Genomic DNA, 72,089 nt, shown 5'->3' on the forward strand with positions numbered 1-72,089 from the left:
CACCAGATACAATTCTCTACCGCTTGGCCACAGGCGTCCCTCTGTCGTCTAAATCTTCCTCATCCGCTCTTTTCTTCTCTGTCCATGTCTGTCGTTTTCTTAAATGTTGTGTTCTCGTGGTTCAGATACACACACACACACACACACACACACACACACACACACACACACACACATGTTTATATGTTTTCTCTTTTTCTAAGCAGTGTAATAAAGCCTTCACTGTCATGACGTTTGTTTTTGCTATCCCAGACAATTTTTTTGGAACATGGAAAAGATTCCTTTCACTGAATGGCTCAGTGAAGCTCCACTCCCCAGGAAAAGAAACATAATTTATAAAGCCTGGAGTTTCATTCAAACGTGTATAATGGCATAGTTAGCCCTGTAGAGGTTCCTTTAACAATGCCATAGTTAGCTGTAAATACGGTTTCTCTAACGGCTGTTAGGTAATATGTTTCGGTCGAACCCCTGGTTTTTCATCATCATCATCATGTTCAAACCTCTTGTTCCAGCATAATCATCATCATCGTGTTCAAACCTCTTGTTCCAGCATAATCATCATGTTTGAACCTCTTGTTCCAGCATAATCATCATCATGTTTGAACCTCTTGTTCCAGCATAATCATCATCATCATGTTCAAACCTCTTGTTCCAGCATAATCATCATCATGTTTGAACCTCTTGCTCCAGCATAATCATCATCATGTTTGAACCTCTTGTTCCAGCATAATCATCATCATGTTCAAACGTCTTGTTCCAGCATAATCATCATCATGTTTGAACCTCTTGTTCCAGCATAATCATCATCATGTTCAAACGTCTTGTTCCAGCATAATCATCATCATGTTCAAACCTCTTGTTCCAGCATAATCATCATCATCGTGTTCAAACCTCTTGTTCCAGCATAATCATCATGTTCAAACCTCTTGTTCATCATCATCATCATCATCATGTTTGAACCTCTTGTTCCAGCATAATCATCATCATGTTCGAACCTCTTGTTCCAGCATAACCATCATCATGTTTGAACCTCTTGTTCATCATTATCATCATCGTGTTCGAACCTCTTGTTCAGCATCATTATCATCATGTTCGAACCTCATGTTCATCAGCATCACCATTATCATCATCATCGTTCGCCTAGAAAATGAGCGTGCCTTGCCCACTCTTGGTGCAAGCTGTGGAAATGGGTAAAAGAATCACTATAATTGTCTGGATCAATCGGTAGAGAGGTGGCCTGCAGTCCTAACGGACCCAGGTTCAAATCCCCGCTGGGGCAGGAAACAGTTTAAGGATTTGAATTTCTTAAAAATTAGACTTTACTGATCTACCAGAAGACCCGCCGACATGTCGTAAAAATACCTCCGCTAATACCAATACACCAGTCCTGTATGAGACAGCCCTAGCATGTATTCAATATGGACGGTGGGTGTTAGCGCCGAAGTGGTGACATGTAGAGGTGTATAGTACGTAGGAGGACACTAGGCCTTGATAGCAGGCTGTGAAGCCTATGTCCAGAGTCGGACACACACACACACACAAAAAAAAAAAAGATCCCTCTTGTAATATCGCCAATTGCAGGTCTTGTGTTCTGGGATGACTGGGACTCAGCAACCACTTAGCTTACTAAACAGGTAATAATCTAACCTTTCTTATCCCCCCTCCCTGGGGGTAGGGGGGTTTCAAGAATACTCCCCCAGTATCCCTGCTTGTCGTACGAGGCGAGTAAAAGGGTTGGTGGTGGGTTAGTGCCCCACCCCGTAAAAAGAACTAACTAAACAAGCAAATAAAGCTCCTCGGACCAGGAGGGACCATACGTTGACGACTAAGAAACGGACAAAGGACATTCTTAGGGTGGGGACATGGAATGTGAGAGGAGTGAATGATGAAGTGAAAGAGAGAGAGATTGTTCAGGTGCTTGAGGATGCAAGAGTGGATATATGTGGATTGACTGAAACTAAATGGAAAGGTGAAAGGGTCTGAGTGGGAATATAATTTAGGTATATGTGCGGGAGTTAGTGAGAATGAGAGGGCAGGAGAGGGAGTATGTCTGATGATATGCAAGAAGTGGAAGGAGTATATAAGAGAGTATGGAACAGTGGGTGCAAGGATTGTATGGGTGAGGATGAAAGTAGGTATACAAGCGTGGGCGATTGTACAGTATGTGTGTATGCGCCGACAGAGGACCGAGTGGCAAGAGTGAAAGATGAGTTTTGGGTGAGTGTAGAAGCATGTATGGACAAATCTGAGAGGATTGAGAGAGTGCTTTTGATTGGCGACCTGAATGGCAAAGTTGGGAATGTACGAGTGGATGGAGTAGTTGGTCAGTGGGGTGTGCCAGCTGAAGTAGATGGGAATGGTAGTGTTTTGGTGGACATCTGTGCTGATAAGGGGTTAGCAATAGCTAACACCCACTTTTGGCATAAGATGATCCACAGGTATAGGCCTACATGGAAAGTAATGAGGAGGATGGATGGTGAACTTTTGAACGAAAGGCAATGATAGACTACATGTGTGTGGATGAGCGAATGAGAAGACAAGTGTTGGATGCAAGAGTGTGGAGAGGGTGGGGGAATAGGGTCTCTGACCATCACTTAGTGATGGCCAAGGTAAAGCTGCAAAGAAAATGGTTGAAAAGACGAAGGGGAAGACAGGAGGAAACAGCTCCTGTGAGAAGAGTGGAGAAGCTGCAAGATAGTGAGAAAATGGCAGAGTATAAGAGCATAATGGAAGAAAGATTGGGAAGGTATGAGTTAGAGCAGATGGAAGGGGTGGAAGACGTATGTAAGATATTCATGGAAGAGATATGTGCAGCGTGTGAGGTGGTTTGTGGAGTGAGGAGGAGATGCAAGGGTGTGCAAGGGACAGCATGGTGGAATGATGAGGTGAAACGAGCTGTGGAGCAAAAGAAGAAGGCATATAGTGAATGGTTAGCGAGTAGAGGTAGGGGAGAGGATGAGAGAGAGAAGAGAGAGGTATATGTGAGCAGGGGAAGGGAGGTTAAGAGACTGGTGAAGGAGAGTAAAAAGAAAGTGGATGAAGAATTTGGGAGGAATCTGAGTGTGAAATGGAGGGTGAGTAAGAAATTGTTTTGGAAGGAGGTAAAGAAAGTAAGGCAGTGTGAAAGGGGAAATAGTAGGAGAGTGAAAGATAGGAATAATAGATTGTTGGTGGAGAAGTGAGAGAAATTGAGGAGATGGAAGGAGCTTTTTGAGGATTTGTTGAATGTATAGAGAGTGAGAGCAGTGCGAGTATAAGTGGTTGGGGAATGGCTGGGAGAAGAAGAGATGAGAGAAGGGAGGAAGAGATCAGTAGGGCGGATGTAGTGGAAGCAATGAAGATCAAGATGGGAAAGGACCCAGGAATTGATGGAGTGTGTGGTGAAATGCTGAGGTATAGGGGTGAGATTGTTGTGAGTGGATATGGAAGTTGTGTAGATTGGCTTGAGAAGAGGGAAGGGTTCCAGAGGACTGGAAATCAGGTATAATTGTTCCTCTGTACAAAGGAAAAGGGGAGAGAGAAGTATGTGGTAACCATAGGGGTATTTGCCTTCTTAGTGTGACTGGAAAATTGTATGGTAGAATACTCATTGATAGGGTTAGGCATATGACAGAGGAGCTAGTTGGAGAAGAACAAGGGGGATTTAGGAAGGGAAATGGGTGTGTAGATCAAATATTTGTTCTAAGATGTTTAGTGGAGAAGTATCTAGGGAGGGGAAAGAAAGTGTATGCTGCCTTCATGGACTTGTAGAAAGCTTATGACAGAATAGATAGGCAAGGTATGTGGAAGGTATTAAGAATCTATGGAGTGGAGGGGAAATTATTGAGTGCTGTGAAGAGTATGTACGAAGGAGCTAGGACTACGGTGCGAGTGGATGGTGAGCTGAGTGAGTTCTTTGATCTCAATGTGGGACTGAAACAGGGTTGTGTGATGTCTCCATGGCTGTTTAATATATACATGGATGGGGTTGTGAAGGAGGTGCAAGGTAGGGCAGCGGATATGGGGGTGGCTTTAATGAATGAGGGTGAGATTTGGAAAATTCCTGGTTGCTGTTTGCTGATGATAGAGTATTGTTGAGTGGAGATGAACTGGAGTTGCAAGGTTTGGTGAATGAATCTGGGACAGTGTGTAGGAAGAGGAACCTGAAAGTTAATGTAAACAAGAGTAAAGTTATGGTGTTTGAGTGGAATGAAGTCACAGAATGTACAGTGAGGTTGGATGATGAGGATATGGAGAATGTGAGTGCATTCAAGTACTTGGGTAGTGTGATGAGTAAGGATGGAACGCTGGGGGATGAAATGTGTGAAAGGGTACAGCAGTTGAAAGGCTGTTGGATCACTGAAAGTAGTGATGAGAAATAGGGAGGTGAGTATGGAAGTTAAGAAGTCACTGCATAATAGTATTGTGATCCCTACCCTGACGTATGGAAGCGAGGCATGGACCTTGCAAGAGGGGAACAAGTAGTGAGTGTGAGCAGTGGAAATGAATTACTTGAGAGGAGCATGTGGAGTGACGTGGAGGGACAGGTTGACAAATGAAGAAGAGAAGGAACGTTGTGGGGTGGATGTGGATGTGGTTGAGAAGATAAAGAGAAATACACTGAGGTGGTTTGGACATAAGGAGAGAATGGAGAATGAAAGACTGACTAAGAGGGTGTATGTAGGTGAGGTGGAGGGAGGGAGAGGGAGGGGTAGACCGAGGATGAGGTGGAGGGATGGAGTTGAGAAGTATAAGAGGGAGGGGGGAGTGAGTTAGGGGGAGGGTAGTCAAATGGTGGGCGACAGAGCTACTTGGAGACGTTTTGTCTGCGGCCACACTTTGCGAGATTAGGGCGTCAGGCTATAGATAGATAGATTTACACATATCGCAATATTTTTTTAATAATGACCTATTATCTACATTGCACTTTAGTCTCATCTTGTACAGTACTGGTGTAAACCATCTTGATACTATAGCAATGGAAATAATAAATAGAAGAAGCAGCGGTGCCAAGGAACAGCAAACCCGTCCCCGGCAGTCATTTTAGTGCTTACGTATAAACACAACAGGATATCTAGTGAAAGATATTACATATAAAATTTGGAGTATATCGGGTGAAAATTGACGATTTTATGTCCCATTTGAAATTTTAGGCCCGACCCACCTGACATTGCACCCCCCTACCGCTAACTGGGGGGGAGCTTACCCCCCTGATGTAATGAGGCATGTCACAGGATGCAGATTTGAAAGATGCACCTTTATGTTTTGGTTTCATGTCGATATGATGAATTTGCAAGGAGTTATGGTGATAAAAGGGATTTTTTTTTTTTATACATTTTTTGGGCCTATAGCCTGGGCCTTGTCCCAATTTGGCCCCCAAATTAATCAGGTGATCAGTAGGTCATAGCCCATCATCTCCGTAATTTTAGTCAAAATCGCACCTGTAGTTTTCGCGTAAAGTTAACAGAAAGACAAACAAACAAACAAACAAACCGAGTGAAAATAATACCCGTCCCCAAGCCCCTCCGAGGCGGGGACAGGTAATAAGTCGATGTGGAAGAGGCACTGCTAAGCCTCCTATGCCACTTTAAGACCCTAAACTTTCTTAGTTCTGTTTGTTTTATCTTACTGTCATTTTCCTCATCCATTTCATCCCCTTTGAAGACAGTGTTAAGGTGCATTCTGCTAAGTAAGTTGTTACGAAGGAGTTGCAACGAAGCCTTCTAAGCTCACTAAAATGACTCGCTAGTCCTTATTCCTCTCTGTTAATCTTTATTTACGTTCTACTCGCCTTTGTCTCATTATTATTATGGTTGTCTCTTCCTTTTTATCCACTCAGCCCCACTCTGCCTTACGTACCACTTGAGGCCTCATCATCCACTTAAGTGCTTGACGGGAGACGGAAAATGTGAGGCAGTTTGGGAGGGGAGAGTTTATGGGAGAGAGGAGAGGAGACAGAGGGAGAGAAAAGGTGGAAGATGGGAGGAGGAGACGTACTGAAATGGTTAATGAAAGCTGTATGCAACACCCCCATTTCAGAACAAGATGTTCTCTACCTGAACATAATCGTCTGGTCTTAGTACGAATACATTGAAAAATAGGTCATCGTAGTGAAGGTGTTAATACCGGTCACAGTCCCGCCTTGTGTTACGTACAAATAAACATGCACGATAGGAAAACACAAATTAGCCACGATCATTAGTCTAACTTTCATAGGGATCCAGTTCTCAGAAAGAGTCCTAGTTGTAGGATCCAAACCCATTCTGACCCATCAGCAAGTCTTAATACCAGATAACAGCTTTAGTTGTACTTCCTCTTTTCTATCCTTCTCCTACACACATTGATTACAGTCCACAACAGATATCCTTGTTGTACCTGCTACGGACTCCTATGTATGTACTCCTATGTACTGCTTCATTTACAGTACATATTCATTCCTGTTGCTGTGAAGTATTTGTGCCAATGCGTTAGAAGATGAAAGGATAAACAGTCTTATAAACAATCTAAGCTCAAGGCAGTTTCAGTGTACTGGTCTGCCTCAAGATTTCTGTGGGCACTTGTGGTTGCTTGGTTAACTACTTTTAGGACCTTCATTCAGGGTGTAACCTTTGCTCGTGGTGTAGGGTATAGTGTAGGTTCAGAGCTTCGTGAATGGGGAGCATGATTTAAGGTGTTAATATTGCCTGTTAACCATCGCCTTACTCTTGAACAGTGTTGAATGGAGGGTGGAGGAGTAGGTTTTGATGTGTGTGTGTGTGTGTGTGTGTGTGTGTGTGTCCCTTCCACAGAATGCGCACCTCAGTAGTTATCATGTCGTGCCTTGTCACACAGTCATGATTATCAGTCATTCTATCTGTCTTTCAATTAATCGGTCTATCAGTCAATCTGTCTATTTGTAAGTTCATTTATCTATCATCTATCTATCTGTATACCTATCTCTACTCAGATTTATCTATCTTGCTATCTATCTGTGTGCCTATATCTATCTATCTACGGGAATTTAAGTATCTCTCCATCTATCTATCTATTGGTGTGTTTGTTGTCCCCTCTGCGAAAAGACGTACCCGCTCTCACTCACCAGTTTTTTACACGATTTAAGTGAATTTAAGTGATTATTCCGTGTGCTATCACTCACCAAATAGTGCATCTGTGTGTATAAGTGTCTTGGAAGTATTATTCCAGTGAAAGGTGTGAAAATCCAGTGTATGCTAGAGTTTTTTGCTGTGTTTTAAGTGTGAAAAACTCTGTCTGGTCGTGTGTTTGTTTATCTACGTTTGGCGCCAAATAGGGTGACCATTAGGTGGTTATTGTTCTCGTGGAAGTGATTAGTATTACCCCGTGTAAATTAGAGCTACAATTGGGTGAGTGTTAACTGTATGTTGTTTCACCAGTAAGAACAGTTTATAACCTTTCGGAACTGATTGGAACTTTTGTTTTGTTTTGATTTCTTTGTTCGAGCTTATGTAGGCTGAGTGGAATTTTGTAATGTTTTGGCTTGTCTTTGTATGAACTGAGCTTTATTTTCTGATGATACAGCAGTTCAGTGTAATTGTTGTGTATTAACAGTAGTGTGGGAACGATTTTGTGACGATTCAAGCAGTTTGTGGCGATCTGTTGTGACTGTGGTTGGCGCCGTTGTGTTGGTAGATGTAAACAACTGCAGTCTGGTACAGTATACTTGGTGTATTTAGTGTTAAGCATTCCCCTGTGCACAGTGTGTGAATGAGTGAGTACTATTCCCTTAGTTTTTGTTTACATCCCAGGTTTACAGTTACCCTTATAGGTAAGATATAATTATATTTTCATATGTGGTAACTTTTCAGGTGACAAACAACTTATTTGTGTATTGTAAGACTCTGTTGTAACTTCATTTTTGTTGTATTTCAGGTAATATAATTTTAGTTCTTCATTCCAGGTAACGGTTAGCTTTTCATTCTTTGTAACAAGTGTACATGTATTACTAACCAGTAAGGTAGCTATTCCTGTACAATTCTAAACAGCAACAAGATCCCCACCAGTAAAACCTGTAACAATTGCATAAATTGTCACTGTTCTAGCAGGTTTTGTATATAACTTATTCTTGTTCCAATATCTCATCCAGGTACTAATCAGTATTACCAAATTCTTTTTCTCTGATTAATCCTAGCAGTTACCTTGCATTTCAGAATGCCACGGAACATCATTTGCGTAACCTGCTCCGGTAGTTTCACCGGATCCTTTTATACGGACCGAACCTTTGTTTGCAGGATGTGCAAGCTACGTCAGAGCCTGGAAGACAAGCTGACCGAGACAACAAACAAAATTAACAGTCTGATCCGAAAAGCAGATGTGCTGGAGGAATTCATTGCGAGTAATGTCGGACACACTGCAGAGGACAATGTCACTGCTAGGCCAACTGCAGTCCAGGTTGACCATCCTCCTCCTGCTGTAGTTACTTCTCCCCCAACCGTACAGAATGAGTTCCAGCCAGTGCGGAATCGTGCAAGGCTTGAAAGGAAAAGAAGCATCATTCCAGTAACAACATACAAGTTTCAGATTCTAACAGAAGTAGAGGAAGAGCCCCATGAGGCACGGGTTGAGGGGAACTCCATCATCCGTGGAATTTTGCGGCCGGGCACCCTCTAAACGAAAGCGTTTTTGTATTTCACGTGCAGGAGTAGATAACGTAACAAAGGCTGTGGATGACGTTCTTGAGAATGCGGAAAATGACAGCCTTGTTATCATTCGTACAGGTACCAACGACGTCATGCGAACCCGATCAGAGGAGCTGATGGAGAAGTACAGGAAGATGATCCGACGCTACAAGGAGAAAACTAACCATATTTTAATTTCAGGCATACTACCAAGGATTAATGCAGGGAATGCCTTCTTCAGCAGAGCATTTAGTATTAATAATAGAGTCAAATCACTTTGCTTACAGGAAGGAGTTCAGTTCATCGACACGTGGAACCAGTTTTACGAGCAGCGTACACTGTTTACGAACAACGGACTACACTTGAATGCTGTTGGTTCTACCCATCTCGGTCGTTTGCTTAATGATGCTGTAAGTTTTTTCTTGAGAAAAAACAAGCATCACGGGAGGCAAACGTAGATGTCATACGATCTGATAAATCAATAAATAATGGAAGCTCCCCACATCAGAAAGGAAAGCACATTAAAGCAATCCTTGCAAATGCTCGTAGTCTATGTAATTAATTTTGATTTAGAGGCCCTTGCCTTTACCGAGGATTATGATGTAATTGGAGTAACAGAATCGTGGCTAAATACTGAGCAGAGAGATTTTCTAGCAGAGTTTAATTTACCAGGCTATCACATTTTCAGTTGTGAAAGGAAGAATCGTGCAGGGGGTGGAGTGCTGTTATATGTTAAATTAGGATTTCATCCAGTCAAAATTACCAAGCCATGTATTGAAAACATCGACACTATTTATATTCAGCTTAGAAATGAATACTGTCATAAAATCACTCTTGGGTTAATTTATCATCCACCTGGTCAGCCACTCAACACTGATAATGAAATTTACAATCAAATTGCTGAACTATCTTGTATGCAAAGCACTGTAATATTTGGTGACTTTAATTTACCAGTTCCAAAATGGGGAGAAGCCCTATCCTCACACACAGGGTCAGACCTATATACAAATTTGCAAGAAAGTTCTTTGTATCAATTTGTAAATTATCCGACACGTGGAGCTAACATCCTTGATCTTGTCTTAGATACATCAGAAAATGTAGTGAGTAATGTTATTGTAGGAGAAGAATTCAGTACAAGTGATCATCGCATAGTAATCTATCTATCTATCTATCTATCTATCTATCTATCTATATAGATAGGTAGATAGATAGATGTGTGTGTGTGTGTATTTTTCCAATTGCACCAGCTGATATCTAAGGCATTAACCGAAAACTCTGTCACGATGAATCACTGGTGGATGTTGTGCTGAGGTTGGGGATCGCATTGCCGTGCTGTTTGTACTGCAAATAAATAAAGATGAATATTACATCGTCGTGATTAGATTCTAATTTAATAAGTAGGTGTGAGTACTTATATAGTTTTTAATACTCGTTTTAAATGCTGTGCCTCGTATCTAAAGCGAAAGGAAAAGTTACTCACCATTCATCATTAAAGTCCGTAATCCCTTTAGTATAGTGACTACTTTTTCATTTACATTTGGCTTCCACCAAACCATTTAGTTCACTTACAAATGGAACTGTACTGTAGTAGTGATGGGGTAAATGAAAGTTGAATCATGTAAGTCAAGTTCGAGAAGCCTGTCCGAAGATTTGATAAAATCGTGTGGTGATACCAAGAATAAGCTGTGAAATGCCTCACTAGAACATAAGGGTTAATACAAACTCTCCAGTTATCACATCTTTATGCAGAGTCATAGTTATGCAAGTATGTTCGTTACTGTAAGACAAATCCTTCAGTCCGCTTATGCAGTTTTAGTTCATTCTTGCTAACTAAAGACGATTTTATTTAGCAGATTTCTCGACTGGAGGGATTAGATACTGCCTTCGCTGACAGTTTTACAGGTAGAGATCTTTCCTACGTTGAATATGATCGTCTAAAGACAGCAAGAAAAAATAAAATATACGTTCTCTTAGTGAAGGCATTTACTACAGAAGACATTCCTTTAGCTGAATTAAAATCGCCGAGTGATTAAAAGAAAATAAAAGAAGAAATGAATAAGATTTCAGGGAGACAGATTAGGCAAAAAAGCAATAGTATGTATTTCATTTACAAGGTACAGTATATTGATTACTCTCACAGTACGGTACTCTGTAACTATTATGCCTCGGCCAATGTATCACTGTCAAGTTACACTCTTCAGTGATTCACACCTCATGAGGGACATGTACTCTCTCTCTCTCTCTCTCTCTCTCTCAGAAAATGGTCCATGGTGGGAAAAGAAGGACAGGTGACAGGACTTTGTTGCTCCCTGCCCTAAGATCCGCGTTCAGCATCAGGCCTCAGTGAAGATTCAACCATTGTCGCTTCGTTCCGTTTGTCTGTATTCGACTGGAAGGACCTCTTTATAGGGGACACATTGTGGAATCTTGGTAATTTAAATTTTTCTGAAGAAAGTTTCTGATTTAAATGATACAGCTGGATATCTTCAAACCTGTATATAAATGCGGAAATGAGGGGAGGGAAACCGTACATAAAGGAAAAGTGTCTGTGAGTTTGTTAGGTGTTGTGAAGTACTCTGCCTGATTAAAATTAAGGTTTACAAGACGTAAAAAAGAACTCTGTGAGGTTGAAAACACTACCACAACACACACACACACACACACACACACACACACACACACACACACACACACACACACACACACACACACACACACACACACACACACACACACACACAACCATACTATGAACTATAGGCTCACGCTTTACACTACCACTCCGTACACTGTCACTTTACACATTGCCATACCACACGATGATTTGCATTCTAAATAGATTTGGGGGAATTGGCAATTTCTCATCCTTTGCAGTTTATTCTGCAAAGTGCACCTGAGTATCATCTTGACGTTGCTGATGCTGCCTATGTCTGTTAAGGTGCAGTATTCAGAATAAATCGTTATGGAAGATGAGTTACGAAGCCTCCAACACGGGCCCATGTGATATCATACTGTCACACGACGTACTACCACACCACACATACTATCACCCAACAAACTAATACCGTACAAACCACCACCGCACAAAATACCACCCCACAAAATACCACCCCACAAACTACCACCCCACCAAATACCACCCCACAAACTAACACACTGCAAACTACCACTCCACAAACTTCCATCCCATAAAGTACCACCCCACAAAGTACCACCCCACAAAGTACCACCCAACAAACTACCACCCCACAAACTACCACCCCACAAACTACCACCCCACAAACTATCTCACCACAAACTACCATCCCATAAAGTACCACCCCACAAAGCACCACCCCACAAAATACCACGCCACAAAATACCACGCCACAAAATACCACGCCACAAAATACCACGCCACAAACTACCACCCCACAAAATACCACGCCACAAACAACCACCCCACAAACAACCACCCCACAAACTACCTCACCACAAACTACCACCCCACAAACTACCACCCCCATAAACTACCACACCAAACACCATCAAACCACACTCTACCACACTGCCACTACCATACCACATAATACCACGTCACTCACTGTCTCACCACGCACACTACCACACCACACATCACAACACCACAAAGTACTACAGCACAGACAACCACATCGCACACTGTTACACCACACACCACCACACAAAACGGTTATTATAACAACTTTGATACCATCCACACACAAACAGCAGAGGAAGACTAATACCATCGAGAGTTGTGTGAGAGTGGCGGCGGTGGATATTTTACAGGAGGAAGTGAGGGAGAGAGGCGATAAGACAGAGCCAAGGGAACGTGTTACACAGATACAGGCAGATGGAGATTAATACCTCAGTTAAAGGCGGTAATGTGTGTTTGTGTTTGGGAGGTGGTGAGGTGTGGGTGTGAGGGTGTGAGAGGTGGGGGTGGGGGTGAGATATATATTTTGGAAAGTTGTGGTTGGGAGGTGTTACAAGGTTACAGGCATGTACTTCTGATGAACAGGGTGATGTGTAGTCGGTTTGTGAGATGGCAAAGGTGTGTGTGTATTTGGGGTGAAGGAAATAAGTTTGGTTGTGAAGTGAAAGGTGTGGGTGAAGTGTGGCTGTTGATGACTAGTTGCGAGTGGGAGGTTTGATCTGAAGGTATGAGGTGTGGGTGGCAGGAGGGTGAAAGGTTTGACTGACGGTGGATGTGTGGGTGAGGTGTAGGTGTAAATGAAAAGTTGTGGGTGGGAATTTGAAGGTGCGAGTGAGAGGTGTGGTAGTGTGTGGGTTGGGGTGAGGCAGTGGTGATAGGTGGGAGGTGATATGAGATGGTGAGAGGTGTGATCGTGAGGCGTGGGTTGGATGTAGGGTGATGCAGAGGTGCGTGAAGTGTGATGTTGAAAGATATATGCAGTAGGGTGGTGGTGTATCAGGGGGGTGAAGTGAGAAGAATGTATCAGGCGAGAGGGGTAGGTGATAATGGAGTAAGGTGTGGGAAAATGAAAATAATGTGGAGTGGCGAGGCTGTGAGGCGTAGAGGGTGCGGTACCAGTAAAATGTAAAGTTAAATGCAAATATAGTGTGATTAGAGTGAGGTGTGAGATAATGTGGCACGATGTGAAATATGGCACTGCGTGAAATTTTAAAAGGTTTACTACTGAGGTGATTAAGCTAGAAAAAGTTAAAGTTGGGAACTGGACTCTGGAAAGTGTTCTACATGAGGTATGAGGGAGCAAATATTATACCGAGTTATCGTAGTTACCACTCTTGAGTACACTTTTCATAGCACACACACACACACACACACACACACACACACACACACACACACATTTCCTTTTCCCTGGTACTTACAATTGCATTGTCATGAGTCGGCTAGTGACATTGGCTTTTGTGGGAAACCGCGAACTCAAGCGGAATCCCAGTTTATCGTTCAGTAACCACTCATTCGGACGGAAGCCTTGTCAAATCAATTTTTCATTGTCATACGTGATCGTCCTTGTGTGAGACATTAGCGCTTCTGCTAAGCGATTTGTTTTGGGCGCGTTTTGCTCACTCAACCGTTAAAAAAATGCGGCCTAGCGCTCCCCTTTTCTTTCCCACGAGTTACTGAGTCCAGTGTCTGTTGTGACGGAGAGAGGTACTGTGCTCCAGAAGTGAGAGTAGAGAGGTCAGCTAGCACCCAGACTCCACTAGACTACAGTTCTCCACGCTCCCACCCTTCTTTGGGTGATACACCACATTCATTGACCAGTATTTCCTTTTTGTATTTTCCTAGGTTTAAGAGTTTAGTTAAGTGAGCTGTTTCCTTACATGCTGGCCGGCTGCGCTGCATGTTGTGTTTTTTTCTAGGCGTAAGAATTTAGCTCTTGAGTGAGTGAGTGAGTGCGATCTCATTAATTTGATTTTTGAAATGTAACGTTAAATTCATTTTTGTAATCAATAAATTTAATAGTTCCTTTTCTTGAGCTTAATGTAATGCAAACTCTTGTTTCATTTCTCCGCAGTTAAGCTTATTTCTCTTATAGCTCCTAGCTTGCATAAACATTTGCCATTCATAACTGGTACTTAGACCAGTCTTGTTGTATTAAGTTTAAAATCCGTTGTGCCTCCTAGGAGTTAAGCATCAGCAAGAACCTGATATTATTATAAGTTATTTATTGTTAGGGGTGAAGTAACTTTCTCCAGAGGCCAACAGTACTAATAAACAGCGATTGAGTAATTAGTCTCTGCTGTGTACTGTTGAGAAAGTTTATAAATTCTCGTTCTTAGAGAATCGTGCGAAGCAAGCCAGCATAAAGTAATCGTTGCTTGATTTAGTAAGACAATCATTGTCCCTGCTCTTCAATATTATTGAACACTATCATTTTAAATAATATTTGCATCTATTTAAAAAACCCCGTGACAATTGGCGACCTCATTCCAGGATATTAACTCCTAGCCCTAAAGCTATTCACGAGATAATACTCACTCGTTCATATTTAGGTATTTATCATTAAAGTTTATAGGCACAAGTTTACTGGTGTTTACCGTTAATTTAGCAAGTGAATTTTGCTTTATTAATCCATAGAGTACTTAACTCTATTTAGTACTTTATTTTTGGTAACGCCAGACGATTTTATTCGCTCCTGGGTAGCCACCGTACCCATTGTGTTAATTATTGAGTCTTCTCAGTTATTTGCATTTTTGCTTTATTCTTTTCCAGTTAACTAGATAAGACTGGTCACCACTAGCTTGTGTCTGTATTCTTTACTTGTGTTTATTAGTATTCGTTTGCGAAGCAGCAGCCAGTACTCAGTTTCGGTTTGCTTAGTAAATTAGCGTCATGGCTACCACTGTATTTTTACAGGAAGCCAAAGATATAGGTCTTACAGACCCAACTGAAATTAAAGAGTACATACTCTCACGGCATAATCAGGAGCAGCAGCGCGAGAATGATGCCCGTGAAGAGCGTAAGATTCAACACGAACACGAGCGAGAACAGCGCGAATACGAGCGAGAACAACGCGAATATGAGCGTGAACAACGAGACAGAGAACGAGAACACGAACGTGCCGAGCGAGAAGCACGCGAAAAACATGAAGTGCTGAAGATCAAGCGAGATTCCTTGGCTTCAGACACATCTGGTGCAGTTAATCCAAGCTCCACTAGCGCTCTTCCTACACATGTTCTGGCGACTCTACGCATCAAGCTTCCTTCATACAAGGAAAGCGAGCGAATCGAGCCGTACATAGCTCGTTTTGAGGACATGGCAGACATGTATCAACTGGATGAGGCAGCTAAGCGGATCCAATTTCTTAGTTTATTTGAGGGCTCTGCCCTCGATATTCTCCACAGAATTTGTGGAGACAATCTCACGTATGAGATGATGAAAGCTGCACTCATTAAGGCGTATGGTCTCACAGTAGACGACGCCAAAGTTCAGTTCATGTGAGCTCGTTTCCAAGACAAGGAGACAGCTGTTCAGTTCCTCGACCGTCTCACTGCTTACTTAGGTGAGTGGATGCAGAAAGATGAAACTCCTTCCACGCGTGAGGGGATAATTGACCTTATGCTGTGTACACAGCTAGAGAGGTCGTGGCCTGCTGAGCTCATAGCACAGCTTAAGATCTGCCAGGTGAAAGATGCCAGCCAAATGGCAGAAAAGGCTGACGCATACTTTACTGCATACGGGTATCAAACTCGTAAGCAAAACACCTGGAACAGAAAACCTGGTAAATCTGGGAAATCGTCTCAGACTGAACCCCAGCAACAAGGCCATTCTCAGAATAATGGCCAAGGTCCAAAACCGCAGTGGAAGGACCAGGGGCAAAACACTCAGGAACCTGAGTGGAAGAGGTACAACAAGTACCCTAACCAGCAGCAGTATCAGCCACGCAATCAACCGTTGGGACCGTCCTTTTCACCACCAGCTCAAAAGAGGCAGGAAGTGAACGCAGCCTTCATTTCTCAGCAGCAGCACGGTGGTCACGTCCCTACCAGTATGGGTACTCCCCCACAGTTCACTAGTCCCACAGTAACAGTGAACCCCTCTCCACAGATGGCCAATGTTCCATCTCCACAGGCACTGAGTACGACTCCTCAAGTATCTAAGTCACAAGGCACAATGTTTGCCGCATCAGTTATTCAGCAGCCTCATGAGTGGCTAGCTGCTTCCTCCACAGGCCCTCCCACAGGTGACAGTACCTTCCTTGTTCAGCCAGGGTTTGTGGGAGGCATTCCTGTGAAGGTCCTGAGAGACAATGGTTCCTCAGGTTGCTCTGTCAAGCAGAGTCTAGTTCGGCCTGAGTAGTACACAGGTCGACAGATCCATGCAAACCTTATTGATGGATCAGTGAGACTGTTCCCTGAGGCATGTATCCAGGTGGCATCTCCATTTTATACTGGTACGACACTTGCAGTTGTCATGCCAGAACCTTTATTTGACCTTATAATAGGCAACATTTTCGATGTCAAGGATAGTTGCACCGAACATGATGCTACTCAGACTTCGGCTGCTGCGGTAACACGAGCCATGGCTGAGGCTCCAGACTGTGTCACCCCAGTGATCATTGAATCGCCGCAAGATCTGATGTGTAGTCAACATGTTGTACAAGAACAACATTCTGACCCGACACTTGCTGCCGTGCGGAACAAACAAAAGGGTCGAGTGATTAAGTATTCACGGGGAGGTCGAGCCAAGTTCCTTCGCAAACAAGGACGGCTCTACCGTGAGTCACGAACACCCGAGGGCGAGGTTCGACTGCAGTTTGTCGTTCCCGCCAAGTACCGCCAAGCAGTGTTAGAATGGGGTCATTGTTCAGCCTCAGGAGGTCACATGGGCAAAAGGAAGACCCACGGCCATATCCAAGCTGACTTTTTCTGGCCAGGGATGGGACGAGACATAGATAGTTTTTGCGCTCCTGCAGTGTGTGTCAAAGTACCACTAATCAGGGACATGTTCTTCCTGTGCCGTTTGTAACCACACCTGTAATCTCTGAGTCAGTTGAGAGACAGGGTAGTGGTGAAGTCGGTGCAGACCTGATGTCTCGCCCATTGGCCCCACAGGACATAGTATGTCCAGGGCCTGTACATACTTATATACCATAAGCTAAGGTGCTGCTCCCTCACATGCTGGCCGGCTGTGCCGCATGTTGAGCGAGGTGGACGCCAGGTTAGAGCTCCCCCTAAACTCGGTGATGGGATGTTGTTAAGGTGCTGTTCCCTCACATGCTGACCGGCTGTGCCGCATGTCAAGCGAGGTGGACGCCAGGTTAGAGTTCCCCTAAACTCGGTGATGGGATGTTGTTAAGGTGCTGTTCCCTCACATGCTGGCCGGCTGTGCCGCATGTCGAGCGAGGTGGACGCCAGGTTAGAGTTCCCCCAAAACTGGGTGAGGGGATGTTGTTAAGGTGCTGTACCCTCACATGCTGGCCGGCTGCACCGCATGTTGAGCAAGGTACATGCCAGGTTAGAGTTTCCCCGCTAAAAACCCTTACGACTATGTTTTCTAGTTAATAATATATCTAATAAATTAATGGCGACCTCGAATGTACGAACCTTAGGCTGTCAATTGTATTTTTCAGCTAGAGCGTACCTTTCATAGCATGTACTGACTGCTAGGCAGAGAGAGAGTAATTGTAACATAAGAATTTTTGTCTCATTGACACTTTTGATGCTCCACCTTAATTGATTTTGCAGGTACAGCAATGGGTGTAGCAGTTTTGCTGTGCGGGCCAGCTGATCGTCTGCCGCACGCTGCCGCCTCTTCTCCTCTGCCTTCGTCGTCGCCATATTATTAATATTTACTGTGTCATTTTACACGTAGGTACAGTTACACTACAACTGTCACACCTACACCGTGTATTACATACACCACACTACACAACAATTAGTTGTCAGTGTAAATGTAGCGAACTTTCGCTCAGTTTGACCTGAGTACAGGATTTTCACCGTCGTCACGGAGTTTTTTCCCTCAAGCTTGCTTCTATTAACGTCAATACGAGTTTTTTACACTTATTGGCGATAGTGATTTTCTCCTGTAGCAGAATAGCACACACACCACAGTGTGAATCTTGTGTGACTGAGTTAGGATGTGTACATATATATATATATATATATATATATATATATATATATATATATATCCACAAATTTTTTCCCATAAGGAAAAAATTCATTTTGTAGGGGCGTAATGTCACGAGTCGGCTAGTGACATTGGCTTTTGTGGGAAACCACGAACTCAAGTGGAATCCCAGTTTATCGTTCAGTAACCGCTCATTCGGACGGAAGCCTTGTCAAATCAATTTTTCATTGTCATACGTGATCGTCCTTGTGTGAGACATTAGCGCTTCCGCTGAGCGATTTGTTTTGGGCGCGTTTCGCTCACTTGACCGTTAAAAAAAATGCGGCCTAGCGCTCCCCTTTTCTTTCCCACGAGTTACTGAGTCCAGTGTCTGTTGTGACGGAGAGAGGTACTGTGCTCCAGAAGTGAGAGTAGAGAGAGGTCAGCTAGCACCCAGACTCCACTAGACTACAGTTCTCCATGCTCCCACCCTTCTTTGGGTGATACACCACATTCATTGACCAGTATTTCCTTTTTGTGTTTTCCTAGGTTTAAGAGTTTAGTTAAGTGAGCTGTTTCCTTACATGCTGGCCGGCTGCACCGCATGTTGTTCTTTTTTCTAGGCATAAGAATTTAGCTCTTGAGTGAGTGAGTGAGTGCGATCTCATTAATTTGATTTTTGAATTGTAAAGTTAAATTTATTTTTGTAATCAATAAATTTAATAGTTCCTTTTCTTGGGCAAATATGAATTGGAGCAGATGGGGGACGTGGAAGGTGTGTGTAGAATATTTACAGAAGAAATATGTGCAGCATGTGATGTGGTGTGTGTGGAAGGAAGAGAAGACGGAGGGGGGTGCAAGGAACAGCGTGGTGGACTGAAGAGGTGAAACAGGCTGTTGCACAAAAGAAGAAAGCATACAATGGATGGATGAGGAATAGGGGCATGGAAGAGGTTGAGAGGCGGAAAAGAGAGTTATATGTAGAAAGAAAGAGAGAGGTGAAAAGATTAGTAAGAGAGAGTAAGAAGAGAGTGGATGAGGAATTTGGAAGGAATTTGAGTGTAAAGTGGAGGGACTGTAAGAAAATGTTCTGGAGAGAGGTGAAAAGAGTAAGACAGGGTGGAAGTGAAGTTAGCAGGGGAGTGAAAGATAAAAATGGTAGATTACTAGTGGAGAAGGGAGAAAAAGTGAGCAGATGGAGAGAATATTTTAAGGAATTGTTGAACGTGGAGGATGGAAGTAATGCGAGTATAAGTGGCTGGGGAATGGCTGGGAGAAGGAGGGAGATGAGAAGACAGGAAGAAATCAGTAGGATAGAAGTTGTGGAAGCAATGAAGAAAGTTAAATCAGGGAAAGCCCCAGGAATTGATGGAGTGTATGGTGAAATGCTGAAGCATGGGGGAGAGATAGTAGTAGAATGGATGTGGAAGATGTGCAGATTGGCCTGGGAGGAAGGTAGAGTCCCGGAGGATTGGAAGTCAGGTATAATTATTCCCTTGTACAAAGGAAAAGGGGAAAAAGAAGTGTGTGGTAATCATAGGGGCATTTGTCTTCTTAGTATAATAGGAAAATGTGTATGGTAGGATACTTATTGACAGAGTTAGAGAAAGAACAGAGGAATTAGTTGGAGAAGAACAGGGAGGCTTTAGGAACTGAAGAGGTTGTGTAGATCAGATATTCATTCTCAGATCTTTAGTGGAAAAGTTTCTAGAGAAGGGAAAGAAGTTGTAAGCGGCTTTCATGGATTTGGAGAAAGCATATAACAGGGTGGATAGACTAGGATTGTGGAAAGTGTTAAGAATATATGGAGTAGATGGGAAGTTGTTGAATGCTGTGAAGAGTATGTACGATGGTGCGAAGGCTGCAGTGCGTGTGGATGGTGAACTAAGTGAATTTTTCTCTTTGAAAGTTGGTTTGAAACAGGGATGTGTCATGTCTCCATGGTTGTTCAATCTGTACATGGATGGGGTAATAAAAGAGGTACAAGGTAGGGTAGTGGATGTTGGAGTGGCCCTGGTGAGAGAGGATAGTGTTTGGAAACTCCCTGTGCTGTTGTTTGCAGATGATACTGTGTTGTTGAGTGAAGACGAAGGGGAGCTGCAAGGCTTGGTGGATGAGTTTGGGAGAGTGTGTAAGAAACGGAATCTAAAGGTGAATGTAGGGAAGAGTAAATTGATGGTCTTTGAGAGAGGTGTAGTCAGTGAATGTACAGCGAGGTTGGATGGTGAGGAATTGGAAAATGTGAGTACGTTTAAGTACTTGGGTAGTGTGATGAGTAAGGATGGAGGTTTGGAGGGTGAAGTGCTTGAAAGGGTACAGCAGGGAAGAAAGGTTGCTGGTTCTTTGAAAGCAGTGATAAGAAACAAGGAAGTGAGCATGGAAGTGAAAAAGTTACTACATGACAGTATTGTGATACCAACTCTAACGTACGGAAGTGAAGCTTGGACGTTGTTGGAAGGACACAGGTCAAGAGTGAGAGCAGTAGAAATGAGTTATTTAAGAGGAGCCTGTGGAGTCACATGGAGAGACAGGCTGACGAATGAGGATATAAAGGAGCGTTGTGGTGTTGATGTGGATGTGTTAGGAAGCATTATGAGGAACATACTGAGGTGGTTTGGCTATGTGGAGAGGATGGAGGGTGAAAGACTGACGAAGAGAGTGTATGTGAGTGAGGTGGAGGGGGAAAGAGGGAGGGGGGGGCCGAGGATGAGATGGAGGGATGGGGTGGAGAGGTATATGAGAGAGGGGTGTGTGAGTTGGGAGCAGGGGAGTGAAATGGCGGGGGACAGGGCGACTTGGAGGCGATTTGTTTGTGGCCACCCCAAACGGGATTGAGGCGTCTGGCAATAGATAGATAGATAGATTTTTTTTTTATGCGATGAAGAAGGAACCAAAGGCCATGAGCCCGCAGTAACAGTTCCCCCCAAGAGAAAAACAAAATACAATATAGAGCCAAATTCAAGATCCGATCATTTTGAGATGCCTGGACACACTGCGTTTGAAAGACTGGAGATCATAGGCAGCAGGAAATACAGACAGAGGGAGACAGTTCCAGAGCTGACCTGTTGCATAAATGAAAGACTGGGAGTAACGGTTAACTCTTGCATTAGAGAGTTGGACAGAAAAAGGATGAGAGTTTGCTGCCAGACGGGTGCTACGCGCCCGTCGTAGAGGTGGAGGAATGCAAGCAGACAGTTCAGAGGAGCAGTGACCATTAAAGTAGCGATAGAAAAGAGATAAAGATGCAACAGTGGGGCGAAGAGACAGAGGTTGAAGGGAGTCAGTAAGAGGAGGAGAGTTAATGAGACGAAAAGCCTTTGACTCCACATTATTGAGAAGAGCTGTATGAGGGGAGCCTCCCCACACATGAGAGTTGTACTCCACACAGGGGTGGATAAAACCCCTGTATAGAGTCAACAATTGCGCAGGGGTAAAGAAAGAGCGGAGACGGATTAGCACACCCAATCTCTTGGAAGCAGATTTTACAAGAGATGTAATATGATCTTTCCAAGATAAGTCCCGAGTAAATGAAACCCCAAGCATGTTCAAGGATGATGCAGGATTAAGCTGAATATTATTAAACATTAGTGGGTATACCTGTGGAAGATTTTGTCGGGTTGAAAGGTGTAAGAACTGAGTCTTGGATGCATTAAAGACAACCATATTATTTTTACCCCAGTCAGAGATACGAGCCAAGTCAGACATTAGGTGTGCCATAGCCTCATCCCTTGTTTGTTGAAGTAACTGTTGAGATGGGCGTTGCGGGAACCGAATGGAAAGGTGAAGGGTGGAGTCATCAGCGTATGAGTGGATAGGGTTAGATGTACAGCTTAGAAGATCATTGATGAATAAAAGGAAGAGAGTTGGTGATAGGACAGAGCCCTGAGGAACGCCACTATAGATAGATCTAGGAGAAGAACGATGGCCGTCTACAACAGCGGCTATAGAACGACCAGAAAGGAAGCTAGCGATGAAGGCACAGATAGAAGGATAGAAACCGTAGGAGGGCAGTTTAGAAATTAAAGATTTATGCCAGACTCGATCGGAAGCCTTTGAGATGTCAAGTGCAATGGCAAAGCTTTCGCCAAAGTCCCGAAAGGAGGATGACCAGGAGTCTGAAAGGTAGGTGAGAAGATCGCCAGTGGAGCGTCCCTGACGGAACCCATACTGACGATCGGAAAGAAGGTTGTGATAGGAAAGATGCCTTAAAATTTTTCTATTAAGAATTGACTCGAAAACTTTTGAAATACAGGACGTTAAAGCAATTGGACGATAGTTGGAGGGTTGGGAGTGGTCACCCTTCTTTGGGACTGGCTGAATGAGAGCAAACTTCCAGCAAGAAGGAAAGGTACAAGTTGACAGACAAAGACGAAAGAGTTTGCCTAGGCAGGGTGTAAGCACAGAAGCACAGTTCTTGAGAACAACAGGAGGGACCCCATCAGGCCCATATGCCTTGTTAGTACTGAGGCCAGTGATGGCAGAAAATACATCAACTGAAGAAATTTTAATGTCAGCCATGAGGAAGTCAGAGGGGGAAGTGATGGAGGAACAGCACCGGAATCGTCTAAGGTAGAATTGGAGGAGAAAGTCTGTGCGAAGAGATCTGCTTTATCAGTAGAAGAAATAGCTACAGAACCATCAGAGTAGAAAAGAGGAGGGAAGGATGATGAGGTAAAGTTGTTAGAAAGATTTTTGGCAAGATGCCAGAAGGAGCGGGAAGAATTCGAGTTGGAGAGTTGAGAGCATTTAGTATGGATGAAATTATTTTTAGTAGAGCAAAGAACAGACTTAGCACGATTCCGGGCAGAAACGTAAAGATGATGTGATTCAGGGGTGGGTTGGCTCCGGTACCTTTTGTAGGCCCTCTCCCTTGTTGCGGACAGCATTAGAACAAGCGTGATTAAACCAAGGCTTTCTTGCGTTAGTCAAAGGATATGAGAAAGGAATGTATGCTTCCATGCCTGAGAGAATAACCTCCGTAATGCACAAGGCACACTCAGATGGCTCACGGCCATGGAAGCAATAATCATTCCAGGGAAAATCAAAGAAGTACTGCCTGAGGGCCTCCCAGTCTGCGGCTCCAAAATGCCATAGACGACGTTTCCCTGGAGGGTCCACAGGCCGTACCGGAGTGGTAGGACAGGTTAAGGTAATAAGGTTGTGATCGGAGGAGCCCAACGGAGAGAAAAGATTAACAGAGTAAGCAGAAGGATTAGTTGTGAGGAAGAGGTCAAGTATGTTGGAGCTCTCTCCAAGGCGGTCAGGGATACGGGTACGGTGCTGTACAAGCTGCTCTAGGTCATTAAGGATAGAAAAGATGTAGGCTTGTTCACCAGGTGGATCCGTGAAAGAAGAGGAGAGCCAAAGGTGGTGGTGAACATTTAAATCTCCAAGAATGGAGATTTCAGAGAAAGGAGAAATGGATAGAATGTGTTTCATCGTAGAAGTAAGATAGTCGAAGAATTTTTGATAGTCAGTAGAATTAGGGGATAAGTAAACAGCACAGATATATTTAGTCAGAGAATGACAGGAAAGCCGAAGCCAGAGTGTGGAGAATTCAGAAGAATCAAGTTCAGGAACACGAGAGCAAGATAAGTCGTTGCGTATATATACACAACAGCCACCTTTGGCTTTGAAATGAGTATAGAGAAAGTAGGAGGATACAGAAAAGGGTTTGCTGTCAGTTGCCTCAGACAGCTGAGTCTCCGTTAGAAAAAGAAGGTGAGGTTTAGAGGAGGAGAGGTGGTGCTCAACAGAGCGAAAGTTAGAGGAAAGGCCGCGAATGTTGCAGAAATGAAGAAGAAGAGAGTCAGACAGTGGTTCCAGGCACCTTGAGTCGTCACCGGGAGAGGGGCAGATGGTGGGGGCATTTATGGTCCCCCCCCCTGGGGACTCCGAGGCTTGATAAAACGACGCCATTTTGGGTAAATTTTGAATAGGAAGTGTAGTGTGTACCGTGCATGTAGTTTGGTGAAGATAGTTAGAGAAATTTGTACTGGAGAGCATGCTGGCCTACTCTCTGTGTAACTGAGACACTGAAAAAGTTCAGCAAAGGGGGATGGTCAGGAACTAGTCCTGAGGGCTGATGAAACGGGAGCTCCAGCACTCCCTGTCATCAGCTTTCCATCCACCTCGGGAGTACTGCCCTGCTCGACTGGTGCTACAGTCTACTCCTACAGCTTAATGTAATGTAAACTCTTGTTTCATTTCTCCACAATTAAGCTTATTTCTCTCATAGCTCCTAGCTTGCATAAACGTTTGCCATTCATAACTGGTACTTAGACCAGTCTTCTTGTATTAAGTTTAAAATCCGTTGTGCCTCCTAGGAGTTAAGCATCAGCATGAACCTGATATTATTATTAGTTATTTATTGTTAGGGGTGAAGTAACTTTCTCCAGAGGCTAACAGTACTAATGAACAGCGATTGAGTAATTAGTCTCTGCTGTGTACTGTTGAGAAAGTTTATAAATTCTCGTTCTTAGAGAATCGTGCGAAGCAAGCCAGCGTAAAGTAATCGTTGCTTGATTTAGTAAGACAATCATTGTCCCTGCTCTTCAGTATTATTGAACACTATCATTTTAAATAATATCTGCATTTATTTTAAAAACCCCGTGACATGCATTCAGCTTACGATAGACCTTTCTAACATACAGGCGTTATATGTCGAGGTTATCAGTCCCTCTGCTATCCAGGTAGTCTCTCAAACTGATCAATGCCATCTATAAATACCAAGGGAAATAATAGAAAGAATTACATTATCGGACTGAACGTGTAACATTTCTTTTTTCCTCAGTACATTTTCAGTGCGAACATATTTAGAAACTATTTTTTTCCTGACAATTATGGGTCCATAATTAGGAATGCATGAGTGGCGTAGTGACACCTGTACATATTTATCTGGCCACCACCTCTCCCTGGCTTACAACTTATGACCATTATACTCTTAATGCCGGGAGTTATGGCATTCCTGCAGTGGCCATAGTATGTGGTGGCACCTAAGAACTGGGAGAGACGGGGTGTAATGTGTATGTGTGTGTGTGTTGTGTGTGTGTGTGTGAGAGAGAGAGAGAGAGAGAGAGAGAGAGAGAGAGAGAGAGAGAGAGAGAGAGAGAGAGAGAGAGAGAGAGAGAGAGAGAGAGAGAGAGAGAGAGAGAGAACATTAATGTAGACAGAGAGGTGGGCAGAGTGGGTGCACGAGTGTACAGTAAATACAGCATGTCTGTGAAGGGGCTTGATTGTCTATTTGTGTGTACACTGAGGCGTGAGTGACAAGAGAGTGAGATGATGATGATGATGATGATGATGGCGGGGGACTGGAGGCTGCAGAAGTGAAGAGACGGAGTTAAGCGCAGTGATAGATGAAAAGACAGTGTTGGAGTGATGATGATGATGATGATGGACTGGAGGCTGCAGAAGTGAAGAGACGGAGTTAAGCGCAGTGATTGATGAAAAGACAGTGTTGGAGTGATGATGATGATGATGATGATGATGGACTGAAGGCTGCAGAAGTCACGCGATGCGGTAAATACAAAGATTATGTTGGAGTGTGTGTGTGTGTGTGTGTGTGTGTGTGTGTGTGTGTGTGTGTGTGTGTGTGTGTGTGTGTGTCATTGTGCGGTTAGGCCCTTCAGCCCGAGGACGTCCCTTTATAGTTTACGAGTATTCATGCTTATACCGGAAATTATTCAGGAGCATGGTAATGAGTGAGGTGAAGGAGGAGGGGGAGACCGAGGATGAGGTAGGGGGAGGGAGTGCAGAGGCATAGGATTGAGGGGTGTGTGATTTGGAAAGGGGGATGCCCAATGGCAGAGGATAATCATATGGAGGCGATTCGTATGTTGTCACCCCTTCAAGGTTTAAGGCGTCTGGCTATAAATAGTTGGATAAATTTGTAAAAAGTAGCCTATTATGGACACGATTGATAAAGTTTGTATGTCTTACCTTCAGTTCGAAAAGGGCTCAAAGCTGAACCAGATCCTCGGGAGACAGCAGGAGTAAAATAGCTATGACATCCTAAGGTCGAAGGGTTAACCCTCTTCAGTATATAGACGTCTCCTTTATTTTCTGACTGCAATATTCAGCTTAGAGGAAGCTTTTAATAACGAAAAGATTAGATATAGCGTTGATTAATTCCTTTACTGTTAAACGTCCTGTCAGACTTGAACAGAATCATCTTGAGGTAGCATCGAATAAATTATAGACATCCTCAGACTGAAGGGATTTCAAAGACTGTATGTAACTATTCCAGTTTAAAAACTCTCTCCTCAGCTTAATAGTACAGTCTTGAGGTACCAAGAATAGACCCACTAGGGTGGCAGGGGTTAAACCTGCATGAAGAAAAATAAGCAGAAGGAGCCAGTGTCGTAAATAACTGCATATATGGTCGCTGCAACCACAGGACTTGACAATAAATAAAAGTAATGCAAAAACTCCTCGTAATACAGTCTATTACCTTACTGATGCTTTTCTTTCTTTCTTTCTTTCTTTCTCTCTTTCTTTCTGTATTTTATTTATTTATTAACCTTATTCATATATTTATCTATTATTCTTATATAGTCCTCTGTAAATTTAACAGAATATCTGTCAAAACAACATTACTGCTTATAAAGCTGATTGAGAGTTTCTCCCAGTCTGTAGTAACAAATGTGTGGGTAAAAAATAGCTACCGTTTTGGAACGTATCTCTGGCCTGTAACGAAGACCATCGAAGAAGGGTCGGGATCAGTGCTTATTAACTGCACGAGGGTTATTAATGCAGACAGTCAGTGTTTACCAAGTCACAATTTTCCCCCAGAACAAGACACGCAACGATCGAACTTACAAGCAGGTGTCTATTTGTACTGCTGGAAGAACTGAAGGTATATGGAAAACACCCTTTGTCCTAAAATTTGTCCATCCCGGGAATCGGACTCGGCTTTGTCCAGTTGTGGGTTGGATGTGCTAACCATAACACCACCAGCACCCCGAAAAAGATCCCCTGCCTCAGCAAATGCTTATACGCCTCGAGCCAATACACAATGCATCTGTTGCGTGAGGGTGATTATGTTGTTGCCTCCACCACTTCGTCATAACTGCTCAGCATATTTTCCAAGGACAGAGCTTTAGGTAAATAAGCAGACAGTGTGGCGAAACGAACCACCATAAGCTCCTGTAACAAGAGGATCTCAAGTTTATAAGACATCATGCTTGGGTATGCAAGTTTTTTTTTTTTCCTACCTGAACTGAGGGGCCATGAGACTTACGGACTCTATGGGCAAAAATAAAAATCGCCAGTTATCGTTCCTGGAATTCAGCAGTCTTCTGTCACCATTCCTCTAGGGAGTAGTTTAGGATACTAGGCCCCCACGGAACTGCAAACATGGGTAAAACCCTTCTGACTTGAAGTACTGTTCTGACCTCTGTCGCCAGCGTGTATGTGGTGCCCGGCCTAACACGTTCCATTTTCTTAGTAATGGTCACAGGACATGTTTGTGTATCTAGCGCGGAAACGTGTCCTTGTGACATTTACATCGCTTAAGACGCTCACCACAGCAGGATGTCACGAAAACTTTGCAACAGAGGTAAGAAGTACTTCATATTACTAAAGTTTCATCAATACTCCCAGTTCTGTAAGGTCTTTATAACTCAAACCACGCGATAGGCGTATGTGTATCACCACTTCCTGAAAACATCTTAAATAATACCCCCACAGTTTCCATGGTGATATCCTTGCAGAACACCATTGAGATGACGGGAATGAGTGTCAAGGGGATGGAGTTTGATGCCTGTTTGGGACTATTTGTGTGTGTGTGTGTGTGTGTGTGTGTGTGTGTGTGTGTGTGTATACTTACCCGGTGGATTCACTACCGTCATTATTAAAAGATGAGAAATAACCGGAAGAAATGAAACTGAATTATATCCATAACCATGTACAGTACAATGTAGACCGGTCAATACAGCGATATCTTTTTTACGGTCTATTCTTGTTATGTTCAGACGGTTTTATTCACATCTGGAAGAATCTTCGTATAAACGGCTAAAAAAAACTATCCAACTCCTCCACTTCCAAGTCTTTCCCACGCTGAATGACGTCGACTGACAGTAGGAAAAATATTTTGAAAGTGCGAGTATGTCACCGGACTGAAGGAGTTACGTAAACATGCAGAAATACACAGTGACTGACATATTACTGACCTAAACAATACTTGCTGTAACCCCAGGTGCATCTGAATGTGAACCCAGTAGACACCAGGGTAACGTTGCCCCCATCCTGCAGTCCACCATTCCCCTTTCAAGGGATAGGGAGAGAGTTGAGGTGCGTTTGCTTAACCAGGCAGAGGAGCTGCCCAGCGATTTCATTGCCACCGCGCGAAGGTGCCCCTCTCCAGCACCAACATGAACAGTAAGGAAGCAAGACGATGAGTATATCCAACAGCTTATTGTATGATGAGAAAAGAGGGTGATAAAGATTATTTAGTCAATTAATTAAGACTGTGTAAGTAAAAGTATCTAAATGCTTCCCTATTCCTTCAACAGAGAGTAAGATACGATAATGTACTTCAGAGCACTGATGATATCTTTAGCTGGGCAGCAATGAGTGAGAGTACAAACGACTCCACCAAGACAATATAGACAAACATATGAGACAGTCAACATGGTACTAAAGAAAAGGAGACAAACGCTCGTTCGTAAGAGGAGGATCGTTAGTCAGCAAATTAGCGTGACTTCTGAGGGAACAATCAGAAGATTAATCTAATTTCTGACGCTAAGAATATTTATATAATTCTAAGCCTAATAATTGAGATTATTCTTCTGATCTCTGCTATAATAATAATAAAAGTGATCCGACTTTATTAATGAATGTAGTCATTTTTTTTTTTTCTGGGACAGTTATAAGAAAATTTGTCCGACTTTTGTTAGTAAACACCCCCCCCCCTTTTTTTTTCTTAATCTATGATCACAATAAAAAATGTCTGATTTGTGCTGGAGAAGAACTATGATACTACTCAAGAGAGAAGATGCCAGAATATGTATGAAATGGTGCATTGCCCGTAGCAGAAGAGTACGTCACTGAGGAGGGATAGAAATGCCTGCAACTAACTATGTGTCTCTTCTACGTGCTCGTCTGCTTCCCTGTTTGTGGCACCTGCACTGATACTGATACACGCTCGAATGAAGGTGTATGTGAACTCTTTCAAAACTCAAATGCGTCCCTAGATAAGATTTCGGCGAGCCCGCTGCTTGTATCATCTGTTGACTTAAAATGCAGACACTGAGAATATATATATATATTTTTCTAATGAATGTTACATTATTACGAAAAGTTTCGCCTGAATTCCATACAGACGAGATTTGTAATCCTTGTAGAGTTAAATAGGCAGAAACCTTCGAACTATGGAAGTGGTGGTATCTTGGCCACTTTATTTATGTACAGAATATCAGATTCCTTGAAACTGTATGGACTGATGTCTTTTAATGCAAGGCACCCATACAGGGAGTTGGAGGAATTATTCCTACATCGGGTAAATTGTTTGTCGGGAGATAGTTTCAGTCCTACGTGGATCCTCAGCAGGTCCAGTTAGAGCCGAATTTGTTTCGTCTGCCCTATAGACCAGTTTCTTATTGTCTGAATAAATTTTCTCCCACTGTAGGCGTCATTCTTGCGTTTGTACAGTTAAAGTGTTGGGGCTTGTACTGGATGGTAAATAACCCCCCCCCAAAAAAAAAAAAAAAAAAGTCACTGTGACAGCAAAACAGTTATTTTCATCCGAAGCATAAATTTTCTCAATGAACCATACGTGCTTTCATTCATCAATTACCAAGTCACGGTTATTTCTCCGAGTCATCGTTACATTATTTTTCTGATTCACCCATACAAGCAGTTACATTCCCAATGGTATCGGTATATGCAGTTCTTGTCACCCATACCATAAGCCAACCGAGTAACTCATGCTTAGGAAAGGAGAAATGAAATGGAATAGGGAGGAGGAGGGGGAGGGAGAAAAGGAATGGAACTGGGAAGGGAAGAGGGAGGGAGTAGAGAAGTGGAATTGGGAAGAGGAAAGGGTGGTGGGGTAAGATGAGTTGGATTGGGAGGGGGAAGGGGGACGAGAAGAGGAGTGGGATTGGGAGGGGATGGATGTGAGAGGAAAAGTGGAATTGTGAGAGGTAGGGAGAAAAGAAGTTAATTTTGTGAAACATCCGTGCAGAGTTATAATTCTGAGTCACCAAGCAATGAATTACTTTAGTTATGCACACAAGCAATTACTTTTATTCCGAGCATAACAACCCTTCTCACTGAACCTGCCTTGGTGTCATTATTCATCAGTTATGGAGGGGGTGGTGTCACGGGTGGCAGCGTGGCGGTGGCGGGAGTCAAGGCGGTGCTGTGACGATGATTTATAGCGACGCCACGACACCATTACTCACACACCAGACCCTGCTTACACTGGACACCTTGTACTCAACGCCTCTTCTTCGCCCTCCAACCACATTGTGTCTGTACGAGAAGTATTATTGTGCTTGTTGGCAAGTGACTACCGTAAAGAGTGTTAATGAGAGTTTATGAGCAAGGTGCACAATGCTTAAGCTTCATCTGGGGATTTGGAATGCATGGAGAATGTTAGAGATGACAGAGAGAATGCATGGAGAAAATTATGCAAGAGGCAGAGATATTGACTGACTTATCAGGATTTCATGAGCGCGGGATGTTATCCCTAAGTCTATGGATTTAAGAACACGTGCAGAAAGAAAGTAACAGGGAGAGTGCATGGAAAATATTGTGATTGTTGGCAAATATACAGTGTACAAGAGAGTTACTGGTGGGAGAGTCTGGAGTTTTTGTGGAGCTGGCTGGGATAGTGTGTGTGTGTGTGTGTGTGTGTGTGTGTGTGTGGTCTAGACATGTGGTTACATAGAAATTGTGGGGGAATATATGTGACAAAGAATGTGTAGAAAATGAGTGAAAGAATGAGAAGACGCTGATTAATTATATCGAGACCATCATTATCATCATGTCCTACTCTACGTAAAGTTAGGATGAGACGGGATTAAAAAAAAAAAAGAGAGAGAGAGAGAGAGGAGAAAGAAAGGACGAAAGTGGGATAACTACCTGCATATCCAGGGATGAGGGTCTATTATGCCCTGTTTCCAAGAACGATGGCTCCCTTTTGATTTTTTTTCTTACTACCCTGAAACGATGCCATTCGGCTCAGAACAGACATTTCTTAGAGTGATGGCGTCTGAATACTGTCGCACGAATTGTTCGACTTGTAATGAAGGGGGTTATTTCTTCTTCCCCCACACTGTAGCAATTTTATCCTATTTTCACCCTCTTCCACGACGTTGCCTCCATTCACTCCTCCCATTTTTCAAGCTGTCATCATTTTTCATATTACACTCACGCTCCATCATCTCAGATACCCTTCCCCCCTTCTCCACCACCACTACAGAATCTTTTCTTCAGCCTTCCTTTCCTTCTCCTCCCTTCGTCTCATCTTCCCTTTGCACGGAAGAGATACTTGCAATTTTGAACATCAGTATCCTCTTCATCATCGTCATAATCATCCTCGTCATTAAAATCACCATCCCAAGCAACATCATCATCATCCCCAACAACATCAAGACCATCATCATCATTATCGTCACCATCTCCAGTGATGGCATTACGTTCACTACCACCACCATCATCATCGTCATAGTCATCATCATCATCATCATCATTATCATTACCATTCCCAGTGACAGTATGATGCTTACCACCACCATCATCATCATCACCATCATCATTATTATCGTCACCATCCCCAGTGATAGCATCATGTGCAGTACCATCATTATCAACATCATCATCCCAGTACTGTAAATAGAAACGTCAAGATCCAGACACTGAAAATCTGATGACATCATTTGGTACGTTGTTAGGTTACTTATCTCACTGTTCCTTCGGGCAGATTATAAATGACACATCAGATCTTGTAGCACTGCATCTTAACGATTTATTTTGCATATAATACCTTAGTTTTCTGTTATATTAATGACGTATTTCTTGTACTGACATAGAGGCGTTACGAAGCCTCCTTGGATATTATTGCACAGCACCTCTTACTTAGTAATATGTTCTGCATATTACACCTCAGTACCGTTTTGTAAGTAATTGATGAAAACGATGTCTATATGAAAGTGATATTAATTACATGGAAAAGAATGTCAAGGCATACTAAGCAAAGCAAATCTCTAATAAGATGCCAAGAAGCCTCCTATGTCACCTAGAACTCAACCCCGATATAGATTTAGACGAAGGAAAATTCGTTTTGATGTTAATGTATCCCCAATTTCAGAACGTTTTGCCTTACAACGTTTTGATGTTAATGTACCACCCATGACACAACGTTTTGCCTTATAACGTTTCGGTGTTAATGTACCACCCATGACACAACGTTTTGCCTTATAACGTTTTGGTGTTAATGTATTACCCATGATAATGTTTCAGCCTTATGACTTTTGAGGACATTCGGTTTCAACAGACACTTCGCAAAAACCCCGCCCATTGCTCAGGGGTCGTATTTATAAAGGAACCTAACCTTTTAACACGATAAACAAGTATCCATAACAGATAACTGTTATCACAGATTGTTTTGTTTTCCTCGTTTTGTCAGTTTATTTTGGAGTACATTTTACTGTCCAATGTTTGGTATCTGTATGAGTGAAAACAGGCATTATATACAATAAATCTTATAAACAGCTTAATCGTAAGGTTCACTTCAACAAACCCTCGCTCACTAAAATGTGTTAATATCGACATACTTTTCCCCAGTATCATATAAGAGTTATGGAAGAGGTGTTACGAAAACTTTAAAGTATCTTTATACGGCTCTTCTTTCTTAAAAGATTTGCAGGCTCCCTATAGCGTTTTTTTTCTTCTTATTCCTCTCTTTTTTTTTTTTTTTTACATGATGAAAATCTGCGCTCTTAGCTCAGTTAATGGTCAAGAGTAGTCAGGCTGGAGGGACAAGAGTACTACAAAGGAGGCACATTACTACCTAGCGGGCGAGGTTCATAAAATTTCATACAACTGTGAATTAGTCCTCAAATTGTAGGGGTGACTCAGCTCTGTTGGGTGAATATGTACCTTCTTCTAATCTGCAGACTCCACCTAGAATAGGGCTATTTAAGTGCTTGGCGGACCGCGACCCAATCCGGACCTTGATTTTATTTTATTATTATTTTTTTTTTTGGCCCTTTGGCCGAATCAGAAATATGAAAAAAAGCATAAAACAGAAAATTTTCCGTTTTTTTATTTACGTATTTAGCGGAAAACGTAAACGCAAATAATGTATGAATTTCTCGTTTCTTTCTGTGTATAAGTGCCTGGATCGAGGGAAAAAATACAGGTAAATTAATGAATGGTCATTTTGTTACTCTGAGTTTCATAATTCGGCTCTACTTCTAGAGTAGTTGTGTAGCCTTAACCTACAATAATCCCTTGTATACTGCTTACTCAGGACTGGAAGCACTTTGTCCAGGTATCTAGAAATGAACAGTTCTTGATTTGGACTTTCTGCAAACGGAAATTTTTTTGTAGCTCTCAGACTTTGGAACGTTATTCCCTGTAGACAGGAGCGGTATCATAATCTACTTGGTTAGCTGCAATGACATACAAGCCAATACCAACGTGTCATATACAAGGAAATAACTAACAAGGTAGAGGTGTTTAAGAGCCTCCTGAATCGACGAGACTACAGTCATTAGTCCTTGCATTCATGTGCGTGTGGTGGGAATGCTAAAGCCTCCTATATTACACCCTCCCACCTACCACCTTTTCCCCAGCTTTATGGCATAATGTTGTCCCCTCTCTCATCTTCCCTTTCCTCTTCTGTCTTATCTCTTATCTCCTGCTCTGAGTTATATTTTTTCTCATAACTGTCTGGGGTTCTCCCTCTCGCTACCCTGTCTCACATACCGCACCCATTTCCTTATCAACACTACCTGGTAAAGGATTACAGCAGGTCTTATACGTATTGTTTGACAAACAGTTATAAAAGTGACTACGCAACAGAAAGCAAGCCTTACTATATCTTGTATACACTGTCACGTCGCACAGTACTATTCCTCACAGACGGTCACATCACACACTACCATACATCACCCTTACTTCAAAATGTTCTGTCTATGTATCTATTGCCAGACGCCTTAATCCCGTAAGGAGTGGCCACAAACAAATCGCCTCCATGTCGCCCGGTCCCCCTCTATTTCACTGTCCAGCTCTCAGCTCACACCCTCTCTCATATCTCTCTACTCCATCCCTCCATCTCATCCTTGGTCTCCCCCTCTCTCTCCCCCCTCCACCTCACTCACGTACACTCTCCTTGTTAGTCTTTCTTTCTCCATCCTCTCCTCAAGGACAAACCACCTCACTGTATTTCTCCTATCGCTTCCTATCACATCCACATCCACACCACAACGCTCCTTCACTTCCTCATTTGTCAGTCTGTCTCTCCATGTAGCTCCACATGCTTCTCTCAGATAACTCATCTCCACTGCTCTCACTCGTCACTTGTGTCCTTCCAACAAGGTCCAAGCTTCAACTCTTCCACTTTTTTTTTTTTTTTTTTTTTACGTGTCCGACTCTGGGCAAAGGCTTCAGGGCCTATTCCTAAGTCCCAGTAGTCCTCCTTGGGGCCCAGTAGTCCTCCTACATCTCCACATGTCACCACTTCGGCGCTAACACCCACAGTCCATATTGATTACATGCTAGGGCTGTCTCATACAGGAGTAGTGTACTGGTTTATAGTGGGAGTACTTTTATGACATGTCGGCGGGTCATCTGGTATATCAGAAAAGTCTGCTTTTCAAGAAATTCAAATCCTTAAACTGTTCCCTGCCCCAGCCAGGATTCGAACCTGGGTCCATTAGGACTGCAGGCCACCTCTTTACCGATTCTGCCACCATGTATGCTAAGCATACACAGAAAAATAGCACAACGAAACACGTGATTCTTTGATATTCTTGGCTATGGACAGTACCTAAAATAGACAGTTATTTAGGCATACATAATGCAATTTTCTGGTGGCAGCGGAAAATCATTAAGACAAGTCGTCATCCTAGTGAATCTATTAACCTTTCAGTCTCGGGAAACAGCTATTTTGCTATTGTTATTGACAGACGATGCTACACGTAACTAGAAAAAAATCCTGAGGTCTGAGGGTTAAGAAGTTACTTCTGGTTAACCTTTGAACCTGTGAGCATGACCCACCGTTATTGCTCTCACTAATGGTACACGAATCCACTCCTCCCAGAGTTGTTGAAAGTTAACTCATGTCAGTAAGTACCTAAGGAGATGCGTGCCAATATGTTTTACAAGTGATCCGATGATGCAATGACTCAGTGGCAGAAATTATACCCACACATGAAGTAACCCCCGCTGGCTACCATCACTCGCTATATAACGACCCTCCAGATCCTAGCAGTGAGAGAGCGGCTCTCAGATAAACTCTGTGTGGCAATACTACCTCCATATCAATTCCATCCGACAGATGCAGAGGAAGAGATGATCTAACCAGAGATAGTTACGATGGTGTTGTGTTTTTACCGTTACTCATATATGGTAATGGGGAGTTTCACGCAGCGGACTGCGAAATGCAAATCTCCTTTTCTCTCCACCGCTTTCTCACTCCATAAAAGCAAGAGTATGTGAGAGATCTGAAGTGTGTGTGTGTGTGTGTGTGTGTGTGTGTGTGTGTGTGTGTGTGTGTGTGTGTGTGTGTGTGTGTGTGTGTGTGTGTGTGTGTGTGTGTGTGTGTGTGTGTGTGTGTGTGTGTAGATAGATAGACAGACATATACAAATAGGTCGATAGACAGATAAATAGAATGCAGATATAGATATTGACGTAGAAAAGAACTCTATACATTTTGATATAGATATGGACATACGGACATACAGACAGAAACACAAACACACAGACTCAAAGACAGACACATAGACAGACACACGGCTGGATTAAAAGATAATTAAACACAGAGAGATCGACAGTAGATAAAGATATAGTTATACTGTACATGTGGAAAGGCAGATGTAGGGGGAAAAAAAATCCAACGGGAGGCCTAACCAAGTCATTATCTACCCAGGAGACATAATCAAGACAAGAAAATTTCACAGCTACTGTTATGGTTACCTTTACCGTGGGAAAGTAATAGCGATAAGTGAGTAATTTTGATGATGATGTATTCAGACGAGCAGGGGATGTTCATTAACGGGCGAGACTTATTTATCAGAGATGGTAGTTTAGCTGTTAGTGTCTTGAAATATACGATTTGGGAGAGATATTATTAGCATAATTTTATCAAACAAATGAGTGTTCGCAATTCTATCGCCTTATTCAGCAATAATAAGCAGTTTTAGATGTTTTTGCTGATTTTTATAATTTTATGTAACTAAAGATCTGTACCCTGGTCATAGGTAGGGGACCGGCCTGGGTTTGTGGTGGAATTATATGACCCAGAACTCTCGTGTCGCCTCTTGGAAATAATAACTGATGCACAAAGCACATGGCCGTCGCCCCAACTAGTGCCTCACATCACCAAACTACCAGTTGTCTCTTTATGGTACGAAACCAGAACCAGATACTAAACAGATCCCAGAAAACACATACCTTCGTCAACGCCTGTGCCATACAACTCAGAACAACAACTCTTCCTTGGCCCAAGACCTACATATCCACAAAATTGAACTGAAATCCATCAGTAAAGTTTTGAGATATCTTGTGGACAAAGAAACAAAAAGCAGTCCGGAACCGAGACTCAAACTCAGATGACCACCAAAATTGAATAATCTCTTACTGGACGATTGAAATCCATCAGCAGCCTCTTGACATACCTTTTGGACAAATAGACAAACAGAGGTGAATACATAACCTCCTCCAACCTTCATTAACGGAAGTAAAATGTACATGTACTCCATCAGTGGACTACGACAGACTGATTATAATAACGATAATATGGGAGGAGAAAGGTCAAATAATGGCGTCTAGCACATTGATATAGGTGTGGAGGAAAGATGATGATGATGATGATGATGATGATGATCATGATGATGATACTAAAAATTATGATAGCAATGTTTATGATCTTGCGTGAAAGAAGATGAAATGATAAAGATTAATATATGCAGTAAATTACAACAGGCTGCTGTTGCTGACGGCCATCATGATCATGGTCATAATGAAGGATGAATGTAATCGAGGGTGTGCGTAGACTAAGATGATGATGATAAGATGATACAAGAGAATTAAAAAGGAATGTCGGAGTGAGGTGGATCCATATGGCCGTGGATGACAGACAACGATAAAAGCAAGGGTGGAGGATACATCGGTCGGTATTGACTGATTATTTAATTAGGTTTATCACGACCATTGTATGTATCAGGCCAGTCGTGGCCTGCTCTATCGCGCTGCTCCCAACACTATATACAGTCGTGTTCAGCTAAGGGCGAGTCCACACGTTCTCTCGAATGTATGCTGGCAACACGGTAGGCAACATGTTCGGGAACATGTTTGCAGCAGTATCTGAACAGATGTATGCAAACATATTTCAGTGCAGCTTCGAATTCTGGCAGCAGAGGCAATAGGATAAGTGGGTCCACACCAAGCAGCTGAAACTTCATCATGATGCTGCCAACATGATCTGGACGCTGCTGTTCCCAGCATGTTTGCAGCGTGTTCGTTACTGTGTTGCTTACATGTTGCCAGCACTTGTTCGAGCACTCGTGCGGACGCGCACGAACCTACCATCGACCTGTATTCACAAATTTTCTTGGCTAATATATGTGCTGTGTATTAGACTGTTTCTACTTTTATTTTCATACAGACTGCCGGCAAACACTTCACATTAAAATTAGAGTAAAAACATAGAAGTTAAAAATCGTGCTAAAAAAAACGCAGAACAACCAAACCCCCTTGAGTTTTAGTTGAGTATAGGATTGTTTGTTTATACTTTTATCTCCTTTGGTACGCCTACCATACGCTTCGTAACCAAAGCATCTTAGGTGTAGTGACTTATAAATCATTTTTGTAATACCCCGATCTTTATATTAAACTTAGGAATGGTCTTTTGTACTGAAAGGGTTGAAAAGGCTGTAATTAGATCTATCAGTCTGCACAATTTCTCCAAGCGACAGCAATATTAACCTACAAAATAAATCATTGGACTGAAGAGGACAAGCCTGGGAGAGGGAAGAGTCGTTCCCACAGTAAGAGGGTAAGATAATTTATAAATACTTCCCATATGATCAACTCTTAAATAAGATTCCCTGCCCATATATGTAGCCCGGTAACTCTGCAATCAGTGAACATGGTCATTGTGTTCTGGTACAGACTATAACACTGGCATAACAAAATGATAAGGAAAAAAAGGAAATCATATCCCGCTAAGCCCTAGTGGATCTGCTAGTGTGTGTGTGTATGTGTGTGTGTGTGTGTAATTCACCGGGTCGGTCAGGATCACTTGATGGTCGTGATCGTCAGCTTTTACCCTCCCGGAAGGGAGCTGAGAGTTCATATAGTCCGATCTAAGGGCAAAGCTGTGACCTTCACACACGCACACACCCGTCCCCTTGCTTAAGGGGACAGTAACCACCCACTTCGTCAGTGAAACTTTTCGCAACCTGAGCGAGGCGCGAACTCCCGTCTACCAGATGGCAAGCGAGAGCGTTACCACTGCACCAGCGAGCGGTGTGTGTGTGTGTGTGTGTGTGTGTGTGTGTGTGTGTGTGTGTGAGAGAGAGAGAGACAGACAGACAGAGAGAGAGACAGACAGACAGAGACCACGCATCACTCAAGGTGAATGCAATCGTACTTGCGTCTCCAAGTCTCTCCTACCAAACATCACAAGGCTACCTCATCCAGGCATTGCAAGCAGCCTTCCCTCATGCACAGCTGCGGGCATAAATACTGATTCTCTTCATTACGATATAATAATGAGACAGTGACCAATGACTTTCGAAGCACAGTAATGCGATCTTCACGGCCCAGTAAACGTTTAGGAATACTGTGTAAGAGTTTCATTAGAGCCTGACTAAAAATTGGACCTATATTATTGTCAGCAGGTATATTCCCCACTTAACAGATCAACAATGCCTTACGGGTTTCTTATGTTTCTGTGCCATTACGTCCACTGATTTGTTCTCTGTTCATTTCGGTTTTCCTATGAAAATCGGTCGTTAACTGAATAGCAAAAGAGAGTTTATAGTATCTCTTCCTCAGCGTCTGAATTTTGCGTAATAACCATATCACTTTGTTCTAAGTAATTATGGAGTTTTAATATCGACTTAGTAACACAGAAGATACTGGGGTTTAATGTGCTGAATAATCGCTAAGCAAGATGTGCTGCAAAATGTTTATAATTACTTGAAATGCCGTCCTATGTCAGCATCCTGTCCAGTTGTTACAGGAGAAACGTTATCACACAGGAAGAAATGAATATGGAGGGAGAGACAAAGATACCCTGGTAATAATTATACGGTGGTTTTCGTAGCTTCAGCAAAGCCATTATGTTTTCAGTGAAGTTCCCTCGCACTTTATCTGGGTTGTAAAAAATACAGGAAGTCGGCGCTAGTTCGCAAGTAACCCACTAACCAGCCGTATTTAATAGGTGTGCTCTCAGTACAACGCATACACCTACCAACTAACCTCAAAGATTTATCTTCCTCCATTATACCTCCATCGGATAATCAGTGTTTGCATAGAGAATTTCATTTTGGTCATAATGAGTAGGGAGGTGGAAACAGGTGGCCAGTGCTCTGTGGTTAGTTCCTACTCGTTCTCTGGCACCGGGAATCTCGTATCCGGATTGTGTTGTTTTTCACACTGCATCGGACATCGGTTTCGAGTATAACGCTGGTATATGCTTCTTTAAGTACTCAATATCTACAGTCGGTTTTGGATTTAATACCCGGTATTTAAATCATGCTTATAATTTAATGCGCGAGCTTCCTACTTCTTGGTCTTCACTGATTAGAACACAGATACTGAAATTAGACTACTTTATGCTGCTCTGCCCAAGGTAAAAATCACTTTATTTCATCACTCGTCTTCAAATCATTAGTCAGATTACAGTTAGTTGTCAGCTATTGTTATCATTACTCTGTTGTTCTAAACAGTATATAATATGTTTAAGCTACATTCAGTTTGTTCAGCCACCACTTGTATTCTACGGTAATCACTGATCAACTTTACTACAGTCAATTGTCAATTTTTCCAGTCAGTCCCCAGTTACTAGTACTGAGTCTTCTCGATCTCCCCTCAGTGTTTTTTATCCGCGGTAGTAGTGTAATTAGCAACCTTATGTACAGTTAGGTGTTATTCATATCAGTATTTATATTCTTATCAGCAACCAGATATACAGTTAGTTGTGAGTTGTTTTTCTCATCACTGGGTGTGTGTAATATGCAGGTGTATTTCCAAAATGGGGCCGGGCATGTGTAGCCGCGTCTGCTGGCTGGGGTTTAATATGACGGCTGACAACACATTTAATTCCAGAGTAATAATGGTTCACGGCTAAATATTGAAGTGTCCTGACCTTGGTAAATGTTTCTTTTCCTCTTGTAGTAATACTTCCCTATCTATCCATCTTATCTATCTGTGTCTATCTATCTATACATACCCAAACCCTCTGATCCATGAAAACGTGGCTACAAACGAACCTCTTCCATGATACCCTGTCCTCCGTCATCAGGCTACCCTCTCCCCAGCTCACACCCATCCTCTAATATGCCCATCCACCACGTCCAACCAACTCAACCTCTGTCTCCCCTTCCTTCTCCCATTCTCCAGTTTATTTATTTTATTTGCTTTCTATTATGCACCCTGCGTGGGTACACTCGTTTATGGATTTCCTCCCTCTGGATTACATACATTAATTTCCAAGTAGTGCAGGCAGGCGCTGAGATGTGATTGGATAGTAAGTTAAGTGGCTGTAGAGCTCTCGTGGCACCTCTTCCTGAGCGATTTATTCCATACATTGCACCCCAGTATCTTCCTACATTGCACTGATGCAGACTATGTCGACACTGAAGCGATATAAACAGCACGTAAATGATTGTTCAAGCGCAATATACAACATAAGTAGCTAAGGATGTGTTACGAAGCCTTCTATGCCACCTTGAATACCAACATTAAGCCCTTCAGTGAAATTACGCTTTCTATTATATCCTTGCCATCTCCAAACGTTTTTATTAATATTTCGGGAGATACTTTTCGAACTGCAAATAAGGATACAGCTTTCATTAATCCTGTCAATTTTAGAGGTCCTTCCCAAGTTTAATAAAAATCCTCGTGGTAAAGAATGGATTAAGAACTGTGTGATTTTAAACCTGAGTGCGTTTCTTCTCACGTCCCCACCACGAGCTTAGCGGGTCTCTGAGGAAAATTCTCTGTCTCATTTCCTTGTACACATGACATTTGGTCTGGTAATGACGGAGGGATTGGTATATAAGAACTGACTGATCTGCAAAACCTTGTCTTTGCCTTCGTACTAATATTTTCTGCATTTTAACACAGGCAATTCTAAGAGAGTTTTCAGTTTTGTCTCAAGGGAGAGATGACTTCGAAAATTTAGTTCGAGGTGAGATTTTGGAACTGATCGACCTAAGGAAATGTTTCTTTTCCATGATACTTACTCTAGAGGCGATTCTCTTCCACTGGCAATGCGTGTCTATTTAAAGATAATTTTGCGTCCACAATTATGACTAATTTTATTACTCAATTTAAGAAAACGGGAGATAAGATGTAAGAATCGTTGAACCTTTGTAAATGTTTTTCCCCTCGTATTTAAACATTTTTTGCATTACTGTACAATTAAGCATATCTAAGTAATCGTAATTTAGTTACATCATACAAAGATGACTTCAGTGCATGAATAATGATCCTGTAGTTTGAGAAGTGATGGCTGATATTAAATTTCCCTCTCTTCTCGTATTCTCATTATTTATATATCTTCCAATGGCAATGCAATTTCAGGTTGACAGCTATGGTGTATTGTCCCAAAGATAATTACAAGGGCTCAGATATAAAACCCGCATGACCGCGGGCTGCACCTGTTGCTGTTCACTCTCTCTCGTAATAACTGCATTTCCACCAAGGCAAGGCGCTGCCAGACGAGTATTCACGGGCTGGCTTCTTTCTAATTAAGTTTGTGTTCCCTTGATATGCAAGCTGGCCAAAATTCAGGAGTCAGTATGTATATGAAGATGATGATAGTGAAGACGATAACGACGATGATTATGGTGATAGTGTTGACAAGAGCCTTAATGATGGAATATTTACCGGTGACGATGATATTACTAATTATTACTATTACTGGGCTACATGGACAAAGCGACACATATGCACACAAAACATTATTAACCTTTTATAATAAACTTCTTTTAAGAATACATTCTGGTGTTCCCCTGTATCTTCATGTTCCCACAATTATGGCGACCGTGCCCTTCCTGCCATACTTTTTGCAGGGTAAGTGGGATCTCTGTACTCACACACACACACACACACACACACACACACACACACACACACACACACACACACACACACACACACACAGATTGTTGGCTTCTTTCTTGTGCGGGTGTGATTTTTACTTTTTATTTTATTTTATTTTATTTTTTTTTTTTGCATCTGGTCTCTCTGCATTTTTTTTCACCTTCCTTCTTTCCTCTCTCTTTTTCACCCTGAAATCCTGTCTTACGGATATAACTACTGCAGAAAGAGAAATAAGTATATAACGATTAGTACAGGAGAAAACGAAAACTAAAATGCGAAGGGTAGTAGACATGGAATGGTTCAAAATAAGGGATGGGAGAAGAATGTGGTTCATAAGAGAGAGAAAAAGATAAACTGACGAACTGAAATGGGATGGATAGTAGTCCAGGAAGTAAGGGAGCCGTTCTTACGAGCTACAAACCGGAGCTTAATTGCGGTGAGGTTGATGTGACGTGTGTGTGTGTGTGTGTGTGTGTGTGTGTGTGTGTGTGTGTGTGTGTGTGTGTGTGTGTGTGTGTGTGTGTGTGTGTGTGTGTGTGTGTGTGTGGATGGGGTCTCCTATGAGACTAGCAGGGCAAAAGTTTAGTTGTTTGAAGGATGAGTAAATGTAGGTGTGGACTACCTCTAACCCCACCAGTTTGAAAAATCTCTCCTGAGATAATTACAGCTTCGAGAGAGAACAAGAATGCAGGGTGGTTAGTATTAGACATATCTCAGTTTTTTTTTATACTGGGGAGAAGGTTTAATCAATGTTCCTAGTGTCTACTCTGCATCATGGTGTTGAAGAGGGATGCCTTTGCATGCTGGCACCATTTTGACCAGGGGGCAGAGCTGCCCGGTTGTACAAGCATCCCTCAATGTTCTTCCTATCCGTCGAAAGGAGGATGGTGGGCTGGAGGGGATGGTTAGTTTCAGCCTGCAGTCCACCTGGATGATGTCCATATGTGCCTCGGGGTGCAGCTACCACCACTATATACTACCATGTTTTATTTTTTTTATCTCCCATAACCCTTTTTCTTGATTATAAATAGCATTTTTTCTGACCGTTTATAGACTGGTTGATTACGAATTACAGAATCTATCAGCAGACAAAGCCACTGGTCCAGATGAAATTCCTTCAGTAGTACTTAAAAATTGCTCCTCAGTGTTGGCTCCTGTATTAGCAAAATTTTTCCGCTTATGCATCCGTACCTCAATTTTTCCAGCCCTTTGGAAGGAAGCAAATATCCATCCTGTTTCTATAAAGGGGGCAACTTCTGATCCATCAAACTATAGACCAATTGCAATAACTTCCGTTCTCGGTAAAGTTTTTGAGACACTAATTAACAAACACATAGTCAAGCATCTAGAAATCAATAAATTGATCAATGATCGGCAGTATGGATTTAGACAGGAACGTTCAACTGTAGATATTCTTTGCCTTCTTACCCATCAGATTAACATAACAATAGACCAACATGGTGAAACACACACAGTAGCACTTGATATTTCAAAAGCATTTGACAGAGTATGGCACCAGGCCTTATTGTCTAAGATGTCACACTATGGCCTTGCATCACTGGTTCCTCTAATTTCCTCTTACCTTCATAGTAGAAAAATACGGGTCATGGTAGATGGAATTTATTCTCGGTTTCATCCCAAAAATGCTGGCGTACGTCAGGGATCGGTTTTGGCGCCAACCCTCTTTCTCATTCATATAAATTACCTCCTGTCTGTCACGCACAGCCCAGTACACTCTTATGCTGATGACTCGACCCTTCATAGTTCCTTCACATTTAGTACCTCCTTTACACAATTTGATATTATAAATTCTCAAATAAACACAGCAATTTCTCGAACCAGGACCTTTCTAAAATTAATCAATGGGGACAAAAAAAAAACCTGGTCTCATTTAATGTTCAGAAAACTAAATACATTAATTTCTCCAATAGAAAGAATCCCTCAGACTCTCACATAATTTTAAATGATGTCAGTATTCCCATATCCACTACAATTGATATCCTAGGTGTTACTCTAAACCCCAACCTAAGCTGGACAGCTTATGTTAAATCCCTTGCTAAAAATGCTTCTAAAAAACTGGGACTTATGTACAGAGTTCGTGAGTTCTTCACTGACGAGCAGATGGCCACAATATACAAAAGTCATGTGCGTTCTCAGATCGAATACTGTTCACCACTGTGGAGTGGATGTGGAGCGGTTGCACTGAGGCAGTTGGACAAAATTCAAAATAAAGCCATTAGATTAATCAATAATTTTGCCATAACGCAGGACCTTCCTCCGTTATCAGTACGTAGAGATGTTGCTTCTTTAGCACTATTTTATCGATATTTTTACCGCAAGTGCTCCAACGAACTGGCTTCAATTGTGCCTCCCCTTCACATTTTCTCCCGAAATACTCGGGCAGCTGGGAACGCCCATAAGCTCACACTCTCTCCCCCACAATGCAGAACCTCTGCTTATCAAAATTCATTTATCCCCAGAACTACTACTCTCTGGAATTCACTTCCTGGGAGTTGCTTCCCACATACATTTAATCCTCTCGATTTTAAATCCAGTTATTATAAGTATTTTATGAATGGAGGATGCCTTTAGGCACATGGACTTATTTTTTTTCTATTGTTTTTCCTTCCTCCATTCATTAAAAAAAAAAAAAATACATTAAAAAAATGCTTAAATGCCTGTACTCCTCACATCAGTAACCTGTGCCGTCTCCCAATACATGAGCACTGGGGTGCGTTATATATGTACTACCCTGTTTAATGATAAAATCTTCCCCGGACTGATATGGTTCATATATGCCTCTGAAACCAATGTCCAGTTATATAGATTTGTGTGTGTGTGGGGGGGGGGGCTACAGTCAGATTATGTTATCCAAACATACGGAAAACCCCGGGCCACGGTTTGATTTATCTCGTATTATCAGTTCTTGTCAATGTGCTCACACCATGCATTTCTTTTCCTTGAGCCTCTTCTCCTGTCCATGTTTCCTTTTTTAATTTTTTTTTTTTTTTTTTTCTCGTGCATCTCAAGTTGTCCCTATGCTACCGGTTTATTTCTATTCTCTTATGTATCAATTCTTGTCACTGTGAAAAATCATTTGTTTTCTTACTCTCTTCCTATTTTCCTACCCATATTTTCCCCATTCATCAGTCATTATTCACCCAATTATTTACATCCTGCACTCCTCATGAGACAATAAAGAATTGGACGAGAGTCTCCTATCACCCTCTGTCTCTCCCCATACCTCCATTCCTATACCCACAATCACACAGCTATTCCACACATATTTACGTACACATCATCTGCTTTCACATCTCTTTTTATATTTCTGTTTGCTCTTCGTACCAGCTGCTCCTGTGTCCTCGCACCTCCCCATCCAGCTGGCGCTTTCCATTCTCTCTCCCTTTTCTCTTCCCCTCCCCTCACTCTCTCTTTACTCTCTCTCTCCCAATTTATCTCTCTTCTTTTCACTTCCTCTCCTCTCACTCTCTCCCTTCTTGCTATCATTACGCCCCTCGCTATCCTCTTCTCTCTCTCTCTCTCTCTCTCTCTCTCTCATCATATTATTTTCCTTATCTCTCTGGTAATCTTTCCTCCTCATTCTTTCCTATCTAGCTTTTCCGATTTTTTTCGCCTTGACTCGGATTTTCTCCTCTGCTCCTCCTTCTCTATATTATCATTTTTTTCCTGTCACTCCATTCATTCTATCTTTTTCACTTCTCATCCACCGCTCTCTTTCTCTTTCCCCTCATTTTTTCGGTTCTTTTCACTTTCTTCTCTCTCATCGTTACTTCCTCTCTGTCTGTTTGTCTGTCTGTCTGTTTGTCTCTGTCTCTGTCTGTTTGTCTGTTTGTCTGTCTGTCTGTCTGCCTGTCTGTCTGTCTGTATCACTCCCTCTCTCTCTCTCTCTCTCTCTCTCTCTCTCTCATACAGGCCGAGTGTCCCTCTGTGATGGTAATGTGACGGGCCTGCGTCTATCTGAATGGAGGACCCAACCAATTCCACATAATGGGCAACACGACCAAAGCCTCCTGGTGAATGCACAAGGTGGTTAGCATGGCGCTGACGGAGCTTACCTGGGAAGGGGGGAACAGGGTTGGGGATGAGGGAAAGAGAATAAACGAGAGAGTAATAGACTGGAAAAGAGGGAACTATTAATGTACAGAATGGACTGGTATTTGATTTTTGTTAAAACTGTCTTTACTTACCAATATGTCATAAACACTTCCCCAGTAATATCACTGCACCATTCTTGAATGAGACGACCTTAGTATGTGTTCCGTGTGGACAATGGGTATTAACGTGGAAGTGATAACATGAGGATTGTGGCACGTGGAAGAATTACTTATCCTCAGGGAATGAGCTATTGAATCACTGCCAAAAGTTGGTCGCCGAAAAAAAAAAAAAACTACACAACGAATGCTGTACAAAAGCATCTAATTAAAATTTGTAATCGAAGTAGAATGGACCTAACATATAGAAAAAAAAAAAATGGTATTCTGGTGAGACTAATGGACAGTGACAGCCATGAGAGTTAATGCGAGGGTGGGAAGATAACTACCCAACACTGCAAATTATAGAGAGGACTGCAACATCGCCACGCCCTGCTATATCATTTGTACCTGGAAGCAACACTAACCCCTTAAGTAACAGCTCAACACTGTGCATGTTATAGACAGGACTGCAACACCGCCCCTCCCTGCAATGTCATTTGTACGTGGATGCAATACTATTCCTTTCAGCATCCTGGCGTATTTTGTATTAGGAAATTGCTCTCTCCTTGCGGCTTTATTCAGCTTACGATATGCTACGAACCGGAGGAGTTAGATGTCCCCTCCATTCATGTTCACTAATACAGTTCCCTCCATTCTTTACATAAAATCGTCTGATACAAGGAAGAGTAAATAAAAATAATACGCCACCGCATTGAAGAAGTTAATCCCTTCAGCACGTCTTTCATAGTTGGTTTTTGCCACCACCAGACGATTTTATTCCGCTTACGGGAGACTTTTTGAAGTGTAGGGGTTAGATTTCGCCTTTATTAACCCATTTCAATACAAGGGCTGCTGTTAGGGTAAAAGATGTCTTGAAGAAACAAGAATAAACTGATAAATACGTTACCGAAATGAGGGGGCTTGCGTGTGTGTGTGTGTGTGAATATATATATATATATATATATATATATATATATATATATATATATATATATATATATATTTCCGTAGAAATACGATTATGCACAAATGCTCGTGTTCACTGCACACCCACTTCATCTTTATCATCATCATAATCATCATTATCATAGTTGTTATCATGGTCATCTTCATTAATCATTAATCAACAGCATCCGGACAGTCTCGTACGGTGCAGTCCATGCGAAGTGTCACAGCTGCGGCACTTAATGCTGAACAACAACCTATTGATTTACTCTCAGCGCAGGTGTGTGAAATGTAATACTAATTGTTTTCTATTCAGTTCATATCGATTATAATCTCATCTGAGCTCTCTCTCTCTCTCTCTCTCTCTCTCTCTTGATGCCACGTTTTTCTTTCATTATCATCTCAGATGTGTCTCTCGGCCGCACTGTCCTATGCTCAACTTTCTTTTATCATTTCATACCTCATTTCATTATCTCATGCTTATCCTTGCCTTTCACCAAATCATTCTCACTTATTACTTTCAGCATCTCTTGATCGTCATTACTCATCTTCACCTTAAAAAAAATAAACTCCTCGTCGCCCTCCTCCTCCTTTCTTCTGTTTAGATATGGTGATCAGTAGGTATTGGAGTGAAGTGGAATGTCATATGCTAGGGGATGGAGGAATGTGAAAGTGATGCTGATAGGAGATGAGGATGTTGCGAGAGAGAGAGAGAGAGAGAGAGAGAGAGAGAGAGAGAGAGAGAGAGAGAGAGAGAGAGAGAGAGAGAGAGATTTCAAGGGGTTGATGGGGTGATTGGAATGAGGGAAGGCGAAGAGAGTGAGAAAGTATGGGAGGAAAGAAGAAAAATTGATTCTGCCCTTTACACTTCAGTATCCTGTTGTATGTTACTGGCGCTAAATATTCCTTCATTTAATCGATATAACCAGCACACAGAAGATTATTCAGGTGTAATACATAAAAGAAAACGCAAGGAGGAGGTGCAACAAACCCGGGTATGCCAACTGGGCCTGTATTCCTGTAGATTTAGGAGGCTCCCTAGCACCTCCTCTTTACCATTTTATGCTTATGGTTCACGAATATTTGCATTTTACTTTGATGTAATCTATTCTGAAATTATAAAAACAAGAATACCATTTTAGAGGCCTGTCCTAAGCTGTATCACTCAAAATTCATGGCTAAATATGAGGTGGTACAAAATCCTCTGGGTTGAAAGGAATAAGGATGCCCAGAGTATATCCCTCTGAAACCGACCCCAGCTGCACCGCCACTCCCACCCTCCTGCTCCACTTAACTCATCATGAGCTATTTCCTTCCCAGCCACGCGCTTCTTTGTCAACACGGACCACGGAATACATGAGCATCTCTTGGATAAAGTTATTCATCAAGTTTTTTTTCTTTATTTCTCGACAACAGATGAAGAATTGCTGGCAGTGTGGTTTATGGGTCGTATTTTGAGTGGCTTTGGAAATTTTGTAGCATCTCATCTGTAGCGATATATTTTTCACATTGTATATTAACATTCTCTTGTATGCTATACATATGCAGTTATAATATGGGCTCATTTAACATTAATAATATGGCAGGTGATGGTGAAGTGTAATATGCAGAATCTTCCACTATAAAAGGTGTGATGAACCGTAAAATTAGCTGAATACACTAAACTTCAAAATGACTTGCCTAACGCAGACTGTAGAACTTATAGTCGTACCAAGTACCTACTGTACATAGCCTACTAAACGTATGTCCGTGGAATATCGAGATATTACTTTGGCAGGTCCTGTCTATGAATATTTGTGTATCTGATGTCATGAAGTGGGATTGTAGCAGCAAAGTCTTAAGCAAAAAAAATAATTGAAGGAGTAAATAAATAAATACTTAAGATTATCAACGGAGTCTCCATAACGGAACATGAAAAAAAGGAACTGACTCAGGTAGAAGGACAGGGAACGAGACAGTACCAATGTGATGGAGCGAGAAAGTGAGAGGGAGAGGAGTGACAAGAGAGACTAAGAAACAAGAGCCGGGATATATTGAGAGAGAGAGAGAGAGAGAGAGAGAGAGAGAGAGAGAGAGAGAGAGAGAGAGAGAGAGAGAGAGAGAGAGAGAGAGAGAGAGAGAGAGAGAGAGAGAGAGAGAGTCCAAGTAAGGGTGGATGTAGTTGGAGGAGATGAGGTGATAGCAAACTAGAAAGTACTCAGAGAGCGCATACCTCCGAATCTGCCGTTGCCATTGAAAAGGATCCGCATCTGGATCCGTAGAGATATTGTATGGATCACATAGGATCCGGATCCGCCCTCAAATCCAATTAATTGTTCCTTGACCCATGGCCCACTCTGCCACAAAATTTTACTGAAATTCATTGAAAACGTTTGGAGATATTATACATAGGATCCGGATCCACCCTCAAATTTAATAAGTTCTTTCTTAGTGCATGGCCCACCCTTCCATCAAATTTATTGACATTCATAGAAAACTTTTGGATATATCGTCTGCTCAAACCGACTGACAAACAGAAGTGAATACATAACCTCCTCCAACTTCGTTGAGGAAGGTAACAATGGGCAGGGAGGGAAGGTGAAGAGGTGGCCAGTGGGGTCGAGTGGAGGGATGGGAGAGGGTGAGGAGGATGGGAGGTAAGAAGAGCAGGAGAGGACAGAAGTGAAGTAAGGGGATAGGAAGAGGACGCGGATAGAGCGATGAAAGGAGGATTGGAGTGGTGGAAAATGGACTGAAGTAGACTAAGACGGAGGAGAGAGAAGAATTAGCGAGACTGGAAAGGGGTGTGTGGGAAAGGATAAGGGAAAGGGGATGCTGAGGAGGAGGAGCAGGAGGAGGTGAACAAAAAGAGTAAAAAATGAGATGTGAGGAAGGAAAAGTGTGAAGAAAGAGGAGTCATAAATGATGAGGAGTCGTGAATGAAGAGTCAGAGAATAGTGGATGTTAGCGAAGAAGGCTAGGAGAGAGAGAGAGAGAGAGAGAGAGAGAGAGAGAGAGAGAGAGAGAGAGAGAGAGAGAGAGAGAGAGAGAGAGAGAGAGAGAGAGAACAGCTGAGGTATAAAGAAGGCGGATGGGGGCTCTCAGGTTCTCCTGACAAAATGCCTTTGATGTGTGCTGAGTCAACATCGTAAATCCAGCCAAGTACTGACTGGTGATAGCGACCCCTTCATCCATGCATCTCATTACCTGCAACAGCATAGACGATTTTTACACCCAAGGAGAGAGAGAGAGAGAGAGAGAGAGAGAGAGAGAGCGTTACACATATACACAGACTGCACACATATTAGCCTACAATACCTACGAGATCGTCTGGTCTTTATGTAGAACACTTCCATATAGTCACATAAGCAGGAGAGAAGCACGGTATACCAGTGTGTGTGTGTGTGTGTGTGTGTGTGTGTGTGTGTGAGAGAGAGAGAGAGAGAGAGAGAGAGAGAGAGAGAGAGAGAGAGAGGTAATTATAAACTGCCTCTGAATATGAGATAGTTCATTCTTGTAAACATAAGGCGGTGGAACAAGACACATATACCCTCTGTTTCTCTCCATCTCGTTATCTTGACAATGCCTTTCCCTCATTTGGAGAGAGAGAGAGAGAGAGAGAGAGAGAGAGAGAGAGAGAGAGAGAGAGAGAGAGAGAGAGAGAGAGAGAGAGAGAGAGAGAGAGAGGAGGTGTTTAATGACGGTATATATCAGTTCGTATGGGATCAGCCTCACGTTTTTAGCTTTTCTACGGAGGGAAAGAGAACCAAAATTAAGCCTTTCCGATGCTGGCCAAGTATGAATAGAGGCACGTAGGTATAGTGAGAGAACATGTGAAGGTGTCAGTGGTTTATCTGCTATGCCTCTGTGTGTGCAAGAATCTGTGTACACACTGACTGACTTACGTGAATAAACAGGCTGCAAACTTATACTTGCAAATGAAATGACTTTCGATCGAACCATGTCCCGGACACACGCCGTGTAGTGTTTATAAGGATAGCTGGTATGGGCACAGAAAATACTGTAAAGAGTGGACCTTTATAAATGCCTCATGCAACATTTTGCGATATAAGGAAATAAATGCAATTATATTTTTTGGAACAATACTGTGTTTATGACTTCGTTGATAAGCACAGGGAGTAACCACTTAAGTGTGGCATTTTGCAAAGGGAAATATAGGAGGAATGAGAATGAGAGGGAGAAGTACTCTAGAACATTACGCTTGTAATGTTCTAGAGTACTTTTCCCCTATATGTAGTGCTGGGCTAGATTATAAGCTCCTGTAATAAGAATGATTTACCCTTCATTTGAATGGTAATAATTTAAATGCTCCGTATTTTACAGTGAAACAAGTACTTTATCTCTTAAAGCGTAGTAATTAACTCATAAAATCTCTAAGCATAAAAGGCATTTTTTTTTCTCACGTCATAGAGTAAAACTGTGAAATATAAATTAATGCCTATCAACGAAATGCGTGTTTATAGAAGCGCTAGCGATAGAAAGAGGAGGAGGAAAGGAAGGAATGGGGTTGGCTTGATATGATAGAGGAAGACTGTATGGAACACAATACTTTCGAAATAAAAGGAACTGGATTACAGTCTAAAGCACTGGAAGATGATACTTTGTAGAGAGGGTAAATGAACTGTTATAAAGATACATCGTAACTGCCGACATAGACCTAAGAAATAATAATAATGTTTGGTTCAAAACTGAAAGTTTTTTTGGAGAAAGATTTAAGCAAAAAACTTTGACGTGTTCCCTACGTGTCAAGTAGGCGATTGGGGGAGGGTTAGTGCCCCTCCCAGCTAAATAACTAATTAAAAAGACAAACGAAATGCCTCGGACCAGGACAGATCACCAGGGGACGACCAAGGACCGGACAAAGGACATGATGAGGATGGCAACATGGAATGTGAGGGGTGCTAATGATGAGGTGAAAGAGAGAGATATTGTCCAGGTGCATGAGGAAGAAAAAAGTGGATATATGTGGACTGACTGAGAACAAAAGGTTAGATGAGAATTTGAGAAAGTGGGAGTATGGATGGGGTATATATGTGGGAGTATGTGAGAATGAAAGGGCAAAGGAAGGTGTATGTATTGCTGTGTATGAGATACAAGGAGAATATAAGAGTATAAATCAATTGGTTCACGGATTGTGTAGGGTAAGACTGAAAGTAGGAATAAGAGTTTAACCATGGGTGATTGTGTGTGTTTATGTGCTGACAGAAGACCGTGCCAGCAGAGTGAAAAAAAGAGTTTTGGGCAAATGTGGAAACATGCATGGAAAAGTTTGAGTGGAGTGAGAGAATGTTTTTGGTTAAAGATATGAATGGAAAAGTAGGGAATGTGAAGGTGGACGGAGTAGTCAATGATTGCAGTGTGCCCGCAGAAGTGGATGAGAATTTTTTTTTTTTTTACGTGTCCGACTCTGGGCAAAGGCTTCAGGGCCTGTTTCTCGGGGGCAGTGACCTATCCCAAGGCCCAGTAGTCCTCCTACACCTCCCCATGTCACCACTTCGGCGCTAACACCCACCGTCCATATTGAATACATGCTAGGACTGTCTCATATAGAACTGGTGTATTGGTATTAGCGAGGGTATTTTTACGACATGTCGGCGGGTCTTCTGGTAGATCAGGAAAGTCTGGTTTTAGGAAATTCAAATCCTTAAACTGTTCCCTGCCCCAGCCGGGATTTGATCCTGGGTCCATTAGGAGTACAGGCCGCCTCTCTACCGATTCAGCCACCGTCTCTGATGAAGTGTAGGAGGGGACTTGTGATAACCAATACCCACTTAAGACACAGAATGATCCATAGGTATATAGACATGTGATGAGAAGGGTGGGTGTTGAGGTGGATGAATTGAAGGCATTCATTAATTATCTATGTGTTGCTGAGAGAATGAGAAGATACGTGCTGGATACGAGTGCATACTGAGGTTGGGGATGTGGTTTCTCTGACCACCACTTAATAGTGGTGAGAGTCAAGATGCAAATGCACTGGATGAATAGGATAAAAGGGCAGGGGGAACCAGTCCTTACATAGTTGTTGTAGGTGGATGAAAAAAAAAAAAAAAGAAGAAGAATATAAGAGAGGTGGAGGAGTGATTAGGAAGGTACGATTTGGAGCAGATGGAGAAGGTAGTAAGGTACGTACAAAGTATTCACAGAAGAAATCTGTGCAGCATATGAGGTGATGTTTGGGATGAAAAGAAGACGAAAGGAGGTGGAAGAAATAGCATGGCAGAATGAAGATGTGAAACAAGCTGTGGCACAAAAATAAAAAGTATATTGTGAATGGATGGCAAACAGAGGCATGGAGGGAGTTGAGAGACAGAATAGAGTTATATGTACAGATGAGGAGAGAGGTGAAACAACTAGTAAGAGAGTAAGAGGAGAGTGGATGAGAAGTTTGGAAGGAATTTGAGTGTAAACTGGAGGGAATGTAGGAAAATGTTTTGAAAAGAGTAAGACATGGTGATAAAACAATTAGAAGAGGAGTGAAAGATAAAAATAGAAGATTACTGATGGAGATGGAAGATTGAGTGACCAGATGGAGAGAATATTTTAAGGAATTCTTAAAAATAGGGAATGAAAGTAACACTAGTACAGTATACTACAGGTGGCTGGGGAATGGCTAGGGGAGGGAGACGAGAAGGGAGGAAGAGATCAGAAGGATGGAAGTACCTGTAGTGGATGCAATGAAGCAAGTCAAAATGGGTATAGCCCAGGAATAGATGGAGTATGTGGAGAAATGCTGAAGCAAGGAGGAGGGATAGTAGTAGAATGGATATGGCAGATGTGCAGATTGGCCTGGGAGGAAAGTAGAGTTCTGAAGGATTGGAAGTTAGGTACTAATGTTCCCCTGAACAAAGGAAAGGGGGAAAAAGTTGTGTGTGGTAATCACAGAGGTACTTGATTACTTAGTGTAATAAAGAAAAGTACTGTATATGGTAGGGTACTTACTGACAGAGTTAAGAAAATAACAAAGGAATTAATTGGAGAAAAAGAGGGAGGTTTCAGGAAGCGAGAAGATTATCAAGATCAAATATTCATTCTAAGGAGTTTAGGTGAAAAGTTCCTAGAAAAAGGAAAGAAGTCGTATGCTGTCTTCATGGATTTGGAGAAAGCATGTGACAGATTGGGTAGACATAGAGTGTGGAAACATTAAAATTATATGGAGTAAATGGGAACCTGTTAAATGCCGTGAAGAGTGCGTATGAAGGCTCAAGGACTGCAGTTCGAGTGGACGGTGAACTGAGTCAAATTTTCTTTCTGAATGTTGGATTGAAACAGGGATATGTTATGTCCCTATAGTTGTTCAATTTATTTATGGGTGAATTAAAAGAGATACAAGGTAGGGCATTGGATGTTGGGGCGGTCCGAATAAGAGATGGCAGCGTTTGGAAACTTCATGATTTGTTGTTTGCAGACAATTCTGCACTGTTGGTGAAGGTGAAGGGGAACTGCTACTCATGCTGAATGAGTCTGGGAGAGTATGTAAGAAACAGAATCTAAATGTGAATGTAGGAAAGTGTAAAATTGTGGTCTCTAAGAGAAGTGAAGTCAGTGAATGTAGGGTGAGGTTGGATGGTGAGGAAAATGAAAATGTGAGTGCATTTTAGTCCTTAAGTAGTGTTATAAGTAAGGATGGAAGTCTGGAGGATGAAGTGCTTGAAAGGGTACAACAGGGAAGAAAAGTTGCTGATTCATAGAAAACAGTGATAAGAAATAGGGAGGTGAGCATGGAAGTGAAAAGGAAAAAAAAAAAGTCACTACTTGACAGTATTTTGATCCCCACTCTAACGTATGGAGCGAAGCCTGAACCTTACTGGAAGGACACAAGACAAGTGAGAGCAGTGGGAATGAGTTACCTGAGAGGAGCATATGGAGTTACACGGAGAGAGACTGACAAATGAGGATGTGAATGAGCATTGTGGCTGGATTGGATGTTACAGAAATTGTTAGGAGAAAAACACTGAGGTGGTTTGGCCATGTGGCGAGAAGGGAGAAAGGGAAACTGACTAGGAAGGACTGTATATGATTGAGGTGGAGGGACGGAGGAAAGGGAAAGGCTAGGGTGTGGAGGGATGGCGTGGAGAGATATACGAGATAGGGAGGTGTAAGTCTGGAGGAGGGCAGCAAAATGGCATGGGACAGGGCAACATGGAAACGATTTATTTGTGGCCACCCCTTACTGGATTAAGGTTTTTGCCTATAGATAGATAGACAGACAATGATGTTCGAACTTAAATATAGTACACCCTCGATATAACAAATTAAAGTCGACAGCTTGTTAAAGCTGAACACCATGCTGTTCGATAATTTCCCAGGCGTCGTGGCTTTTACCGAACAAAGGTCGTTGAATATAGAGCATTGTACGGCTGTACAGTCATACAAAACATACAGCTCAGTCTAAATGGCTCTTTTTGTCAATAGATGCCATACATGGCTCCTCTCACGATGCTGGTCACCCAGAGACTGATGCTGCATGCTGCGGGATGCAGAGGAATGCAGAAGTGTGTGTGGGGGTGGGGGGGGACCCCAGGCTGTTGGTGTTTCCCTCACATTCGTTCCTTTACCGAACGAAAATTCGTTAAATGAACATAACGTTCGGCCAGTTCATGATGGTCGTTAAAACCAAAATTCGTTAAAAGAGGGTTCTGTATGTCGAGGGTTTACTGTACTTTTATCTTACTAACTCCTGGCGATTATATTCAACATAGTTACTCCCCCAAAATTAATAAGAAAACGAAGAAAACGAAAAATAACATGTGGGGATAGGTTAAATGCATGTACATTTTCATTGTGATAGTAGAGGTAAGGCAATATGGTTTAAATTCTGGCTGGCTCCCGATTATTTAATTTTCGTAAAGGAGGTACTTCACTTGTTGCGAGGTTTGGCTAAGTAAATTAAATCGTCCGGCTTAGGTAAATAAAAAGAAAGATGATTGTTGAAAAGGTCTGCAATTGCTAGGATGTGTTGTTTTTTGTGATTACGGCCCTGAGGTCAGTGGTAGAAAATGCATGGTGGACAAGAGGTTTATAGAGGAAAATAGGGGCAAGGGGGAAAAAGGTCCATGGGGGTAAAGGGTCCGTGGGGAAGTTAAGCTCCTGGAAAACAGATCCATAAGGAAAAAATAGAGCCAAAGTGAAAGTATGTTCATGAGGGAATATGGATGCATGAGGATAATAGACCATATTGAAAATAAGTCCATGGAGAAAAGAGGATCATGAAAGGAAATTTGTCACTGCAGGAACAGGCTTGAGGGGGGAGGGATTGGAGGGTGTAGGGTTGAATCTTAGTGGGTGTAGCCGAAGAGAGAGAGAGAGAGAGAGAGAGAGAGAGAGAGAGAGAGAGAGAGAGAGAGAGAGAGAGTGGACTTATGTGCTTGTTTTCTCAACGTAAACTCCATGGTGCAGTTCCTTAAGTATCATTTCGCGTAACAAACGTAGCGAAGCTTTTTTGAGCAGCTTTATTAGACAGGCGCAACATTTTAATTCCACACCGCCTTCACCACACATAAAGCACCTTTAATTATACGCCCGTCACGAAGGCAAACAGCTCTGGTAGGTTACGAAGTCTATCCTGATTAAGTAAGGTAAGGTAAGGAAAGATACGATCGGGTAGAATACGATCGTGTAGGTTAAGTTACGGTAAGATAAGGTTTTGGAATGGTAAGGTAAGGTAAGGCAAAATAATGATAAGATGCGGTAAGAGGCACAATATGATACGGTAAGGTAAAGTAAGGCAAGGTTAGGTATCGTAGGGTAAGGTAAGATAAAGTGAGGAAATACAAGGTAAGGTAGGGGCATAGTGAGGGGGGGAAAGGTAAGGTAAGGTAAGGTGAGGTAAAGTAAAGTAAGGTGAAGTGACGTAAGGATAAGTAAGGTGGTTTTTAGAGTAGGTTCGAAATATACGATACTGTAACTAATCGGGCTGAATGATAGGTTAGGTTACTTTAGATTAAGTTCAGTTAAATTTGGTTGGTTTATGTAAGATTAAAGTTAGGCTAAGGTAAGTCAAGTTAGGTAGAGTCAGGTTAGGTTAGATTACGTTTGGTATGGTTGAGTTAGGGTTTACTAGATTTGGCTAGGCTAGGCGAGTATAGACAACCCTGTGTTGGGTTGAGTTGGGTTAGGTTAGATTCAACACATAAACCAGCAAGACACCACCGATATCAGGCCAACCCCGTAACAGTGCTCCTACCCCTCCCCCCCCCTCCAATCCCCCAGTTGGCTAATGTTGACCCTCTGCTGCTGTCGATAATATCGAAACCAATACCAATATCGTCCATAAAGACAAACACACGACCACAAATATCCATTTTGTGATTCAGATCTCAGTTATACCTAATCCAAGGAGGTTATGTTTTTGCCGGCGTTGGTTTGTTCGTCTGTTTGTCTGTTAGCAAGATTTCTCAAAAAGTTATGAACCGATTTTGCTGTTTTTTTCCTTTTTTCTTTTTCTTTCTTTTTGGAGGAATGGGTGTGGCCCAGGGAACAATCCATTAGATATTGGTGGTGAACCGGATTATCATCCGGATCCCGGAAATTTTGGTTTGTTTGTCGACAAGATATCTCCAAAAGTTCTCAATGAATTTCAATGAAATTTATTGGAAGAGTTGGCCAAGGTCCAAGAAAGAATGTGTTCAATTTGGGGGCGGATCCGGATCTGGATCCTGCAGTGGCATTAGCGGAGGTATGCACTCTCTGAACACTTTCTAGTTATTCTCATTTGATTCTCTTCTCTCTGTTATAATCTCTTTCTTTCCCTCTCCTTTTTTTCATTCACTTGTTTTTACTCGTATTTCATAGTGATATCCGATTGTCTAGTCTTCCATTTTCTATCCATTTCCACTCAGCATGCCCTCATACTACTACCCCCTCCTTCCTATTTTCCTGTTTATTTGCATATCTTTCCCTTCTCCAGCTTTTGGTCCCTTTCTTTCCTCCCTCCTCTTCTCAGTTTTCCATCATGCATCCTCCCTGTCCTAAGCACCAATACGATATCTTTTCGCTTCGTCCATTGTATCCTGTTTTCATCTTGGTTTCATCTACCTTTTAATTTTATTTTCGTCTATCTTTTGCTTTCTCAACCTTTGCCATTTCTTTCTCAGGTTCGTTATCCCCTCTTTTCACATATCTTTCCTCATCTGTCTTTGTCTCACTTTTTGCCTTCGTTCGCTCAGTCTCACACCTATGTACAGTGTGCCATGTCAGTTTCATCTTCCTTTTCTTACTCACTTTCTCTTCCTGTTTTTATTTTATTTTTTTTTCACTCCCACATATTTTTCTAATTCCCCCCCTTTCCCTCACTCTTACTCTTCTCTCCATCTTACCCATCCCATTCCGCTCGCTCTACTCGTTCTACACACACACACACACACACACACACACACACACACGGGCATAACCTTCGTAGCGACATCCTAGCGCCACTTCCATTACGATGCTGTGTAATTATGCAAATGCTACGTATTGGGTTGTGCTTTGTTCAGGGCATTATATACTGTATAGGGCAGACGCAGGCCATAGCGGGGTTATCTGGGGAGGCTCCTGTACGCTGGAGAGAGAGAGAGAGAGAGAGACCATTACCCGTCCCTGCCCCGGAGGGGTTCGGAGGCGGGTGTTGTTTTCACTCGGTTTGTCTGTTTGTTTGTCTGTCTGTCTGTCTCTCTGTTAACAACTTTACGCGAAAACTACTGGTCCAATTTTGACTAAAACTAGAGGCATGATGGGCTATGACCTTCTGATCTCCATATTAAATTTTGGGCCTAATTTGGCCAAGGTTCAGGCTGTAGGCCCCCCACCCCCCTAAAAAATAGTTTTTTCGCCATAACTCCTTTCAAATTCGTCATATCGACATGAAACCAAAACCTAAAGATGCATCTTTCAAATCTGCATCCTATAACATGCCTCATTACATCAGAAGGGTCACCCCTCAGTTAGCGGTAGGGGGGTCAGTGTCAGGTGAGTCGGGCCTAAAACTTCAAATGCGCATAAAATCGTCAGTTTTCACCCGATTTACTCCAAATTTGATAAGTGACATCTTTGACCAGATATCCTGTTGTGTTTATAATGTGTCATCACTAAAATGACTGCCGGGGACGGGTTTGCTGTGCCTCGGCACCGCTTCTTGTTTAGTCCTTTTTTGCCCTATCAGGAGTGTATTAACCCTAGACTGGACTACTCAATCAGGATTTTTTTTTTTTTTTTTTGTTAGTAATAGAACAGAGGAAGGAAACACAAATGAATAAAAAAAATAATCCATACACCAGATTACTGGTGTCCTCCATTCATAAAATATCTGTAACAGTTGGACTTCAACAGCTGTAGGTTGAAGTTTGGGGGGAAACAACTCTGGGGAAGCGAGTTCCAGAGAGATGCAGTTCGGGGAACAAAAGAATTCTGATAGGTAGAAGTTCTGCAATATGGCTGAGTGACATTCCAGTCATGAGCGCTACCAGATGCCCGTGTAGCACGAGGGAAGGCATAGAGAGGTGGCACAATGGACGCAACGTCATCTGAGCATTTACCATAAAAATATCGGTAAAATAATGCAAGGGAGGCAACAGTCCTTCTTACTTGTAGGGGAGGCAATTTGTTTATAATAGCAGGGTAATTAATAATTCTAACAGCTTTGTTCTGAATTTTGTCTAGTTTTAATGCAACCTCGCCACATCCATTCCACAAGGGTGAGCAATATTCAAGCTGACAGCGCATATAACTTGTAAATTAAAGCTAACTGCTCGTCAGTGAAGAAGTTTCTGACTCTGTACAATAATCTCTGAGGCGGTATTAGCGAGTGATCTGACATGAGAGGTCCAGCTGAGGGCATTGTTAAGTGAGACACCGAGAATTTACGGCAAAGGTGACCAGCCTCGGTCTTCCCTGAGTGAAATGATAAAATCCACAAGCCCAAACCCTTCCTCAAATATACACTCTTATGAACCACCTCTGGTTAGAGAACTGATGCCCACTAGACCATCAACCGTCCTTTCGGTTATAATATATTTTCCATCCATCACAGTAAGTGGCTTCCTGGATTATTGCAAACCATTAAATTTTGATTCGTCCCTCAGTATTGAGTGACCTGACGGTTCCACTATTAGACTTAAGAGCAGATCCCTTCATGAAAATTAGAAGGTCTGTGCTCTCTCTCTCTCTCTCTCTCTCTCTCTCTCTCTCTCTCTCTCTCTCTCTCTCTCTCTCATTATCAATAGCACAGTACTACTCAATCTCCAGTTCCATTCTTGTCACATACAATCACCCTTAATATGATCATCAACTTTTGAGATTCTTTTAGCGCGACGGCTTCTTACTTTAGTTTATTCTTACTATTCTCAGACAATTTTATTCAGACTGACATTAATCCCTTTTCTAAAGCATATTCTTCCAACAAATCTTATAGTGGGAACAAGAAAAAAAGCCTCATTCTACATTTCGCAACCGTCTGATTTAAAATCCAGGTCACTATTTCAGTTCTATGTGAGAACAGGCTGGGACATAAAGGGGTGGCTTCGACAAAAGGACTTCCAGGCGTTTCTGCCGCTACTCAGTAACGATTTCCCTCCTCCCATGACACATACCTCTCCCTCCGGTATTCTGCACTGGAATTATAGTCCCCCGAAATTAAGTATGTTAATTTACATACTGGAGAGAAGTGAAAAGAGTAAGACAGGGTGGAAGTGAAGTTAGCAGGGGAGTGAAAGATAAAAATGATAGATTACTAGTGGAGAAGGGAGAAAAAGTGAGCAGATGGAGAGAACACTTTAAGGAATTGTTGAACGTAGAGGATGGAAGTAATGCGAGTATAAGTGGCTGGGGAAAGGCTGGGAGAAGGAGGGAGGTGAGAAGACAGGAAGAAATCAATAGGATAGAAGTTGTGGAAGCAATGAAGAAAGTTAAATCGGGGAAAGCCCCAGGAATTGATGGAGTGTGTGGTGAAATGCTGAAGCATGGGGGAGAGATAGTAGTAGAATGGATGTGGAAGATGTGCAGATTGGCCTGGGAGGAAGGTAGAGTCCCGGAGGATTGGAAGTCAGGTATAATTATTCCCTTGTACAAAGGAAAAGGGGAAAAAGAAGTGTGTGGTAATCACAGGGGCATTTGTCTTCTTAGTATAATAGGAAAAGTGTATGGTAGGATACTTATAGACAGAGTTAGAGAAAGAACAGAGGAATTAGTTGGAGAAGAACAGGGAGGCTTTAGGAAGGGAAGAGGTTGTGCAGATCAGATATTCATTCTTAGATCTTTAGTGGAAAAATTTCTAGAGAAGGGAAAGAAGTTGTATGCGGCTTTCATGGATTTGGAGAAAGCATATGACAGGGTGGATAGACAAGGATTGTGGAAAGTGTTAAGAATATATGGAGTAGATGGAAAGTTGTTGAATGCTGTGAAGAGTATGTACGATGGTGCGAAGGCTGCAGTGCGTGTGGATGGTGAACTAAGTGAATTTTTCTCTTTGAAAGTTGGTTTGAAACAGGGATGTGTCATGTCTCCATGGTTGTTCAATCTGTACATGGATGGGGTAATAAAAGAGGTACAAGGTAAGGTAGTGGATGTTGGAGTGGCCCTGGTGAGAGAGGATAGTGTTTGGAAACTCCCTGTACTGTTGTTTGCAGATGATACTGTGTTGTTGAGTGAAGACGAAGGGGAGCTGCAAGGCTTGGTGGATGAGTTTGAGAGAGTGTGTAAGAAACGGAACCTAAAGGTGAATGTAGGGAAGAGTAAAGTGATGGTCTTTGAGAGAGGTGAAGTTAGTGAATGTACAGCGAGGTTGGATGGTGAGGAATTGGAAAATGTGAGTACGTTTAAGTATTTGGGTAGTGTGATGAGTAAGGATGGAGGTTTGGAGGGTGAAGTGCTTGAAAGGGTACAGCAGGGAAGAAAGGTTGCTGGTTCCTTGAAAGCAGTGATAAGAAACAGGGAAGTGAGCATGGAAGTGAAAAAGTTACTACATAACAGTATTGTGATACCAACTCTAACGTACGGAAGTGAAGCTTGGACATTGTTGGAAGGACACAAGTCAAGAGTGAGAGCAGTGGAAATCAGTTATTTAAGAGGAGCCTGTGGAGTCACGTGGAGAGACAGGCTGACGAATGAGGATATAAAGGAGCGTTGTGGTGTGGATGTGGATGTGATAGGAAGCGTTATGAGGAACACACTGAGGTGGTTTGGCCATGTGGAGAGGATGGAGGGTGAAAGACTGACGAAGAGAGTGTATGTGAGTGAGGTGGACGGGGGAAGAGGGAGGGGGAGGCCGAGGATGAGATGGAGGGATGGGGTGGAGAGGTATATGAGAGAGGGGGGTGTGAGTTGGGAGCAGGGCAGTGAAATGGCGGGGGACAGGGCGACTTGGAGGCGATTTGTTTGTGGCCACCCCAAACGGGATTGAGGCGTCTGGCAATAGATAGATAGATAGAATTTACATATATGTAGTAAATTTGATCCTTTCCTAAGTGAGTAAAGGTAAAAACAGATACGCCAAAATACTGTATGGGGAAAATGTAGTGCATGAAAACTAGTATGTGGAAGAATTTAGAAATTTAATAAATGTGTAAAAATGAATATCTGATATTCCGCAATACTACAGAGAAAACTTTTGCCTCTGAAATAAGCTGTGTTCACTCTCATACATGAAATGAAGTTCGTGTTTTCATACTAAGATTAATATACTCTAAAAATAAAGTACAGGAAAAGTTGGTCTTACGAAACGTGGTGCTTTTCTTCATTAAGATAATTTTAACGTATGAGATTCAGTGTCTTTATCAGCCACTCTATACGTTATCTTTTTAGTCAAGGGCTGTAGCAGTGTTCCTTATCTGTCCGATTCAGTCAATTTACTTATCCTACTTCTCAAGTCATCTTTTTCTCCTACATGCCCCTCGATTCCCCCCCCCCTCTCTCTCTCTCTCACTTACTCACTCTCTCTCTCTCTCTCTCTCTCTCTCTCTCTCTCTTGCACACACACACACACACACACACACACACACACACACACATCAAACCAACTCATCCCTAACCCCCATCCCTTCATATTCGCTGCACACATCTCCCCTTTTCTTGCACCCTTCCCTTTCCTCCCACCCCTTATTCCCTTTCCTTCCCTTCACTTCTGCCCTGTACCTTTCCTTCATTCCTGCCAACTCATTTTTCCTCCCGTTCCCTCCTGCCCTGCCTTCACTCCCTCCCTTTCTGCCTTTTCTTTGTTTCTTTTCATCACTCCTTCCCATCCCTTCAGTCCTTATTTCCATCCTTCCTTCCTCTTTCTCTTCTCTTTCCTTCTTTCCATTTTTCCCTCCTTTCCTTTCATCACTCCTTCCCTTCTCTTTCTTCTTTCTTTCCTCATTCTCTTCTCTTTCCTTCCAGCTTTCTTTTGCTTCTTTACTTTTTATTACACTTTCTATTCACTCTTACTCCTACTCCCTCTGATCCTAAAGCATTAATCATTCCTTCCACATCTTTCTTCTTTCCTCCTCCCTCCTCTTTTCTCAGGCTCACTCACCACAGTCACGCACCTTATCATCATCTACCACCTGCTCACGATACTTTCTGCCTCTACCCGCGTCTGTTTATCTGGTGCTCTATAAAACATCTTGGTTCTTTCCTTCCCGTCTCATATCCCGGCACCGCTGGTGTACCAAATCCGTTATAGACAGGACTCTAGTTACCCAAAGGGAACTGAATTACTTTTAGATACTTAGAAACTGCCGATTTTGACATCATCATCATCATCATCATGTTAACCCCATTTTCTACCTTTGATGATGTTCGCCCTACGTTTCTGATATGGAGCCAGGATTCCAAAGGTTTGTATAATGACTGAAGGACTGTGTGACTCATTTCCTCAGACATGTTATTGGTGGTTCTCCCACTATTATACTTTCTCTTCATAAGTTCTTTAATTTAGGGTGTGTGTAATAATAATGAAATAATGATGATCATGATAATGATGGTAGTGGTGGTGGTGGTGCTGTTGGTTGTGGTGGTGAAAGAAGATGAAATATTAATGGCATACCAACTGAAATGGCTTACACAGTCCCTCGCACATCATTCACGCCTCCTGAATCCTTCCCCCATCACGCCAGTTTAAATATTTGTAATGGTGGAGAGAAGCATTAGAACGATGATGATGATGATGATGGAAGGATACGCGAACATAATATGCAGGAGAGTGACGAGAATGATGAAGACAAAGGATACGTGAGCATAGTAAAAAAAAATAGTGATGATGATGATGACGGAAGACAAAATAAACATGATAAACGGGATGGAGAGGAATGCTGAGTAAAGAGTCAAGCCACGGGAAGCATTAAGACGATTCCTTTGATGCTGTTCGGCCATATGGAGTGAGTGGAGTAAGTGTGAGTGTGAATAGGAGAATGTAAAAGAATATGGCTTTTGAAGAAGGAGAAGAGGGAAACCGAGAAGAAGGTGGAGGGTCAAAGTAGCTAAGTTAATGGGGAAAGTAATGCGTTGCAGTAATGCAACGCATTAATTTCCCCCATTAAATTTCATATACTAGATAAAAAAAAAATACTGACGCTATACACCTACTTCCTAAAACTGTCTTTACTCTCCTCTCACTGACTCTTCTTTCTCCAGTCTTTTCTATCTTCACCTAAAACCGTGATTTTAAAGTCTTTACTGAGTAGGGAGGGGAAATCCTGCAGATAAAACCTTCAGTTGAGAACCACAGTAGACTATGCGACATCAAGCTGTATGGACTGATAAAGAAGTTAATATATAGACGCAGATAATAAGGCAGGTAAACAGAATCACAAAGTAGACTGGTGGGTTGACAGATGTTGAACCCAGACTCGTCACTTGTAGGTGAATCAAAGACCTGGGTGATTTTACGGTTATGTATTTATACACGTTAATCACAGATCCTACCTCCACCACACCTGCCCTGTCTCTGCGGGAGAAAAGCTGGCGCGCTTCTCTTGAAAAGACTATATAAGCAGAATCTAAACCAGACTGATCTTAGGTATGGAATTTAGGTCACGTACGCCCTACTTAGAACACTTATTGACTACTGGTAGAACATACAACATACTTACATACTACTGCATTACAAGTGAATACACAGACACACAGACAGATAGGTAGACAGACAGACAGATAGGTGGACATACAGAGAGATAGATAGACAAATAGTCAGACAAGGAGATAAATCGATAAATATGTAGATACAAATCGACAGATATACTGATAGACCTTATTTACATCTCGTCCTGGCTTTACAATTATATCTTCACCCAACATACAATTACCTTATACCTGTCATTTTCTTCCCCTTAAAGTCCTGTAATCATTATCGATGTGTTCGGGCCTTGGGTACATAGAGTCCTATCATCATCGATCGTAAAAAAAAAATGGCGCGAGACATCCCTGCCTCCTTGATGAATATGGAGCCTAGCCAAAGGAAAGTACAATATCTGGCAGTGTCTGGCCTTATTGGTCCCCTTACACGCGGAGGGGAGGGCCCACACCTCATGCCATCTCTCCATCTCCCTCTGCCCCATTGGATCCTGCCCTATGTGTCTCCTCCCTCCCAAACTATCCCCCAGACCCTCTCCAAACCATATTGGCTGTTGTGGCAGGCATATTCCCTCCCTCCCCCCCCTCTCTCCTGATGCCCCTCCACACTCCCTCCACTTCCGTATTCCCCCTTATTTCTCAAGGGCGTCCCATTCTCCCTCATAGAGAGAAGTGACTTCTTTTTTTTTCCGACGGTCGATTTTGCGGTAACCATTAGACATATGAGAGTGAAATATATATTTTCTGGTGTGTAAAATCAAGCTCCTCATATCTACAATGCCAAAATTTACTTCGGATCAATATTTTTTTCTCTCTATATACGAGGGGTAAAAGTTTTTATTCTTGACACTGACTGTTGACAATGCGGTAACCGTTAGTCATACCAGTGAGTGAAATATACATTTTCTGGTGCGTAAAATGAATCTCATAAAATCTATAAGACCAAGGTTTACCTTGGTGAAAGTTGAAAAATCGAACCCTAAATGCGGTTCTCGGGCCAGGTAGGGTGGGAGAAATTCGGTTTTTAGAGGTGCGTCAGTCTGTTTCGTGGTTAGGACAACTCTAGTATTTCAATCCGGCAATCACTAGTTATTTCATTCAATTGTGAGTAAGCACAGAAGGTTGACACTGTTAATACTGACCCTTTAGCCCTCGAGACAACGCTGGTATTCTTGATCAGCTGACGTCAGACGATTTTACTCAACTGGGAGTGAGTCATAGGAACCCGAGAACGATAATATATAAGAATGCTGTATATTAACGTAGCAAATGCAGAAACAAACAGGAAAGGTGATATGCTAGGGAGCTTCCTTTACTTACTAGAGAAAGTGGCATTATAGACTTCTCAGCACCTTCATCTAAGCAGTTTATCATATCCTTTACACTTTGATATTTCCTTACTTTTTTAACAGGTACTGTTTGCATCAGTAACATAGAACATCGATGTGTAATATCCAGTATAATTCACTTGGGAAGAGGTGTTACGAAATCTCCCAAACCACTCAGACTGCAGGTCACTGTGGTGGTACTGAAGTTTTGAACACAGAAGGAAGGCGTGGGGTGGAAGAAAGTGGGTTTTAAGGCTGCTAAAAGGACTTTGCTTTCGTTTGCCTTATGGCTAAGGATACCAGCTATTGTTTTTTATAAACAGACAGCCAAGCAGATAGACTTGGGGAGAGATAGATAGACAGATAGAAAAGTAGACAGACCCAGACATAGCCTGATAGACAGGCAAGTAAACAGACAGGCAGACAGAAATGGAAATGACAGGAAGATAGACAGACAGGCCGGTAGACAGACTCGAATACACAGCCAGACAGAGAGGGATATGGATGGATAAACTGGTAAACAGACAGACAGATAGATAAATAGATAAAGAGATAGATAGGGATTGATAGAATGATCGATGGGATGACAGACAAAATAGTTTTTCAATATAAAAAGATCAGTTCTCTTCGTATTCCCAGCATTAGTCCCACCCTTGGCAGAGAGAGAATGGACTCTTGGGCGACAGAGGACGAACTTTGTCGGGAAATACTCGTATGAAGGAGTGAGTGGGATTCTTACTGGAGTGGGAGTTATGGAGGGGAGGAGGGAGAGATTCGGTGGGAATGGAGAAGAGTGTGAGGATACGAGATGGAATGGTACGAGATGGGAAATAAAAGAGAATAAGAGAGATTGGGATGGAAGGGGAGGGAATAGAAGGGAACGAGAGAAAATAGGATGGAATATGAAGGAATATGGAAGGGAGTGGAAGGGAATGAGAGAAAAGGAATGAGAGGATGAGAAACAATAGAAAAAGCTGGATGAAACCAATACTCATGATCCGCTCATTTCAAGATGCTTAGACACAGCTTTTAAAAGGTTGCATGCCATAGGCGGTGGAAGAGACAAAGTACAATATTTCCAGAACCAACGAGTTTTGTCTATGAAAGACTAGGAGTACCTATTAACTCATGCATTAAGAGATGGATGGAAAAGGGGTGAGAATGTGTAACTGGCCGTGCGCTTCGTACCCACCATGGGTGTGGTGGGAAGTGAAAGAGGAATTAGAAGCTTTGAAGGAATAGTCTGGGCTTCGGTATAATAGGTGGGAGAGACACAGAAAATAATGCTAAATATTGATTGATTAGCGGGAAGGCCTGAGAGGGCCGTATTAGGCTGAGGGATCTTTTGTGGTGGTAAGTGAATGGCGGCTACGAAGATGAATAGGTTTAATCTAGGGGAAAAATTTGATGGCAGGAAAGGTTATTGTGAAGGAAACAGTAAACATCCGCTGAGCAGAAGCACGGCCGATGTTACCTGGGGAAAAGTGGGTGTATGATTATGCCAGGAAGAGACCTGATGTGAATGTATAGTAACGTGTCTGGGGTCACAGAGGGGAAGGTATATATTTTTTCTTTTTTAGTACACCTACCATCAATTGATTTTATTCAGCCTAAAAGTGTCAGGGTGCAGTATAAACAGTAATAAACAAACTAATAGGCAAGAAGTACCAGGACGCCTCCTAAGGCCAGGAAAGCAACCCACCCCCCCAAAACAACTTCTTCCCCCCTGGAACCTCCACTAATCACCTGCCAACAAAGACATTCCTTGCCTTTGTGAGATGGCAGATCTGAGAAGGAGAGAGAGAGAGAGAGAGAGAGAGAGAGAGAGAGAGAGAGAGAGAGAGAGAGAGAGTAAAGAATAAAGAGAGATGAGAGATGAAATGACAGAGGATGTGAATGAAACGAGTTAAAAGAGAACAGGGAAAAACAGAGAATAAAACGGGGCACAGCACACAAACACGTTGTTGAGTGGTAGAGGAATGTGTTTGTAGCAGCCACACAGTACCTCTCTAACGCTTTGAAAACGTCAATACCCTTTATCCTGTTTGTATGGGGTCGGATCCTGTTCTTTTTTCTGGAACCTGCCCGCCTCACTAACCCCTTCACAACGCTGACGAATTTTCTTACATTTTTTCTCATCTTCAGACGATTTTATTCAACCTGGGAGCTACTTTTCGAATACTGGAGTTAGCTATACCTTGCACTATTACATTCAGCACTAAACATCCCCTTAAGCGAAATAAAGTCATTAGGTGGTAACAAGGATGAAATTTAGAGGATCCTGGGGTTGAAGGAGTGCCACATAAGCTTAGTGAACGGCACTGTGATTTCACGGATTCCAGGACTTAGATTTCATTGATTAAATTTTTTGAAATGTATAGTGGTAGGGTTACATTTTGAAATTAGGACTCACAAGGAAGCCTACTGTCCGTTTAATCCTAACCTAATCTAACCTAATGCCTCCCCTATATAACATTTCGAAAAACTGAATTCGTGAAATCTGAATTCGGCAGTCCTTAAAATCTCAATACCACTCAGTAAAATCATACCGCTGAAGCCAAAATAAATTTAAAGATGTATTGCTGACAGAATAGGGCTTTTTCCTGTTGTGATTGCAGTTATTTTATTTTATTTTATTTGTAATTTATTTTTGGGGGAGGGGTAGTGTTAGGTGATTTTTGCCATCCTTCTCCACCTCCTCCTCATCATCATCGTCATAGGCTAATCACATTTCCTTATAATAGTAGCAGGGTGTGTAGGATTCACACACACACACACACACACACACACACACACACACACACACACTAGTGTTACGGAACAGAGAAAGATAATGTACACTTTAAGTGAGAATACTAAAAATCACTACTGTCCCGTAAAGTTCCAGGTTCAAAACAAAAGAGTTAGGTAAAATTACAAGTTAAAGTTTAATGCTCAAACTAACAACAAAAACATTCAGGACTCATAAGGATAATGTAATGGCAAAAAACAGGTTAAATATATGGTTAACTGCAATAGCCTCTATTAACACGAAATTAGCAAGAGTAAATTTATCTAAGTCAGCCCTGATAAAATGAGATACCAGATAATACTTAGTGAATGCCAGATAAATTATTACAGATACAAACTATTATCTAAAAATGACTGACATAAAACCCAACATCAATCAAAAACCCCACTAGGCCCAAGAATTAACCTTATGCTACACAGTACAAGAAAAAAATGCAACAACAGTTATACTCAAATTACACACAGCTGCTAGATGTTTGGAGATTTCTTGAGCACTCACAATAATAATATCTGTACAGGGGAGGACAGAGATGTGAACAAAATGAGGAGCAGATCTAAGTGGCAATGATGCAGAGACTGAGCTCATTATATAGGGGCCAGGAGAGCTTGATACAACTTGTAAGAAGGACGCGCAAATGAAGCCATGGGGACAGAGAGCTGAAAATCCCGCTCTGAATAACAGAGAGAACGACTTACTCTACTATAATGGTAGAAGGGGGGGACTGAGACAGAACAAGCTCGTGATCAAACATGCAGCATACTGTGCGTTAAAATTACACAAAGGATGATGAAATCATAGGCTATGTAACACCTCCCCACAAAGAAAAAGAAATTTACAAAGGAAATTTCTTATTACTCTAAAACAATCTGTATATGGCATTACAGAACATGCAAAAGTCTTTCCTAATTTTACAAAACATGAGATCTCCCTAGCACGTTCAGTCATAGGTACTTGCCAGTATCCCTTTAACAAATCAAACTTACTTATGTACCTAGCCTTTCCGATCTTGTCTATGCAATCTTCCACGCGAGGGAGAGGGTAAGTGTCTGTTTTGGTTATCTGATTAACACGTCTGTAGTCGATGCAAAGCCGCTGTGACCCACCTGGCTTAGGGACTAGAGTGACAGGAGAACTCCACTCGCTCTGACAGGGCTCAATCATCTTGTGGTCCAACAGGTAGCCAAGCTCCTTCTGGATGAGAGGAACTTTCACTGGGTTCACACGGTAAGGAGGCAATTTAATTGGCTTTGCGTCTCCAACATCGAGATCATGCATCAACACAGTGGTTCTTCCTGGAGTGGCACGGAACACTTGCGGGTACTCCTGCAGTAATGCCGAAAACTCCTGCCTTTCCTTGGGAGGTAGATGAGAAAGCTTAGTCTGGAGATCATTCATGATATCAGGATTCTTCCCCAAACTATCACTCAGGCTCATACTGCATGGGAGAGCTTCACTTGCAGACTCGGGTGGAACAGCTACAGTGCAGACTGGATTATTTTCGTCCCGCCTGTGATATAACTTTAGCATGTTGATGTGACATAGTTGCTTGCTCTTTCTGCGATCTGGTGTGGCGATGACATAGTTGACATCACTGAGTTTCTTCTCCATGAAATAAGGACCACTAAACTTGGCTTGAAGAGGTTGCCCATGAACTGGTAGCAGAATCAAAACCTGATCTCCTGGCTGAAAGTGGCGTAACCTGGACTTCTTATCATACCAAGTCTTCATCTTCTCCTGAGCAGCTCCTAAATTCTCTCTTGCCAGCTGTAAAGCAGTGGACAGCCGTTCTTTGAACTTCATCACATACTCCAGCAGGTTGACGTCATCTTCCTCCGACAGCCAGCATTCCTTGAGTAACTTAAGGGGTCCTCTTACTTCATGGCCAAACAGTAGTTCAAAAGGTGAGAAGCCCAGTGATTCATTTGGAGATTCTCTTGCAGCAAACACAACGAATGGAAGACCTTTATCCCAGTCTTTCTGATGTTCCAAACAGTATTTCTTGAGCATCGATTTGAGTGTTTGATGATATCTCTCCAACGCTCCTTGGGTCTGGGGCTGGTAAGCTGAAGACGTGATCTGGGTGATGCCCAACTCTTTCAGAGACTGCTTGAAAACGT

This window comes from Coenobita brevimanus, chromosome 13 (genome assembly GCF_032717465.1).
Source record: "Coenobita brevimanus isolate Jiangsu-jjx chromosome 13, ASM3271746v2, whole genome shotgun sequence".
NCBI classification, from domain to species: Eukaryota; Metazoa; Arthropoda; class Malacostraca; order Decapoda; family Coenobitidae; genus Coenobita; species Coenobita brevimanus.